Raw genomic sequence first — 72,089 nt, forward strand, 5'->3', positions numbered from 1 at the left:
AAGACATTAAAATTAACACATTAAAATTAATTAGGCCACTTAGGGCGAGTCTCCACAAGGGTATCCCACAAATAAAGTGGAAGACCTAAACAGCAATCTTTTCCTGGACATATGAACCTTTGCAAAATTCAGCAAACGGGTTAGAATACCAAATCAGGGTGCAATCGAGAGTTGCACCAAAGTAATAGGTAAACAAAGCATGGTTATGATAAAACAAGCGGCATCCATTACAACAATTCAAAGTATCCAGGCAGACTTAAGTTACATGCAAAGCCTCAAATATATTTATGAATCTCAATTATGATATCACATGTGAATTAGGAACATAAAGCGATAATAGTAACGCAAACCTGTTTGCGATTGAGTCGCAACCTTGAATTGGCCGATCGGATAGAATTGAGCGGAGGTGACCTTGCTGCCGCCGTAAGATTAGATTCGGTAAAAAGGCACACAATAGTTTCCGTTGTAGAAACTATTGTACGAAAAGAATTAACTAAATACCAAAAGGGAATCCGGAATTGCAAAAGAAATAGTGTAGCACTTGTAAAACACAATGCCTAAGCTGCTGGAAAAGAAGAAAAAAATGCAAAGGCGAAAACGGCAAAGGAAAAAGAATCTCGGAAAAAGCCCCCCCTTTTAGGTTTTCAAGGTGGCTATTTATATTGTTGTCATTAGGTCATGCCTGTTGCCAAAAAAGGTCTTCAACGCGCGCGTGGATCTAGGGCCCAACGGACCTTCAAGTCTCCGAAGCATTATCTGCGCCCAAAAAGTAGGGGAACGGTGTGACGTTCGTCACACCATGTGTGACGCCCGTCACAGGGGTAGGCGTGACGCTCGTCACAGCCTCTGTGACGCTCGTCACAGATGCCACACCCGTGTTCTTGTACTTTGGGTTGGGCTTTGCTGTTTGGTTCGTTTTCTTTCTTTTTGCACCCCTTTTCCTCCGCTTCCAAATAAACCACTTTCATATTATCACTAGGTGAGCGTGTAGCGAGTAGGCCAATTTGGGTCATTCGCGAGCTGGGTTTTTGTTCCTTTAAGTGTCATAAAGTGAGTCGGAGTGCCCTGAAATGTCTTGAAATATTAATGGCCAAATTTTGGGGTATGACAGCTGCCCCTGTTCAATATTCTTGAACCGAGAGAGTAGAATGGTATGTGTCGTTCGTGGTCTGGAGGTGAAAGATTATTGAACACTAGAATGCCCCGAAAATTTGCGCTTGTCAATTGGTCTTGATGGAGATGGGCTTAAAGATGCCATCCAGGAAGTTTGATGATGGGAGCTTCAGACTGTGTCGTACGTTAGACGATATCTGAAGACATGGGTGTCATACCGGGTCATACGCTAGATCGTATAGTGAACCCTCCATTATGCTGTTGACTTCGTCGGGGAGTCAGGGTATGCTATACTGCTGGGGATAAGGGATCAGAATGGATCGTACATTAGACCGTGTCTGAAGACCAGAGTGGGCTATCCATTAGGCAGATGACCTTGCTGAGGATGAAAAATCAGAACGGATCGTACGCTAGATTGTATCTGAGTTGAAGATCCAAATGGGTCTTATGAGAGCCTGTATTGGAGTTGCAGGATGAGCCGTCCATTAGGCTGAATCTGATGATAAAAGGGGGTAGTCGTACACTAGACTACACTTCAGAAATGTACCGTACACTAGGTAGCATCTGAGGAGACAAAGGTCTTAATTGGGTCGTACATTAGACCGTATCAGAGCAGAATGAGCCGTCCATTAGGCCGAATCTGATGATAAAAAGGGGGTAGTCGTACACTAGACTACACTTCAGAAATGTACCGTACACTAGGTAGCATCTGAGGAGACAAAGGTCTTAATTGGGTCGTACATTAGACCGTCTTGAAATAGTTGAAGGAATCATATGTTGGGCTGAATCAGAACGAACCGTATGTTAGGCTGTATCTGATAATATCTGTACATGTTGTACTTGCAATAAATGTCTGGGATGGGCTTAAAGATGCCATCGTTAGGAGGATACTGAACTGTAGTCAGAATGAATGTCCCGGGAATTGTATCTGAGATACATATCTGGATCTTGTACATAATTGATAGAGGTGTCTGAATGAATGTTCCCGTGAATTGCATCTGGAATATGTATCTGAGTCTTGTCTGTGATTGATAAAGGCGTCTGCCTGGATGAGCCTTTTACTTTGACTATATCAGGAGGATAATTAACCCGCAAAGAAAGGTTAGCTTTATGCCATGTCATGATGCATGAGATGTTTTATGCTTTCGAAAATAAATGCGAATGTTGTATGCATGCGTATGATGTGAAATGATGTAAGGAATGAGTTATGCGTATGAGAAGTTCTGCTTGGAGACTCTACTGGGGAAAATAAATCCCCATCTACTGATTGGAGATACTTGTAATGATGACCCTTTCGCGGCAGGGGGTTGTTGATTTGGTCTGATGGCGGCAATATTCAACAGAGCCTGGCGGGGGATGGAGGAGAGGATCAATCTGTCTGATGGTGCCAACCTCTGTTGGGGGATAGCTGGCTGTGCCGGGGAATACTGCCCACTTCTTCTGGGGAAGAACAGGCTTGCTGGGGGAAGAGAATTGGTAGTGGGCTCATCGGGAGCATGATTAGACCTTATCCTCGATCCCAAAGTCTTGTAGTAACTGCTATTGCTATTCCATGTACGTATTTTGATAAACATTGATCATATTCAAATGCACATATTAATTCAAATTAAATCAATGGACGTTTACGCAAACAAGACGGAAAAAGTAAAAAAACAAAAATATCTTTTTTGCAAGAAGGTTGTATTGATTTTGAAAGGAGGCCTATAAACAGGCAATTTGTGTACAAGGAGACAGAAATCCTGGTAAGAGGAAATTGTCGAAAACAAAGAGAAAGCTATGTGGAAGAAGTCCTATTGATTTCAAGTCTACTACGGCCATTATGTCTTCAAGCATCTCATCCTCTGCTGTCGGATAGAAGTGATTGGCTTGGTCAGTCCCTTGAACTTGGATGAAAGTTGACTGAAAACGGGACATAGTCATACGCTTTAATCCCTAATTTTTGCCTGGACCGCCTTTTCAGGTTTTCAGTCCACCAGGATACCCTTTTTTGCCCAAGCCGCCTTTTCAGGTTTTCGACTTGCCGGGTGCACATTTTTTTTTGTATATCCCTAATTTTTGCCCGAACCCTTTTGGTTCGCCGGGATGCCCTTACTTTTGCCTAGATACGTCGATCTAGCGGGTCTCTTTTATGCGTAGTATTTTTTAACTATGTCCGCGTTCACGGGATGTGGGAAGTCTTCACCATCCATTGCAGCAAGTATCATGGCTCCACCAGAGAATACCTTCTTAACTACAAATGGCCCTTCGTATGTGGGAGTCCATTTGCCTCTGGGATCACCTTGGGGTAGAATGATACGCTTGATCACCAAGTCGCCAGTTTGATACACCTGTCTCTTGACTCTTTTGTTAAATGCCTGGGTCATGCGCTTCTGATATATCTGTCCATGACAAACAGCCGCAAGTCTCTTCTCATCGATCAAGTTTATCTGATCGAGTCGTGTCTGAATCCATTCATCTTCATCTAAGCCCGCCTCTTTCATGATCCTTAGGGAGGGAATCTGAACTTCCACTGGTAAAACGGCTTCCATTCCATAGACTAAAGAGAAAGGAGTTGCCCCTGTCGAAGTGCGTACTGAAGTGCGATAACCGTGAAGGGCAAACGGTAACATCTCATGCCAGTCTTTGTATGTTACCGTCATCTTTTGTATGATCTTCTTGATATTCTTATTAGCAGCTTCTACGGCGCCATTCATCTTTGGCCGGTACGGAGAAGAGTTGTGATGCTTAATTTTGAACTGCGTGCAGAGTTCAGTAATCATCTTGTTGTTCAAATTAGTACCATTATCAGTGATAATTCTTTCAGGGATGCCATATCGACAAATAAGACTATTCTTGATGAACCGTGCTACCACATTCTTGGTGACAGAAGCGAATGAGGCCGCCTCTACCCACTTTGTGAAGTAATCAATAGCGACGAGAATGAAGCGATGTCCATTGGAAGCCGTAGGTTTAATCTCTCCGATCATATCGATGCCCCACATTGCAAATGGCCAAGGAGCTGTCAACACGTTCAATGGAGCAGGAGGCACATGTACTTTGTCCGCATAGATCTGACACTTGTGACAGGTTCTGGAGTGACGGTGGCAATCCGCTTCCATGGTAGACCAATAATACCCTGATCTCAGAATCTTCTTGGCCATTGTATGTCCATTAGAATGAGTCCCAAAAATACCGTCATGCATGTCTTCTATAATCCTTTCTGCTTCCTTTTTATCCACACAGCGAAGCAGAGTCGAATCATGATTACGTTTGTATAACACTCCGTTACTCAGAAAGAATTTAGCGGAGAACTTCCTCAGGAATTTTCTGTCCTTGATGGATGCCCCTTCAGGGTATTCCTGAGCTTCTAAATATCTTCTTACGTCGTGGAACCAAGGTTTCTCCTGTACCTTCTCAGTGTTAAGTCCATAACAGTAAGCTGGTTCATCTGACCGTCCGATGGTAATCATGGGAGCTTCGCTGCCCCATCTGACTCTGAACATAGATGACATGGTAGCTAATGCGTCTGCCAACTGGTTTTCCTCTCGTGGAATATGTTCAAATGTTACCTCTTCAAAGTATGGGATTAATGTCATCACCTGCTCTCGATAAGGGATGAGATTTGGATGTTTAGTATCCCATTCCCCGTTGATCTGACTGATTACTAAGGCCGAATCTCCGTACACACTCAAAAACTTGATTCGCCAATCTATAGCAGCTTTGAGTCCAAAAATACATGCTTCATACTCAGCCATATTATTGGTACAATGGAAACATAGTCTAGCCGTGAGAGGTGTATGGTAACCTCCGGGAGAAATGAGTACAACCCCAACACCATGGCCCAATGCATTAGAAGATCCATCAAAGACCATAGTCCATCGGGATCCCCATTCGGGTCCTTCATCTGGTTTAGGTTTTCCATTATCAGTAACAAGCATGACATCCTCATCTGGGAACTCAAAATTCATAGATTGGTAATCGTCCACCGCTTGATGAGCCAAATGATCAGCTAGCACGCTTCCTTTGATTGCTTTCTGGGTAGTGTACTGGATATCGTACTCTGTTAAGATCATCTGCCATCTCGCTATTCTTCCGGAGAGGGCAGGCTTCTCGAACATGTATTTGATGGGATCCATCCTAGAAATCAACAAAGTGGTCTGATTCAACATATACTGTCTTAGTCGGCGAGCAGCCCAGGCCAAAGCACAGCAAGTTCTCTCGAGCAGTGAGTATCTTGTTTCACAGTCGGTAAACTTTTTGCTCAGGTAGTATATGGCATGCTCTTTTCGACCAGACTCGTCATGTTGCCCCAATACGCACCCCATTGAATTTTCTAACACGGTCAAATACATGATTAGAGGTCTTCCTTCAACTGGTGGTATCAGAATCGGAGGTTCCTGGAGATATTTCTTGATTTTGTCAAAAGCTTCTTGACATTCCTCATTCCATATCATCTTTTGATTTTTCCTCAGTAGCTTGAAGATGGGTTTGCAAGTAGCGGTCAAGTGGGAGATAAATCGAGCAATGTAGTTCAAGCGTCCCAAGAAACCTCTGACTTCTTTCTCCGTACGGGGAACTGGCATTTCTTGAATAGCCTTCACTTTAGCCGGGTCAACCTCGATTCCTTTACCGCTGACAATAAAGCCCAAGAGTTTACCGGATCTCACTCCAAAAGTGCATTTGTTTGGATTCAATCTCAACTTGTACTTCTTCAACCTCTCGAACAGTTTGTATAAGTGATCGAGATGTTCTTCTTCAGCATGAGATCTAGCTATCATGTCGTCCACATATACTTCTATCTCATGATGAATCATATCATGGAACAAAACCACCATAGCACGCTGGTACGTTGCCCCAGCGTTCTTTAGACCAAATGGCATTACTTTATAACAGAACGTGCCCCATTGCGTCACAAACGTAGTCTTCTCCATGTCCTCAGGCGCCATCTTAATCTGGTTGTAACCCGAGAATCCATCCATGAATGAGAATACTTTATGTTGGGCGGTGTTATCTACCAGAACATCAATGTGCGGGAGCGGAAAGTCGTCTTTGGGACTTGCTTTATTCAGGTCTCGGTAATCTACGCACATTCGCACCTTACCATCCTTCTTTGGCACAGGCACCACATTAGCAACCCATTGAGGATAAGAAGTAACGGCTAGGAAACCGGCATTGAATTGTTTCATAACCTCGGCTTTGATTTTCTCAGACATTTCGGGACGCATGCGGCGAACCTTTTGCTTGACAGGACGGCAGTCTTCCTTCGTAGGCAGCCGATGCACCACTATATTAGTATCCAACCCGGGCATGTCTTCATAAGACCAAGCAAAAACCTCCACATAGTCGTGCAACATCTGGATCAACCTTACTTTCACACCACTTTCCAAATCTGCTCCTATTTTGACTTCTTTTCTGTCTACCTTAGTGCCCAGGTTTACGATTTCGAGGGACTCTTCATGCGGCTGTATAGTCCTTTCCTCTTGCAGTAACAATCTGGCAAGCTCTCCAGGGACTTCACAATCTTCCTCACTTCCATCTTCGGCTTGGCAGATCGGATTTTCAAAGTCATAATGAACAGTAGCGGAATTATTATCAATAGGATCCAGAGTGGATACGGATCTGCAATTTGTTACGTGAGTGTGTGTAAGAAAGCATAGTTTGTTCGAAAGACGGCAGGAAAAAATAAAGAGCGCAAATTTGAATGCGAAAAAGTCCATTGATTTATTGAATATGAATATGCTTATGAAATGACAAAACCCTTAACAAATTAGCTATTGTGCCCCGGGCGTAGACACAATGCTTTAAGAGGTTCAATTGAAAAAATAAAGATTTGCAATACTAAATGGACAATAACAATTACTCCTGACTAAAGGAAATCGGGATAGTGTCTTCAGCCTTCCAATTATTGAGTCCGTCGCCAATTGTTGGGTAGATCCAATTATCCAGGTCGCCATCACTGTCAGCATCTTCTACAGCATTGATTTGATCTTTGACCATCTTTTCAGAGTTGAATCCCAGACCAGCTTTGTCAGACTTGTACGGTACGTTGATCAGTTGACCCCAGCCAGTACAGCCACCATCTTCGACCACAGCTTGAGCATCTTTCAGAGAAATCATAGCAGGAGGAGCACGAATAACCTTGGGCACACAGGGAGTTGGCTTAAGGACAGGATCGGGCGGAGAAACCACTTCAAATGACTGAGTTGGAGTCTCGAAGAATTCACCATCCATCTCAACGTATCTGAAGGTATGCACACTACTGACAATGTATTCTTCTTCCCCACACACAGTGACAATCTTACCCTCTATCGGATATCTCACCTTTTGATGGAGAGACGAAGCTACAGCACCTGCCCCATGAATCCAAGGGCGTCCCAGTAAGCAGGAATAGGCAGGACGAATGTTCATTACATGGAAGGTAGTATTGAAGACTTGAGGTCCTATCTTGATAGGGAGGACTACTTCGCCATGGACAACACTCTTCGCACCATCGTAAGCATGTACCACAATATCACTAGGCTTCAATTCAATGCCTTTACAGTCAAGTTTATCGAGCACGACTTGCGGTAGCACATTCAAGGAAGAGCCATTATCAATCAACACATGAGCCAAAGTGATTCCCTTACACTCAATAGAAATATGCAGGGCCTTGTTGTGGTCTTTTCCTGCTGGTGTCAGGTCAGCATTGGAAAAACCTAGGCCGTCGTCAACAGTCAGGTTAGCAACATAGTTTTCGAACTGATCGGCGGAGGTCTCTTGAGGTACATGGGCAGTCTTCAGGAATTTCATCAAAGCATGGGCATGAGATTCAGAGGATAACAACAAGGACAACATCGAGATTTTGGAAGGAGTATGCCCCAACTGTTCTACCACATCGAAATCACTCCTGCGGATGATTTTCAGCATTTCTTCCATTTCTCGTTTGGCAACATCTTCAGTAGTAGCTTCGATCGGTGTCTCTGACTGAGAAGGGTTGACTGGTTCTTTTCCTCGGTTTTCGGGAACCGGAGGTGAGATCTCTGGAGAGAAGATCCTTCCGCTTCGAGTAACTTTACTAGTCCCAACAATGTCATTAGGATTAGCAGAATTGCCAACTTGCTTTACACCATGGATGTAAACATCACCTCCATAATTCCACGGAATAGCTTTGCTTGAGGAATACGGGATCGGGCCAGGTGCAGTAATGATCAGGGGAGCTACTCTGGGCTCAGCAATAATCTTTACAGGTATTCTGGGAGCAGTAATCTTCACTGGAATTTTGGACCTCGCAATCACAGATACCTCTTCAATAGGGTTTTCTGCCTTAGAAACCCTTTCAAAGAGGATTGTACGATCGTCCATCAGTCGTTGGATACCATTCTTCAACTTCAGACAGTCCTTGGGCCGGAGTATGCAGAGATTGCAATCTTCAGTACAACCTGGAAATAAACCAGCTTGCAATAAATTCCTCTTTATGATCGGGAGAGGAGATGTTAAGTCCGCTACAGTAGTGATGAGAGAACCGTCATCGAGAGCATTAACAGCTTTGTCATGATTAGGCATAGGAGCAGTGATGACATTAGGAGTCTCCGGAGGCTCGAACTCAATTTCTCCAGCTTCGATCATATCCTGAATCTTATTCTTCAATGGCCAGCAATCGTTTGTATCGTGCCCGGGGCTATCGGAGTGATACGCACACCTGGCATTGGGATTATAACGAGAAGAGGAAGTGTTGGGATTTGTAGGAGGATCTCTGAGGGTGATCAAATTTGCCTTTAGCATTCCCTGCAGTGCCTGTGCCAAGGTCATATTGATCCTGGTGAACTGCCTTCTTGGTCTGTCTTGTCTTTGTTGGAAGTTCTGAGATGGCGGTGCTGCGATCGTCACTGCTCCAACGGCGTGGTCACCACTTTTCTTATTAGGATTCTTCTGACCATACACCGCATTCGATTCATTCTTCCCATGGTAGGACTTTTTGCTGCTTGTAGAAGTAGCTGCCTGTAACTTCCCACTCCGAATGCCGCTCTCCACCCGTTCGCCTGTCAGTATAAGTTCAGTGAAACCTGATGAAGAACTCCCCAGTAGGTGGCTGTAGAATGGGCCAGTCAGGGTACCCATGAACAGGTCTACTAATTCTCGGTCAGTCATAGGGGGCTTGACTCTGCCAGCCAAATCTCTCCATTTCTGAGCATACTCTTTGAAGCTTTCTTTAGATCCCATGGCCATGTTCTGCAACTGTAGCCGAGTAGGTGCTAATTCAGAATTGTACTGGTACTGCTTATAGAAAGCTGTTGCTAAATCAGTCCAGGTGCGGATGTCAGAGCTCTCGAGCTGATAATACCATTCCAACTGAGTGCCAGACAGACTTTCTTGGAAGAAGTGGATCCACAGTTTCTTATCAGTGGTATGCGGCTGAATCTTTCTCACATAGGCCCTTAGATGCATCTGAGGACAAGACGCACCATCATACTTAGTGAAAGTGGGGATTTTGAATTTGCGGGGAATGGTCACATCGGAGACCAGACCCAGACTTTCGAAATCCAGACCAGGTGTCTTCTGACCCTCCATGGCTAGCATGCGTTCTTCCAGCAGTTTGTACTTATCATCTCTTGGAGAGTACTGTTCATTTTCATACTCTTCATCTTCATCCTCAGGGTTAGAGAAATCAGGATTCTCCTCCTCTGAATCAATTTCCGCCCCCTCTTCTGGACCATTCGGGATTCCAAATTTGATTCCCGTAGCCTGTCCTTTACGCCTTCTGCCCGGGTTAATGAAGCTCACAGCTTTCTTGTCCTTCTTCTTTTCGGCCAAAAGAGCCTTCAGTTCCTCCTGCCCCTTGGATAAGCTTAGCATCATCTCCTTGAACTGAGCATTCTGAGTCTGGAGATCTTTGACAGTTTGCTCGAGATCCATTTTTCTGTTTAAGAGGCAGACCGTGAGAATATGGTCCTTTAGAATACCTGTTATGCAATGTTATGTTATGTGATGCAATGCATGAAATGTTTTCAAGGACTTTTGGAATTTAACTTTGCATAAATCACCAACAAGAGAGAAATGTTTATTGCTACTTTTTTAATCAATGTTCATTACAAAAGGAATAATAGTAAAATACAATGACATCTCAAATCTCCCAGGGGCGACTTCTTTTTGGGCGAAGATATGCATTGAGTCTTCGTTCCTCATTAAGCTGACTGGTGAGCTCTAATACTTTCTTCCTTTCTGCATTGAACTGAGCTTCGAAAGTATCTCTCTCCTCTCTCAACTGGGTCCAGGATCTTTTCAATTCCTCAGCATCAGTAGGCATATCTGGGTAAGAAATGATCTGGGAAGTACCTCCTTCGACCTCCGATTCAACAATCAATGGTCCGACTGCAAGATATGGCATGACAAGTTCACGAGCTCTGGCGCGGACCCATCTGAGATAAGGCTCCATAGGAATAGAATTTTTCTTGCCTAAATTGCTTCTTTTCACCATGCCCCAAGCTCGTACGAACTTTTGACGGAGATTTTGAGGGTCATTGTCATAGTCGAACACTGTGCCTTGAATAATCATTTCATGTGGACCATCTCTTCGGGCATACCCAAACTGACGTAGGGCTAAGGCAGGATTATAAGTAATACCTCCTCTTATCCCCATGAGGGGTACATTAGGGAATTCTCCACAACGGTCGATGATGATAACATTTTCTCTGAGGTTAGAACACCACCGGATGTCTGAATGGGAGAGTGTCATTATCCTTTGAGACCATTTCAGATTTTGATCATTCTTCAAGACTGATTGAGGGAGGTGCGAAAAAAACCACCTAGACAACAATGGTACGCAGCACATGAGAGTCCCTCGCTTCTTCATAGTACGAGTGTGAAGGGAATGCAAGACATCTCCAAGCAAGGTAGGCACAGGGTTATGAGTGAGGAATATCTTAATAGCATTCATGTCTATGAATTGGTCTGGATTAGGGAATAACACCAAACCATAGATTAACAATGCTAGAACATCTTCAAAAGCATGAACATTCATAACTTTTAGGAATTCTCGGGCCTTACTTATCAGAAATTTGGCGAGTAAACCTTTAATTCCACTTCTTGTTACCCAATTGGTCTCAATGTCAGATTTCGTCATGTGTAAAGCTGCGGCAACTTCTTCAGACTTTGGCATCTTTTCTAAACCGCTGAAGGGTATTTGATCCAGGATAGGTATCCCAAGCAGCTGGGAGAATTCTTCTAACGTGGGTACCAACTGATAATCTGGGAAAGTGAAGCAATGATGCTTAGGATCGAAGAACTGGAATAGGACTCTCATCATATCTTCTTTGAAACCAGTGGTAACCAGATTGAGGAGATGACCATGTTTCTTGTTGAACTGAGCATGATCGGGGAGTTCTGACACCAAATCCTTGAGTTGAGGAGAGATTGCTACAAGATTGATCCGGATAGTCTTCCTGGAAGCCATAACCTGTTCAAAGAGCAAAGCTAAATTCCTAAGTCCTTGAAATGGTTAGTATGATGATGTTATGATGTTATGATGTTATGCAAGCACAAGCATGTCACACAACAATTATTCCTAGGTTTTAAGGCTTGCATGAGTTCCATAGGTAAGTACCCTCCCCACTGAAGTTTGGTTGGTTCAACCTGTCCTAGAATAGTAACCGGGTTCTAGAGGGATCTCAGATCATCGACCTTTCTTTAGGTCCACTTCAGTGCAACACCAAGTGGTTGACCGAAGCTTCCCTAAAGTCCAATCTCAAAGAGTGTAGTATCGAGTATCAACCAACCTCAATCGGAACCGAAGTCAGTTATCTCACTACTTTCTAATGGCTAGGATAAGTCAATTAGGGTTCTAAAGGTCTGGTTAATGCTTTGATGACACCACGCGGAAGCCAAATTTTTCCTCAAATAACATGAGGACCATCAGGACAACCAAAGTGTCACATTAACCGTAGCTATCATTTTAACCATTCCAGTATACGCCGGATAGTCGCGATGATCTATTGCTACTTACCTAAGGTACACTAGATCCGGGTGTAGGATCTTTCACTCAAAGCCCCCCTTAAAAGAAGGAATAATAAAACATAAATGATTTTTTTTTGTTTTTTTAAGATGGACCTCTCTTTGTAATCCCCAGCAGAGTCGCCAGTTCTGTCATACGGTGAACTGGACTTTATTGGATTTGTAATCGCAATGTCGCGGTTAGCAAGAGTCGCCACCGACTTTTCTTTTATCCCATAAGGAAAGGCGGAAAAGAACAGGAAAGACCTTAATTTAGATTCTTAGGTTCGGGAGGTACTTTATACAAAGGGAAGGTGTTAGGCACCCTTCGTATCCATGGTTATCCATGGGCTCTTAATTGCTCAATCATTTATGTTTTCTTTGTTTGAAAAAGTGGTTGAGAAATGTATGAAAAATGTTTTGAAAATGAGAATTTAACTTTGTAATGATTCTTGCATGAATGTATACAAAGTGGTTATCTCGTTTAATTTAGAAAATAGTTTAGAAAAATATAACTCGGCAATGATCCTAGTACGGATGTATGCTAAGTGGTGATTTTCCAAAAGAAGACGTTTGAAAGGTGCGAGGTGCGAAAAGTATATTTTTTAGGTTATGACTGAGCAATTAAGGTTATACCTGTCCGAGGTCTTTCCGGGCATTTCCCATCCTCATGAGGGTAAAACTGTCCTTACTATTGAGAAGTAAGTGGTTTTATCCTGGGGATGTTGAAGGGTCATCGTAGGGTCATCGATCGGTCATTGAAGGCAACAGTTGTAAGGATACCTTAGCATTCGAAGGGACGATCATCATTTAACCGTAGGCTACTCCGAAGGGACATCGAGGGACAAAATCGTATTTTCGAAGGCCACATCCGAGGGACCATAATTTATTTTATGATGATTTAACCGAAGGGTCTTTGCTAAGGGTATCCCCACATTCGCGGGACATGACCGTTATACCGTAGTACCGTAAGGCAGCAAAAGAAAGAGGTCCAAGATCACTTATTTAAAGGTCATCTTTAAAGTCAATTAAGTAATTAAGTCCATACTAAAATCAATGCATTAAAATTAATATATTAAGACATTAAAATTAACACATTAAAATTAATTAGGCCACTTAGGGCGAGTCTCCACAAGGGTATCCCACAAATAAAGTGGAAGACCTAAACAGCAATCTTTTCCTGGACATATGAACCTTTGCAAAATTCAGCAAACGGGTTAGAATACCAAATCAGGGTGCAATCGAGAGTTGCACCAAAGTAATAGGTAAACAAAGCATGGTTATGATAAAACAAGCGGCATCCATTACAACAATTCAAAGTATCCAGGCAGACTTAAGTTACATGCAAAGCCTCAAATATATTTATGAATCTCAATTATGATATCACATGTGAATTAGGAACATAAAGCGATAATAGTAACGCAAACCTGTTTGCGATTGAGTCGCAACCTTGAATTGGCCGATCGGATAGAATTGAGCGGAGGTGACCTTGCTGCCGCCGTAAGATTAGATTCGGTAAAAAGGCACACAATAGTTTCCGTTGTAGAAACTATTGTACGAAAAGAATTAACTAAATACCAAAAGGGAATCCGGAATTGCAAAAGAAATAGTGTAGCACTTGTAAAACACAATGCCTAAGCTGCTGGAAAAGAAGAAAAAAATGCAAAGGCGAAAACGGCAAAGGAAAAAGAATCTCGGAAAAAGCCCCCCTTTTAGGTTTTCAAGGTGGCTATTTATATTGTTGTCATTAGGTCATGCCTGTTGCCAAAAAAGGTCTTCAACGCGCGCGTGGATCTAGGGCCCAACGGACCTTCAAGTCTCCGAAGCATTATCTGCGCCCAAAAAGTAGGGGAACGGTGTGACGTTCGTCACACCATGTGTGACGCCCGTCACAGGGGTAGGCGTGACGCTCGTCACAGCCTCTGTGACGCTCGTCACAGATGCCACACCCGTGTTCTTGTACTTTGGGTTGGGCTTTGCTGTTTGGTTCGTTTTCTTTCTTTTTGCACCCCTTTTCCTCCGCTTCCAAATAAACCACTTTCATATTATCACTAGGTGAGCGTGTAGCGAGTATGCCAATTTGGGTCATTCGCGAGCTGGGTTTTTGTTCCTTTAAGTGTCATAAAGTGAGTCGGAGTGCCCTGAAATGTCTTGAAATATTAATGGGCAAATTTTGGGGTATGACAAGTACCCTCCAGTATCGCACTACTGGGGAACATTGCTGATCTGATGCTGAGGCTAAACTCCTCGGAGTAACATCTCCGCTTTCTGACCAAAACCACTTCTCAAACGGTAACCACGGCTCGAGACTAGCTTTTGCTTGCAATGATGCATGATTGATTTTTTCTGCGTAATGCTCCATAATTATGGAAATGCTACGCGATTATTTATTTTTCTATGCAATATGCTATGTTATTTTTCATGATGAATGCATAAAAAGGTATCCCCCTCAAGGGACTCTTCTGGGGAGTACGAGACACTCCGTTGAGGAACTCGTCAGTATTCCGATTCCACCCTGCTGGGGAATAGCACTGCTGCTGAGAAATAGGCAACCCTTGCTGGGGAGGAACCTCCTTTGCACCCAATCCATTCGAGGAAATGCTGGGGATAAGAACCACCAACACTCTGTGGGGATACAGTCTATTGACTTGCTGGGGATATACATCCACCTCTGCTTCGGGAACCCTCACAGATACCTGTTGACTTCACTGGGGAAATGCTCACAGCAATTCCACTGGGGAAATAGCAATCTCCAGACTCACCTGGGGAAACATCAATTTGAAACCTGCTGGGGATAACCATCCTGACCCTACTAGGGACCCGCATACTACTCCGCTGGGGACAACCCGTGCAACCCATAGGTAGAATCAACTCAGCTGGGGATGCAAAAATCCGTCCGCTACGGGAACTTGTTCACTCCACTGGTAGGATGAACACTGCTGGAGATATATTTCATTGAAACCCGCTCCACTCGGGGAACTGCTGGAGATATATTTCTTTGAAAAAGACCCGCTCCACTCGGGGACTAGCTGAGGAAATGAGAAAAGTTGGTCTATAACACCCATCGACTCGTCGAACCACGGTATCCACCTCCTAATCTCGCACCAGCTTTCCACTTTTGAGAATTACCAGACTCGTCTGGACCTTTTCTGCTCCATCATCTTGCATTTCAAATCGCTCCGCGCTCGACGAGAGACGTACTCCTGGGATTTATACATAAATTTCAATTTTCCGACTTTGAAGAGTCTTCTTGATTAATTTCAAGGGTCGTCGGACGTCTCTCGTCGCCCCTCCGTTCCTCCTCCGTCCCTGATCGAACTCTGCGGGGAATTACAAACTTGCAAGTCTCTCGACTTTGAAGAGTCTTCTTGATTATCATCAAGGCTCGTCATACGCCGCAACGTCACTTCGTCGTTCCTTCATTCATTCGTCCCTGAGCGCCCTCTCTGGGGATTTGCTTTGTCAATGCTTCCACATCACAACCTGCAAGTGAGGGAAAATATCCAACAGTTCCTGCAAAACAGATCGTTAGATAAAACCGTGCCCCAGGCGTGTCCAGATTTCAACACTTGGGTCATTCAACCTTCCAAATAAGATCTCCAGCTTTCAATCTTATAAACATGCATTGGAAGGAACCTGTATGTCTTAAAATGCAAGATTCTTTATCAAAAATATCTGGATGTTTTTGCAATCAAAGCGGTTATGAAAAACAAAAACAAAATTATTTGACTGAATTTGCATTTTATTGATTTGAAAAGTATGTGGCTCAAATGAGTAATACAAAAGGAAGCAATTCCTGAAAAGAGGTAATTGCGCAAAAGGAAAAATCTATCCTAATGGCAATGTGAAACCCGTGATCTCATCGAGTTCCAACTCGGTTACACCCCATATGTCCTCAGACTCTCCATGCTTTCTGCCTTCTGAACAAGACAATTCCAACTGATCCCTACCGGGTATTATCCATGATGCTTTAACCAAAGCGCAAACGATTATGCTGGACGCAGTTGTTCGTTTCAATCCCTCTTTTGCCTGGACCGCCCTTACGGGTTTTCAGTCCACCGGGATACCCTTTTTTGCCCAAGTCGCCTTTTCGGGTTTTCGACTTGCCGGGTGTACATCTTTTCATTTATATCCCTAACTTTTGCCCGAACCTTTTTTCTGTTTTTGGTTCGCCGGGATGCCCATTTTTGCCTGGACTATTTTATTCTTTTCGTCCAGCGGGTCTTTTTCATACGAAGTATTTTTTAACTGCGTCCGCATTCACAGGGGATGGAAAATCTTCGCCATCCATGGTCGTTAACAACAAGGCTCTACCAGAGAAGACCTTCTTGACCACGAATGGACCTTCATAATTCGGTGTTCATTTGCCCCTTCGATCGTTTTGAGGAGGAAGGATCCTTTTCAACACCATATCACCCACGTGATATACCCGAGGTCGCACCTTCTTGTCAAAAGCACGCTTCATCCTCTGCTGGTATAACTGCCCATGACAGATGGCTGCTAGCCTCTTTTCCTCTATCAGGCTCAACTCTTCATATCGGGTTCTTACCCATTCAGCCTCTTGCAATTTCACGTCCATCAGGACTCTCAAAGAGGGAATCTGAACCTCAACCCGTAACACGGCTTCATTCTATACACCAACGAGAAAGGCGTTGCCCCAGTAGATGTACGCACCAACGTTCAATACCCATGTAATGCAAACGGCAACATCTCATGCCAGTCTCTGTAGGTTACCACCCTTTTCTGCACAATTACACTGTCGGTGCATTCAAACGTTATCCGGGCAACAAAAGCTCATTCACCTTAACCTCCCCATCAGACATCAGAATCCGTTCGGATTCAGGGTCAGGCCCCTCCTCCGGGATCGGTTACTCTCAATCTTTCGATTGGAGCACCTCGAGATGTCCTCATCAGGGAACTCAAACTTCATCGACTGACCATCCTCAACGGGTTGCTGGGCTATGTAATCAGACAATATACCCCTTGATTGCTTTCTGAGAGCATCACCAATCAGTCAAGATTCTTTTGCATTCTCTCAACCCGTCCGGTCAATGCTGGATTCTCAAACCTATACTTGATCGGATCCGTCTCGGAAATCCACAAAGTGGTATGAATCAGCATATACTGTCTCAGTCGGCGAGCAGCCTATGCCAAAGTACAGCAAGTTTTCTCGAACAGTGAATGTACTGTTTCACAGTCGGTAAACTTTTTGCTAAGGTAAATTGCATGCTCTTTTCGACAAGACGCGTCATGCTGACCCACTACACCTCGTAGACCCCTTAAAGGCCGTCAAGTACAGAATTGATAATTGCTACTCCCACAGGAAATATCAGAATCAGAGGTTCCTGCAACTTTTCCTTTATTTTTCAATGCCCCTTGGCAATCATTATTTCGCCTGACCGTTTGACCTTTTTTCTTTTGAACATCTTGAGTATAGGTTCACCCGTGACTATTAGATGAGATGTGAACCATGACAGGTAGTTCAATCCTTCTAAGAAACCACGAACCTCTCTTTTCTTTTTCTCGGTTCAGGCACTTTGTTTTTTTTTTTTTTTTATTTTTTTATTATTATTATTATTATTTTTTTAGCGGGAACCTCGATTCCTCTCTGACACTGAACCCCAACATCTTACCGGATCGCACTCTGAACGTGCATTTACTTGAATTCAACCTCAGCTTGAATTATCTTGACCAGATGCCCCACTCCTGTTTGGGACTTTGCTATCATGTCATAGCATAGCATTCAATTTCATGATAAATCATATCATGAAACAAAGTCACCATGGCTCTCTGATACAGGCACTGGCGTTCTGTTTCTCTGGAGGACAGTCTTCTCTCCATGGTAGCTTGTGCGCAACGACATTGGTACCTGACCCGGCACATCCTGACATGACCAGGCGAAGCATCCACATGCTCCTTCAACAAGGCTACCATTCTGCTCTCGACTTGCCTCTGAAGCGGCCTCATTTTCACTTCCTTTCTGACCTCGGTGCTTAGAATAACAATCTCAATCCGCTCCGCATGCGGCTGAATCACCTTCTCCTCTTGTTTTAGCAATCTGGTTAATTCCAGCAGATCACAGTCTTCTTCGTCTTCTTCTTCAGCAAGATAGATCGAATTGTCGAAGTCATATGAGGGGTAACCAAATTGTTATCAACGAGATCCGGAAACTTGTTTTTGAAGTTGGGACGAGACAAATCAAAAAGAAAAAATGAAAATAAACATTGCCATTTTTATTTGTTTTTAAACTGTAAAAATAAATGAAAAACAGGGAACACCGCTTTTTGACTGAAAAACATCCATTCATTAATGATGCAGAAAATGCAAATTTAAACATGAGGTGGCCCTTACAATGAACCATTACGTGTCGGGCAACACATATGGCTTTCATGCAGATAAAGACTGAAAACAAGAAATATTACTCCTCCGGACGAGTGTCAGTGATGATCTTTTTAAGCCTTCCAGCTTCCTGGTACGCACGATTTTATCCATTGATCAATCTCCCAGTCACTGTCAGTTTCTTTACCCACTGTACAGGCGTGATCTGAATCTAGCATTCCGGCACTTACAAAGGTGAACGACGGACGACGTCCTCTGTTCTGCTCAGACGAGTCTTGACCTGGATGATAACCAATCCCAAACATATCCGCCTTTACTACAATGCCTATGATTTTTCCCCAGCCTGGGATCCCCCCATTTCTCAACATCTCCAGTGCCTGTTTGTAAGAAGACACAGACGGTTTCTTCTCTTTTCCAACACCAATGTCATTTTCCACCTTGACGGTTTCAGCTATCAGACTGGGTGTTTCAAATTTTCCACCGTCAATTTCCTTCATCTTCTGGGTCATATCCCCCATCAATACACAACCCTCCGTGGCGACAGCCATACAACGAGTATCAACACTAGGGAAAGCTCCCTCCTTCCTCCGAGGTTTTGGGACCACAGGCCTCGGCATTTTTAACCGATCCCCATTCACCAACCCAATCGTCTTCCTATCCTCAGAAATTGCATTCATCTCCACCTCACCCGGCGCGGGCATATGATTAGCATTAACATTGGGAAATTGTGCAAAATTAATGGCCTTGGAATCCACCAGGTCTTGGACAGCATGCTTGAAAGCTCTACAACCCTCAATGTTATGCCCAGACGCCCCCGAATGGAATTCGCACTTAGCATTCTCATCGTATTTGGTTGGCCTCTGATCAGGTTCTAATGGAGCTAATGTCCTCAATTGTACCATTCCGAGATCTTTCAACTTCCTCAACAGAAGAGCATACGGTATGGGTGGCCTATCAAATTGACGATCAACCCCCTTTCCTCTTACCTGGTTCCCAGCTCTCTGTGCTCCCGGGCGAGGTGACGGATGTCTCGGTGGTACAGCTGAGCCACCAACAGGAATGGTCGCAGTGGCAGCATAAGGGTGATAACGATCCTTACCGCATTCTCTTTTAGTCTGCGCACCACCTGATTCAACCTTCTTCTTGGGCTGACCACTGTCAAGGGATTTCTTCGCCACAGAGCCAGAGGGATTTGTTACTTCAGATGACGGAGCCTTTCCCTGAACTTTCTCTTTGATCATCCAGCCCTCAATCCTTTCTAATCTCTTGGCCATGGCTTTCTGCCCCGAGGCAAGCCCTTGCACCACCCTGAACAAATCCCTCACCATCTCTTTCAGTTCGAGGATGTCGGCGTTGGGAGGATCCATCAGTCGAGGAGTATTGCGCCTGGTGTAATATCTGTGAGGGCGTGTTGAGTGCAAAGATACGGTTCTGCGAGCACGAGCAATGATTCCTGCAAAACAGCAAACAGGTTAATATGCATGAATGCAACGTCTATCCATATGAGGAACACTTCTGTCTTGTGATTCTGGTTTCATCGAGACAGATAATATTTTGACATCCACATTCTGACATCCGGATGTCTCTCAACCAGATTCTCAATCCATAATATTCCCCATATGACTAGACGTGAGTTTGAGTGCAGATGAATGCAAAAATGAGAATGATGCAGATGTATGCAATGCACTGGGTTGCCATCCTCCAAGTCATCTGATCCTCTGTACTGAATCTGGCCTCTGGACTGATCATTACCATCTGAGGAGAAATGTAACCAATCTGACCCACGGGTTCCGAAATAAACGGAAGACAGATACATCATCATCATCACTGGTCTCTGAGCAGACATTCTCAACCATCTGAATCGGCCCGGGGAATCCTGAAATAAACGGATCCCCACTGATAAATATCTCGGCCCGGGGAATCCTGAAATAAACGGATCCCCGCTGATAAATCACGGACAGCACTCCAGCGTCTCGGAAATAAACGGCCATAAATCCGACTTATAAATAGGACCCACGGAACAAATAGTCACCATCTGAGTCACCATCTGAACATGCATCTGAAAGAATCACCCTCCCCTCACAGGTAAATTCTAATCAGGTCATCCTAAGGCGGATAATAGTCTCGACAATCGGGCAGAGATACTCAATGGGTTTGCCCTTTCGGGTGTGCCATTGTAGCTCTCTTAAAATCGTCTAAACCAAAGATCCGGGAATGATCGGTCACCAGAGTCAACAGCTCAGAAGCAGTAACTAAGCCACCGTGAAATGTTCCACAATGGAAAGCACTATCGACTGAACCTCGTCCGGCTTGTGGTATGTCACGTCGCAACATCATGCCCAACCGACATGTGAGGTACGCGAGACCCACACTAATCCTAGGTGTACACTCGGGCCTGGGTTTTAGCCCCACTCAGAACACCCACCCCAGAGTAACAGAACCACCTGCAGAGGAAGATGGCAACATGACAGTAATGATGCATGCAGACATTAATGCAAATATATAAACAATGGTTAGTATAATAAATGCAATAAATCACACAACAAGCAACCTAAACTAATCCTAGAACGCTAGGAAGGACTCGCTTAGGGACGATGGACCAGCATAGGTCTACATCCAGTCCTCCCCAGCAGAGTCGCCAGCTGTCGCATCCTGCGAAAAATCAACCGGCGAGCCTAAAAATAAAAACACACAGAGCCGCCACTGCGCGTTATTTATCCCAAGATAGGGAAAGGAAACGCTCAGAGAAACCTGGAAAGACATGGTCTCGCGACCAGAGAGAAAAGGTTCGGGAGTCGGTTACGCGAGGGGAAGGTATTAGCACCCCTCACGTCCGTCGTACTTGACGGGATCCACGTCCTAGAATAAAGAAAAGGTTGCTAAACATCACACACACACAGGGAACGCAGGTGGGGTTAAGAGAAAAAAGGCTCGATAAGGTATCGCACCTTATGCCTACATATCTTGTCTGGAACAAGAATCAGAGCCACTGTAGTTCGGCTTACGCACGCCAAACAACACAAAACAACACAAACAAGCAAGGGTGGCAAACATGGAGCCCGACAACCACTGGATGGAATTACGTCAGCATCCGAACCAAAACACACTCAAAAGGGCAAACGTGGAGCCCGACAGCCAATCCTGGACTTACGTCGGCATCCGAACCCAAACATACATAATCAGATAACAAGTAAACACACGCAAAAAAGAAAAAGGTTGCCCGGAGTGGTCTCGCACGACCACCTGCCTACATACCTCGTCTGGAACGAGGATCAGGGCGATGTAGTTCCCCCTGAAAGGGACTAAATTGCTAACCAGAAACCGAGGGGAAAACACGACACTAGGGAGCTGAGACTCGAGCCTAATGTTGTCATGCAAAGTCACCCTAAGTTCGGTTTTCTATCCTACTTGCATAAGCAAACTAACCTAACCAGGAAAGAAGCTAGCACACAAGCATACAATCATATATCATCAAATGAGAACAGGTATCTCAAACAAGCATGTCAATCAGATATCCACATAACACGCACTATAGCCAAACAAGGGGCTCAATCAATCAGGTTTGACTGCCTAAGCAATCGTCTGTACAGGCTGTGTTTGCTCTTAACCTTGCCATTACGAGGCTAAGGTGAAGCAGATGATAGGATGAAGTGAGGATCAGACCTCACAGCTCTTATCCCTAACCAGGGAGAGCATCTGACAAATGAGCATGGGTCCAGAATGGGGGAACCCTTCTATACTCAAAGACTCTGACACAATGTGCACTGCATAGGATCTTGGGTTAGGATCTCAATGCTTCAACCATGTAATGGGAGCAAGGAGAAGACTCAACTGAAGAGTGGGGGGTAGGCTGCATACCCCTACCTTCCACCAATTGCCTTATTTAAAGGACTTTCACCTGCTTGGGCTTAAAAATAAACATACACAATCATTGCCTCTTAAGGAGGACTTCAGACAATTTGCCCGGCCCGGTAACAACCGGGTCTCCAGACTACATGAAGTAAGAAGGTTATACCTCAAATGCAAGTTGCTTAAGCAAAGCAAAGCAATAGTTCACAAGGAACTGAGCAACTAAAGTACCTGGAAACAATCAAATTCAGTCAGCATTCAATCAGACAAATTGTACAGCAGACAATCAAACAGTTTAAACAATACAACACAAAGCAAGCTCAAGGCTTAAGCCCAAGCTCCAACACCTACAAAACAATGTTATGTTAGTGTACAAACATCCACAACATCAATTAACATCAACTTGTATCATTCTCCATGTACATTGCTTTTTTTGATCCTGAAAAATCAAGCAAATATTAGCAACTAGACCACTAGGCCAAGCCTAGGGTCCAAAAGCAAGAAAAAGTTAAAACAGCAAGGCATTCACAATCAAAACTCAAATTAAAGTCAAACAAGAGCAAACATCATTGGTCCCATGTCTATATCATCCATTATGTTCAATTCATGCACAAAACAAGGCACATTGGTTCAAATGAAGCACCAAGCATACAAACAGAATTATTGCATTCAAATCCATACCAAAACACATCCAAAAATTCTCAAATTAATTACACCTAAACAGGGGGCAATCAAGGTCTACCATGTCAAATTTGAGCTCAATTGGGCAAATGGAACCATGTTAATGAAAATCAACAAAAACAGACACAGTTACATGCTTCAATTCACAACATCAATGCATACATCCACTTCAAAAATTCATAACTCAATGAAAACTAAAAAGAAATGGATGGGACCAAAACAGGGATGTCACAACATGTGTCTACTACAAGCATATCAAATTTCATGATCATACAATACAATATGAGGATTTCCCAATCAATCTACCAACATGTATCACATGAGCTTGCAATTTCAACAACCAGAAATGAAAAATCATGATCAAATTGAAAATACAGTGAAAAATTCTACAAAAATTCATACAACATCCTAACATATCAACAATTCACCATGCAAAATTTCAGCCAATTCCAACATGCATAGGTCATCCAATTAAATTCAACAAGTTGACATCAAGAGGTGTGACACAAATTGTCACACCTAAGTTCCAGAATTTGCTGCTCTCTAACCAGGTATCAAAAATTCATGAAATTTATATATAAATAATCCTCAGTGAGTCAAGAACCACCACAAAAATTTTCAGCCATTTATTTTATGATATGAGTATTTCATGATCAAATTACAAACATGTGTCAAAAATGGACATACAATGGAAAACCCTAGGTCAATTGAAAATCCTACCAAGCACAACTTTGACCAATAGGTCAAAAAAATCCTACACTCAAAGACAAAGTCAAAGAAAAAATCCTCACATTTTTATGAATTTTCTACAATTTTTTATGATTTTTTCAATGTGTTAATGATTTTTAATAATTCATTTAGAATATACATTAATTAATTAGATGTGTTAATGGCAGTATTTGTAATTACGTGAACAGTAACGCGGTAACATGTTTTGAATTTGGAAAAGCCTGAAACGTGAATCAAACAGGAAAAAATTCCCAGGCTCGTCTTCTTCACCGCGCGGCATTACGTTCGTCACCGGCAGCTTCGACTTTGCTCATTTCTCAACCGAATCTCACAAATTAATAACCGTTGGAAAGGTCTTAACACGTAGAGTACGAATATCATCATGATTTTGTCTAACTGTCTCTAAGTCTTCTGGATCGAGCATTTTAGGTTTTCACTTCAAAGTTTCAAATCGCGATATCTCAACCTATGATTATCCATTCCTAAAACTACCAGCATCATTGCATTCTACATCAAACATACTTTCAAACGCACATAACAATTCACTAATCCATGAGATTCGAAAAGTTACCTCGATTCGAAGACAGTGATGAATTTGAAGATGTTTGCACTTCCTTTACCAAAACAGATGCAGCATATGCTCCAAGAAGTTGAATGATATGATCAGGTTCGATTTAGGTTGCTTCTAATGCACAAAAGCTTGATTCACCATTGATGGAGCAAACTTGGACAGTCGTGTTTTGGAGCTCCTTTGATCTTGCCTTGCCAAAACAGTTGGAGTATGAGAGGAATGAAGATCAACACAAAAAGAATCTTCGAAATTGATGAAGAAATGAAGAAGTTCTTTGGATTTTGGTGTGATGTGTTCTTGAGTGTTCTTGAGTGTTCTTGAGAGAAGTTGAGAGAATGTGAGAGGTTTTTAGATCTGAATTCTTGGTGATTGTGATTCTGTTATGATTAGCAAGTGATTTTGATTATATATGTGAGCCTAATCCATGCTTAATCCACTTGATTAGTCAAATGCATAGTTAGTGTAAATGGTTATTTTCAAAGTGGGGGCAAAATTGTAATTTCACCATGACAGCTAGTGCCACCTGTTTTGACAGCACATACACCTTCTAAATATCATATGTGAACTGTAGAAACTTGTTTCATGCTCATTGGTTGCTCCATTCTCAAATTCACTATGTGTATGCAAAATGACCAATTTTCACCATTTCACTTTTCAAGCCAAAATCCAATTCTCATGCCTTAGCCATGAAATGAATATTCAAACACACTCTAAATGCCATTCCTGAGGTGTTGGAAAAAGTCCCATTCAAAAATTCCAATTATTTTGACATTTGGACGATTTTGCCCCTGGTCCAATTCAGCTGTCCAATTGAAAAGTGACTTTTTGCCTTGGCCATCTTTGGGCAAATCCAATGATGCACCCTCAAAGTACATGTCAAATGGAGTTTGTGCATATAAAGAACTTGCAATTTGGACAAACCATGTGGAAGTTATGGCCTCCTGATTACGGTCTTTTCTGAAATTCAATGAGCCATATCTTGCAAACCACACATTGGATTTTCAAGTTCTTGGACTTTTTGGAAAGGTGAGAACAAGATCTACATCTGTCATGTTTGAACAATTTTTCATTTGAAGCTTCCTTGGACTTCTGTTTTTGAGGTCAAAAACTTTCCATTTTTGGAAACTTCAGTTACAAGTCGCCTGCTATTTTTGGCAGTTTTTGTCCTGACTTGATTTTCTTCATTCTTAGGCTTCGAGATGTCATTTAACACTTGTTCCAACATGAATGAAGTGTGTCTAACTCATTTCCACCTCCAAATCCATCAGATCATGTACAGTTGACCACAGTTGACTTTTCAACTGACAGATGAATCAGGCAATGCACAGATCAATTTGAACCCCAATCTCCAACTGAAATGGCTCAAGGGTGAAACCCTAGCCTCAATAATCACCATATAATCACAAAATGAAACTCATAACCATCAGAAACCTCATCTCCTGATCCAGCCCTGATTGGCCCAATACAGCTGATTAGGGTTGACTAGTGGTCAAAACCCTAATCTCAAGGAACGTTCTTCAATCTCCTGATGACATCCAACCATGATGATGATGATGTATTAATTCAAACAAGATGAAGACCAATATCCTTGGAAATCATGAAACCCTAATTCACAGTCCAATCCTCAGATGGCCCATGATCAGTCATTAAACCCTAGCTTGCACCTTTGAACTTCCTCATCTCCTGATTAAGACTTGGGAAGATGACTTGCACCATGTAACCACACGCTATGCAATATGAGATGCCTAATGTCCTAGAATGAAATGCAAATATGTTAATGCTAGTCCCAAGAGAGGAGGGCAAATTTTGAGGTGTTACAAAAATCCTCGTCGAGAACAAATTCGCGTGACTACAAACAGAAACAAAAGGTGAGTGATTGCCACCCTGAAAACCTTGTTGATTCTTTAACCATCACTTTTATCATCCAAAAACCTTTTTGAAAGGTGAACGCTTGTGTTAAGCTAACTGAATGTATGACTGGAGAACATCAAGGAGGATTGATGGGTTAGAATAAACTTTTAGCCTTATATCATTTCTTTCTGAAATCGTGAACCAAGCCATGTTAAAATCCTTAAAAGACCTAATTGAAGCAGGGTTTATTTCGAAAGCATACTGCAGTAGGATCGCGTTAAAACTGACTCCTAAAGATTTGCTTGTCATTTGTATTGGTACTGATATGACATTTTAATCAGTGGTTCATTCATTATATGTCATAATATTAGTGAACATGCTTGGGTTTCAAAACTGTAATAAGCATTAAATTACAATTATCATTTTTAAAATGAACATTTTTACCTGCGAACAAGCACTTGACATTAAGAAAGTTTACACATTGGGAAGTTTGATCAGACCAAGGGGAAAGCGCTTGAAGATTTCGTTGAGCAAAAGAGAAAGCCACTACAAGACTCAGTCAATCTTGGGCAATCATGTCGAGATTCAATAAATCTCTCCTAATATCAGCCATCTTGGGGGCAAAATTACTTCAAGGCTCGTATTGGGGCAGACCACCTCAAGAGCACAAGAAGTCAAACACTCCCGAATTTGGTTAATCAGAGGGATATAACTTCAAGACACTACGGAAAGTCAAATTGAGATCTTCTGATGACAAGAATTCTTCATAACGTGTGATTGAGGCAATTCATGCAGATACCTAATATAAGGGGGAAAAGGTAGGCTACGAAAGTACAAGTTCTCTCCCTGTTTCAAAGCAAGTGCGAAGATGTGACAATAGTTGTTGATCCTGAAGTAGGTGTCAGAGAATCACGTGTTTATGACCACTATTCTAGCCTTGAATCCTCCACCTCCCACCATATGAGCATCTGGTTAACAAATACACAAATCATCACCATGCATTGATCATGTCACTTCACTCATTTATATCATTCATCTAGCATAACATGAAGCCTCGTGGAACAAACCAGAAAAAAAAAACCAAAGTGTATTTATTGGTAAACCCAAAAACCCAAACTTGTTTGTTATCTTTTAAGCTCAGTGTTGTTTGGTACATCCTCGAAAGCTCAACCTGCTTAGGAAATGAAGGTTTTTTATTAGTGAATGGAAACCTCGCCAAGATCTTGCAATCTCGTGCCTACGTATCCTTATGGTGCAATAAGGAAATCAGAGCATTCGTAGTTCGGAAAACTACAGTTTGTTGGTGTCTTTTAATGAACAACTATTTAGATCGCGTTCTAAAGGCTAAACATTGACTTGTCTACTCTCGGCGGAGGCTTAATCACTATTTTGTTATGCGCGTCAGAAGGGATTGAATAATGTTCTTTCTGAAAAGAGCTTTGATTACACGGGGGTGACAAGTTGTATCAATATGTTGGATGTTTTGGTTTGATTGGTTTAGATCGGACGTTTGGGTGAGAAAAAGATAGATTTGATGTGTTAAGATATTTTGTTGGATGACGATTACTAAGATAATCGAGTAAGGCAACTCATATCCAAATAGACGAGGAGAAGAATGGAAGGCTCTAGATCACCTCCCTTTTCATCCTTAATTATAAAAAGGTTTGATAATAGTTTATGTGTCTTTAATGGATGACAAATACTCGAATGGTCGAGTAAGGAAACTCGTATCCAAGTATTTGGAAAAAGGAATAGAAGGATTTATACCCCTTTCTTTTTCATCTAAGTGATTTGTGAAATTAGGTTTGTGTATGGTTAATATGTTGGATAAACGACAAGTGTTCGAATGGCTGAGTAAGAGAACTCATATCCAAGCATTTAATGAGAGGAATCGAAGACTTTAGACCATTTCCCTTTTTGTTTAGTTTATTATGAAAATGGTTTGATTTAATCGGGTTTAGAAGTTCCAAGAGAAATGATAATTGTCTGACTAACCGAGTAAGAGAACTCGTATTCAAACAATTGAGAAGAGGAGTTGAAGGCTCAAAATCATCCCTCTTTCCATCTATAAATGAAATGGTGTTTAGTCGTGATTAGGTATTTTGAATTGATTTGAATAAAAGTATTCGATGTTGGATCGAGGTTTGAATTTGTGTTTTATGGATGAATTGAATTATATTTAGTGAGTCAATCATCCAATCAATTAATTAAAATCGAATAGGTCTCATTGTAAGAAAACCCAAGACTCGAATCATGAACCGTGTGACTAGAATCACAACTTTAACTTAACTTGACTTGAATCACGGGAAAATGAGTCACTTTTCTTCATGAAGTATTGTTTCACATTACTTGCTCATTTGACTTAAATAATCAAATGCTCTTGACTCAAATCTAACTAACTTTTTTCATCCATTTTTGTTTTTAAATTTCAAACACACATACAAATATTTTGTCATCATTTTTATGGGTGTTCATTGGTTCGGGAAAATCCGAACCAAATGGGAATCCAAACCAAATCATGGTGTTTGGGTCTAACAAATTTTTAATTCGAGCAAAAATCGAACCAAACCAATGAAATCCGATGCTAATTTGTTCGGCCAACAGATTTTTAAAACTCTACCACAAGCCCGTCTACTCGAACCAACTATAACCATTATCATAAAAACTATTATAAGATATTCAACTTCAAGAAGAACAAAATGAAATTTTATTTGTGACATTCTCAACCTATATGAAGAAACGGAAAAGAAATTAAAAAATATATGTTTTTGTGGAAAATTAGTTGATGTAAAGTAGATATATTTTAAAATTATTTTTGCACGTTTCTTTGTAATGTATCCAATCAATTCAATCCAAACTAGCCCGTTGTTTATCAATTTAGTTTGGTTTGAGTTTTATCAAAAAGATTTGCAAATCCAATCCAAACCAATCCATTTATTTTTGATTGATTTGGGCATCAAATTCTCTTGAAACCGAACCAAACCGGCTTGTGAACATCCTTAATCATTTTTCAAAACACAACTAATACAAATTTGCGGAAAATTGCAATCTTCATTGTAATTTTTGTGAAATCAACACTCTATCACTTTTGAAAGTTCAAAAACTCTTGCAAACAAATTCATTTCATCTTTAACTTTTAGTTTCATTCAGATCTTGATAACGAGAGATTTGTAATTGATTGAGGGAGACGTTATCTTGAAACTAATCATTTTTAAATGTTTGGTTAAGATTTCCAGGAAGCTTACAAGATCAAGGCTATTATCATTAGTGCTGACAAATTCTAGTGAAAATGAGGTTCTTCTCTCCAGCAGAGTTTGGTAGTGACTTTGTGGAAAACTACAGACAAGTGGAATTCTTCTCAAATCTTCGGACAATTCATCGCTCAAGAAGTTAGTGGGATCAAGGGGTGATTGTCATACACAAAGATTGTGAGCATGTTGTTGATTATGGAAGATTCAAAAAGCGTAAATCGAGTAAAGATTATGCAGAAGAGTTTGACATTACGCTGTATACAAGTTAAGATCCATATATGAGATTTATTTTTATCAACATTATTGTGGATTAGTGATTGTATTGACTCTTGCAATATTTTTCAAAATAAAATATAATAAACCAGGTTTCGATGGAAAACAATTGAAGAGTGGAGTGGGCAAAATAAGGACGAACGTCGAACTACTACATATGGCGGTGTACTATCTCTCTCATTTAATTTTTCGTATGATATTTCATGCTTAGGTTTTCAATTCTTAGTGAAGTTCATCCTTCAATTCAATTAGTAGCGATTTATTAGGTAAGTTTGTATTTTGTTAGAATTGATACCTAATAGAACTAGTGGTGATTAAATTATGGGAAACTAGTGTTGTTAGACTCCGATCATAATTGAAATATCCTATAGGACACATGTCGTGTAATATATAATCATTCAATTATTCATTGTTTAACAATCTATGAAATTTATGAATGGTGTATTTTTCGACGTAATTGAAATCCGATAAAAGGATAATCTTTCCATTTTTTGCTTTAAACCTTCCGCGCACAAGTTTGAAAGACCTCTGATATTCTATTTATGATAAATCAGTAGAAGTTGTTTTTAAAGAGTTTATTCGCCCCCATAGACTGTTTTTCTACTCTATATTCTCACCCAACATTCTCCTTATCATAGGACTATCATATACCTCATACAAGAGATTTATACCTTAGGCGCACAAGTACATATGTGTTGCGCGTATTTGTTTTTAAAATATAATAATAAGAATGTAAACAAGAAAAACAATTTTTTTACCAAAAGAATTTATTATTTTTAAAAGAAAGATATATTTTGATTTATATATGCATCATAAATATAATTTTTTCATATATAAAAATATTTGGATGAACGATATATTTTCTTGTATGTAATGTTATTTTTGTTTTGACATTATTTATAAAAATATTTGGATAAAAACACTCGTTAATTTAAAAATAATATTTGCCATTAATAATATTAGTGAAATGATTACATCAATAATATATAACCCATTTTCCATGTATTATCTTAAAAAGTGTTAGTATCATAAATAATTAAAAAATAATACATTTTCCCGTACTTGAATTCATACATTATTTTAAATATATTTATTTTTATTTTTTTAATTATACAACAAAATTTAATAACACGTGCGTTCACACGAATTATGGTCTACATACCTATGCATTCGCACAGCTACGGATGTTTTACGCACATTTGTTTCAAAAATCTAATAAAAATGAAATAACATAAAAACAAAATTATTTAATCAAGAAAGTTTATTATTTTTATTTATATTTTGATCATAAATATAGTTTTTCATATATACAAATATTTGGGTCAATCATATATTTTTAATATTAATTTTGTTTTGATATTTTTTTAAAAAAATACTTATGCATTCATTTAGTTTTATAAATATCAATTAATAACGTAATCTTTGTAAATATTATTTTAATTACTTAAATAAATATTAATAACATAAATAAATATATTTTGTCAATGCTTAGATTCATATATTATTTTAAATATATTTATCAATATCTTTTTTATTTGTACAAAAATTATAGTGACGTGTGCGTTCTATGCACGGATAGTGGTGAGTTATGAGCATTATTTTCAAAATATAATAAAAATTAATAGAAAAAAAAAACAAAATTATTCATATATTAATCAAGTTATTACATCAATGATATATAATTCACCTTCCATTTAATTTCTTAATAAATAAAAAGAAAACAAAATTATTCATATATTAGTTAAATTATTTTAATTTTTTATTATGTTTACGTTTTTGGAAAACGTTGCATTTTATAAATATTTCATTTTAAATATGTGGTCTTTTATTGAGTTGTGTGGTATATATATTTTTTAAGTATACACCGTGAATCAATTATTATTATTGTTTTTAAAAAATATTATATCTTAACTTAAAAAGAATTGCTTAGTTATTTTTCAACGTTCAAAACATTCAAATTAGTTGTATATGTACACTGATTTTTATTTTTTTTAAATTTAATACTGTTTTAATCTGTTATAGTAAATAATTATAAAAATATATTATAATTTTGGAAAGATAAAAATAAAATATATCGTGGATATTATAAAATTATTATTTTATTGTTGTTAATAATATAATATTGCTTTTTTAATAGTTTTTTAAATGAAAGATCATTTAGTAATTTAATAGTTTTTTAAATCAAGAATCATTTAGTAATTATTTAATTTAATATTAATTAGTAAAAAAATATTTCTATCACTCACTATTTAATCAATCTATTCCAATCTTCATATTTTTGTCTCTTTCTATAATCATTATTTGTATTAAAGTTTATTAAATTTATTTAATTAATAAAGTATTTGTTATTATACCGTTCACACAATTAGTAAAAAAATAAAAACTATAAAATAATATTGTTTTGGTAATCATAAAATATTTATGAATGGTTGATATTAACATATAATTTTAATATCATTTAATTCACACATTACTTATGATTTTAGGTCTAGTATCTTTTTCCTTATATATATTAAGAATTTTATGATGTTACATTTCATTTTATATTTAATTATTTATGATATTATATTTTATAATCTTATCATTTTATTATATTATAATATATTTTATTTCTTAATATTTTAAAATTTTCATCTTTCAATTTATATCCTGTTATATTCTTATATTCTGTTTATTGATATATAATTTCAAGTTTCTTTTTTCAAATTTATTTTAATTGAAAATTTATGATTATTTTAAACTAAAAAAAATATTTGTTTAAATATTGTATCTTAAACTAAAATTAATTTTCATTCTAAAAATTTAATTACTTGTATAAATATACTGAAGTTTTTTCTTTACAAATTAAATATTATTTTAAATATAAATTAATAATCATTTTAAATGAACATAATTTCTCTTTTGATTAAAAATAAATAGTAATAATCATCATAAGTAAAAGTTATAAATGAGAGGATAAATTTATTAAAACTATTATAAATAAAAATAATATAAAACAATTTATTTAATTTATGATAAATTTAAATTTTAATATTATTAATCATGTTTTAATCTGTCATAGTATTAATAAAAATATAAGAAATGTATTATAATTTTACAATAATAAAAATGAAATATATCACTGATTATTTTAAAATAATATATTAATCTATTATAATATTAATAAATATAAAAAATATATTATAATTTTAAAATAATAAAAATGAAATATATCATCGATTATTTTAAAATAATATTTTAATCTAACATGGTATATTTATACTCTGATAAAAAAATATATTGTTCATAAGGCATAAGAAACGCCTTAAATATACATCATTTGAAAGATGAAACTAAAAAGTTATGATTATAAACAATTTTAAAAAAAATCTAAAAAATCCATATAACCTTACAAAATATTTTAAAATCTTCAAAAATATATTCATATAACGCTACAATTTGATGGTAAAATCAGAAGTAAAATAAAAGGCAGTCCAATAAACCCTTACTGCAATTTAAACAGTCGTTTCACCGCCGTAGCTGCCGCCTCTCTCCATCTCCCAACCTTTCATTCACTGCCGTTGCTGCCGACTCTGTTGTTTTTCTTCATCTACTTCGCCTCAGTGTTCAAATCGCAGGTAACTCTCCCTTCTCCCACTTCAATATGCATCTTACAAAATTATTTAACGTGTTTTTAGGTTTTTAGGTTGTGGCAATGTCGAAAGATGATTCAAAGAGTTACAAACCTCATCACGAGTTTAAACAAGATGTCAAGGAAGCACTGGTTGATCTTAACTTGACCGAATCTAGTGAGCTTTGGCTGCTTAAATTGCCATTTTCTAATGTATGTTTGTTCGCTTAGGGTTTTTGGTTTTGTTTATTTTCAATTGACTTTCAATTACTGTTGTTTCTCTTCTAAGTGAATGAGTAAAGAATGGGAATTGATTGCTTAAATAAAATTGATTTGTGTTAAAAATGAGTTGAATTTAAAGGGATTTATGTTTGTATAACTTTATACAAAATTGAATTAAATAAATCACATTTAAACTCAAAAACTACCTATTCTAATTTCAAGTAGAATGAATTATGCCGGCAGAATCAATTTTAATTAGCAGAACCAAACACCTGCTTTTGTCTCTTCCGAAAGTTAGAACCTCTAATTGTTAGAATTAGAGAAAACAACCATTATGGTCCTAGAACGAGTGTATCAAATTTGCAAATATATCCCAAGTGTCTCTGCTATTAGTCATTTTGGTCATTGAAGTTTTTTAGATAGTCGATTTAATAATCAAATGTGTTCTTACTTAGTCAATTTAGTCCGTAAAATTACTAACGAAAGAGGCACTAGATATGTATTAACAATTTCGATATGATTAAGGTATGTAGTGGCAGTGCTTAAAATGATTGTTTGCTTATCAATTTTGAAATTAAAATAGTAATTGCACAACAACAATCAAACCTTATTCCACTAAGTGGAGTTGGCTGTATGGATCTACTTCTATCATAATATTCTATTCAGGACCATGCTTATATCTAAAAATCTTTCTTAATGATTTCTCTTAAAAGTTTTCTAGGTCTAATATTGTCATTTTTAATCTTATCATATCTAGTCTTATCACATTCAACACAACATCCTCATATCTGCTACACTTACTTTTTTCTCGTGTTGATTCTTAACCTCCTAATATTTTGTCCAGTACAACATCGCACGTCTTACGCAGTCCGATAAAATTTTTCCTTTAATTTGAGCGGTAGCTTTGTGTTACATAAAACCTTTGAAGCCCTCCTCCATTTCAGCCACCCAACTTGAATTCAATGGGTTACATCCCCTTCTCCATCGTTTTGTATTACAGATCCAAGATATTTAAAGTGCGTGACTTGTGAGATGATATGTTTCTCAAGCCAAACAGGCTCTTAACTTCTTTATGGTCAAGCCCCTCTATTTAATCTCAACTTCTCGTGTTTGATTTCTTCTGTGATTTTAAAACTGATAATGCATGTTCTATTGTGTTCTATTACTTATGAATATATGTTCGGAAGTTGCTAATCTTTCATGAAGGACTGCAGAAAATTAACATGCCTCTTACTTTATTGTGAATGATTGGGAAGTTTTTTCATTTGAATCAAATGACTCGTTACATGTTTTGACAATTTTTGCTTATATCTTGAATTTAGATGATGGATGAGCCTCTATTTGTAGTTGTGTTAATCATTCATGTTATGCTCTTACTTTCTCTGCATTTTGTGTTGAGACCAGGATTTGTTAGCTGACATTGATGGGCAGGAATTGTCGGTCAAACTTGATAAGGACGGCACCTTGGCCAGCTTTGAAGGCGCGTCTGGTAAATAAGATAATCAATTTTTTTGACATCCTAAATGCTTTGTCTCCTTTTCAATTTCTTTATCATGATCTCTAAAATGGCATATTACATGATTGTTTATGACATGAATATAGAATGAAACTGATTGTTGTGCAAGTTCCCTAATTTTATTGGTATGTTGGCAGGGAAAGCGTATGATTTTGTCAGCTTTGCTTCCATGGAGCCTGACGAAACAGTTTTTGTTTCCTCTGCTACAGAATCAAAAATCGGTATGCATTTTTAATTATTTTTTTTAAAATCTCCTTTATTACTGTCATTGGTAAAGAGAGAGTGATTCTGTTTTGAGTTTCAACTCCACAACTCCCGTCATAAATGAACTAATGAAGTCACAATCTAGAAAACAGGAATAAATCCATTGCTGCAAGTTTGCAATGAACCCAACAGACAAATGAGGTGTATTAACCCAATTCTAGTTAGTTGAAACCTAGCTTTATCAATCTAAATAACAAGGAGAACCCAATATCCTTTATTGTTTAGTAATTTTGAATCTTGTGATTTGCCGGGTAGTCCGTCAATTTTGAACTTGTTATTCTTAGTGTGTGTTGAGTTGTGAACTTATGTTTTGATTTGTTCATCAGTTTCTAACTAGTAGGACTGTTCAAAAAACACTGAACCCAAACCTAACTGAACTGAACTGCTCTGATAAAAACCGAACCATTTATATTGGTTCACGAACTGAACTGATATTTCAAATACAGTTCAATAGCCTGCTGAACTGATATTTCATACACAGTTCAATAACCTAATACAACCTAAAAAACGCAACCCAAACTGTGCGAACTGAACTGCTAAGCCCCACTTATTTTCACTAATTTAGTTTACGGTTTATAGATCTTCCATGACCCTATTCCTTAATCTGAAACAACCTTGCACAACCTTCATCAAAATCTGTGATGGGAACACTAATTGATGCAAGTACTTGTCAATTCTAATAGCCTGTTCATAGACATGCTTAACACAAATCCAGTCTTAAATCCAATCTTATTTTAAGAGATTGTTTATTATCTATGGATGATTTTTGCAATAGATTAGACGAAGATTTGGAATGATCACTTCTGCAGATTCTGTTTTGGAAGTCTGAATTTGCAGTTCAAGATTTCTTGCATTTCTTTTTTTGGAGTGTGGATGAACAATTTGATTTGCAAAGAAACACTGGTTTGGTTCAAAATTTAATTTTTCGGCGCACCAAACCAGAAAAAAACATTTCAGTTCAGTTTGGGCCAAACTGTGATCGATTCAGTTTAGTTCTACAGTTTGTAGCCATGTTTTTCAGATAATATTGGATTGTTATTTCCCTTTGTTGTATCTGGCCATTTTTTTGTCATTAAGTCTAACAAGACTCATTCTTGTTAATGTTGCCGTAGTATACCTTTTGTGTTCAACCTCTAAAAGGAATCATTTCTTTTTTCTACAGCTGGAAAGATTTCACGTCGTGTTTCTGTTGTCCATTACCATGATCCTAAAGAACTCGAAAAGATTAGTACAACTGATGCAAAAAAAGCACTTCTAAATTCTATAGCCGCGACTCCTGGAAATTTTTCACGCACATCAGCATCTAAAAGTAGCAGACTGAAGAGTTCATTATCTGAATTTTCTGAACGATCAAATACAAAAAGAAGACCCGGTGAGAACAAATCTAATCGTGAATTAGCCGGTGGTTTTAACTCTGTCGCTTCTGCAATCTCTTCTGACCATTCTCATGGAGGAAAGTCAAATGCTTCTGCAATCTCTTCAGATCATTCTCATGGAGGAAAGTCAAACGCCTCTGCAATCTCTTCTGATCATTCCCATGGAGGAAAGTCGAAGAGAAGTAAACATAAGGAGTAATGTTTCCTTCACTTGATATATACTTTCTCACAGATCGGTTTAATATATAAAATTAATAGTACTTTTTAATTTTTCCTTCACATGGAGGAGTTTTGTTACTTCCTCTGTTTCTATGCTTCTTTTTAATTTTTTTTTCATCTGGTGTAACTCAAGATCATTGATTCTCAATGTTACTATTTTTGTGTTAATACATGTGGTTAATGCAAATGGTCCATAGATATATCATGTATTCAATGATTCACTAATCACCAATTGAACTTTATGAACCATTAATTTTATTATTAATCAAAATTTTAGATGTTAGAACTACATTTATGTTTACACCTAAAAATCGTTCTTAATAAAGTTCAAATTTCTATCGAACTTGTAGTTAGTAAAATTTACGACCTGAGTTGCATGTACGCAAAAAAAAATAGTTGTATTTTTCATCGTTATACAATTCAGTGCATGTTTTTTTACGAAAAGAAAAACAATAATAATATATAAAAACTCCATTTGCTGATTCTATCTGATTGGCAGTGGCTTCATCAAAGGGTCACACTTGGGTACTTGCAAGATCCATAACCTTCAAAAAGAAAATTTGTACAAAGTATGGATCAAAACAAATTTAAATTAACCATAAAGGGAAAAAAATTAACCATAAACTAGTTTATTTAAATCATTTGTAAATATCATCTTTATCAACAAAACTAATTTTAAAGATTTTTCAAGTCCTCATTTTAAAAATTGTAACAAGTACTTTCAGAAACTAAAACAATTTTTTTTAATATCTATGTCTAAGAAGGAAGTTTAAAACTTGAAAATATATTTCTATAAAGAATTAAAAAAAACTCACTTGGATCCTTTGCAATTTGGGTGGCAAGACCGTTGAAATTACAAGTTCCACCCACATGTCTAAACTGTGCCCAATAAGAACTAAACGCATAACTAGCACGATCCACCACTGAATCGGGTTTAAAACAAGGTTTTCCGGGTTGAACCGAATCACATGTTTGGTTTCCTTGTGAGCAAGCGTATGACAACGCCTCCACCACCGCCGTCTCATTTGCTCCCTCCGCCACCACGCACCACGCCTTCCCTTTATAATCCTCTGCTGGTGGCAATGTCTTAAACTCCGACTCTAGAGTCTTGCCAGAAAGGTCGATCTCATAAATACTTGATCCATTCGGGTATAATAACCCGAAGTGACGCTCTGTCCCTAAACCTGGTTTCAAATTTTCATTAAACAAAGCAAATATAAATGTTGGTAGAACCGAACCCGGTCGAGCTGGTGTCCCTGTAGGAGGCTTTTTCGTAACTTTCTTCACAATGTTTCTATTATATGTAGCAGCATTGTGAATATTCGCACCAATTTGATCCAAGTCGCCACCATTAGGCCAACCCGTTTCAGCAATAAAGATCCGAATACTGGGAAATCCAAGCCGTTCCATTGCAAAATAAACCGCATCCACCATTTGATCAAATAAATTAGTATAAACCAAACCCGTATTCGGATCCGTAACCGTGATGTTATCCGATTCAAAAAGAGCATAATTCAAGTTAATATTAATAGGATCTGAAGTCCAAGCAAAAAACGGATAAACATCCAAGAAGAAAAAAGAGTTTGTAACATGTAAGAACTCCAACATGGGTTTAATAACACTAAATGCAATGTCATCTCTAAAAGTTCCATTTGAAGGTGGAAATGATGTTTGTAAAACATCCATTGCTGAAGTGGTTCCGACTTTGATTTTATGCAAACCAAATATAGTTAAGGAGTGTTTGATTCGGTGCATGGCTGGTACAATGTGAGGCCATGTTTGGTTTGATGTTGAGGAAATGAGTTCGTTACCGACGAGAAGATAACGAATGAGTGTTTTAGGGTAAAACGGTACGAGGTTGGATTGGATCCATTGGTTTGAGAGTGTTTGGTTTGAGGATATGTTGGTAATGAGTTGATTTGGTAGCATGATTGATACTTGGAATCCAGTGTTTTCGAGTGCTTTGAGGATTTCGGGGTTTGCATCGTAGATTTTGACGCGTTTGGCTTTGAGGTTTTTGATTAGAGACACTGAGGTTGTTGGTGTTGGAAGATTGTTACCTAGTTCTCCATAGTTTACTCCAGGTTGTCCTGAAATTTCTCCACCTGTGGTGTCATGTTAGAAAATTGAGGTTAGAGAAAAACACTAGACTCTGATAAATAAAACACAAAATTTGTGATTTTGATTTATGTGAAGGGAAAAGGGGAAGTTACTTACTTGATGTGATGAATAAGGAGAAGATAAATAGAGAAATCAAAGCCATAACCATTGCTTTCATTGATACTGTGTTTCTTGGAGCTTCTCAAGCTAAGAGATTATTATGTTTTGATACTTTAACTCTCTCTTAAATAGCCTTAACTTTTGAGATGTGTAAAAGATTGAATTGAAGGCAAAATTAGAGATTTAGATCATGATAACGTGGTTGACATTTCAGAAGATCAAGTCTTCAAGTCTTGATCATTTATTGCTATTGGAAATATCAAACATTTTATATTTGATTTCTAAGTTGTTCTCTTATTGAATGGTTGTTGGAAATAATATTATCGTAGTCACAATTTTAATTATTATTTGATTGCAACCGATGAGTTGGATGTATGTGGCTGTAGAAGTTTGTTTGACTTAAGGGGATGATGGCAAAGGGAATTGGAGTGCTTCTCTGCGTTCAATTTGGGGCAAGAAGCCTTTAAATTCTCGCATAGAATGAAATATATTTATAAATAAAAATAAAAATAAAAATGTTAAGTTAGACGTTACCACAATTCTTTTAAAAAATAGTATTTGATTTTATCCAAATTCTCACAATCATTCAATAGAATTATAAAGTTCGGCCATATCATATCAATATTTTAAAATTAAATGTGTGATTTGACGGGCTGATTAATTGAAAGTGTAAAAATATTTTACACCGTGAAATGCATAATCTTTTTTCTCCTTAAATAAACCATTGCTAGATACCAAAATATATTCAATTAATTTAAAAAATATATAAAACTGATGCTTAGATTAGATGAGATCGGCCATCAAATATATTATCATTTTCTTTATTTTATTAACTCATGATATTCTGTTCATACTTATATAAATTTTTACAACTAAATGTTATAGAAATATATATATTTATTGCAACTAGTATCTTTCAATTTTACGAGATTTTTTTTAAGTACATGATCAAGTATAAAGATCACATTTTTATACATCTAAAATTAAAAGTAATCACAATACATTTATGTTAGCATATAAACTCAAATAAACAAATAAAAAAGATCCATAATACATATGTATTACTTTTCCAACTCTAGGTTAGTTGCTTATTATCCTTTGTAAATTGCAAAACATGATAATCAACTCATCTCCCTTGATAAAGGCAAGATGCACAACAAATCGCCAGAAAAATTGAACATTAGTCTCAGCTATTTCTAAGAAATAACAACAAAAATTTAATTACATCAATTGGGTGATCAAAAGTTACACCTAGGTTTTTTAAAGTGGACAAAATGTGGACCGTCAAGTTGAACTACAAAGTAAAAAATATGGCATTAAATGGATTCGACATGAAAAGGTTTTTTATAGAACTGCAGTAAAAGAGATGAAGAAACCACACTAAGAGAAGATGCAGCCATACAGGCACCAGCAAGCCATGGTGGCAATCTGATTCCGGTAAATGGGTACAAAACACCAGCAGCAATTGGCATGCCTAAAATGTTGTAACCAAGAGCCCAAATGTAGTTCAGTCTGATACGAGACATGGTCTTTCTAGAGAGATCTATGGCTGTAATCACATCTACCAAATTGCTTTTGACCAGAACTATATCAGCTGCTTCTATAGCTACATCAGTTCCAGCACCTATAGCCATACCGACATCAGCAGCAACCAAAGCCGGAGAGTCATTTATTCCATCACCTACCATTGCCACAGTCATTCCCTTCATCTGTATCCAGTTTTAATTGAAAAATCAGAAACCAGAAAGTGTTTGTATTTTTGTCAGATTATCAAGATGTGTCAATTACATTAGTTCATCATATCAAATTGAAAAGAAAAAAAAAACTGGTTTTAGCATTGATTTTCATATAGCTGGCTCAGAAGCTTTACCTGCAATTCTTTCACCTTATCAGCTTTGCCTACTGGATCTGTCTCAGCAAAGACCTGGTCAATACCAACTTCATTTGCAATAGCAGTTGCAGTAGCATGGTTATCTCCGGTCACGATGACGCTTGTGATACCCATGGAGCGGAGAAATGATATAACACGTTTAGCCTCTGGCTTTACCGGATCAGATACAGAGAATGCTCCGGCAATCTTTCCATTAATTGAAACTAAAACACAAGTTCTAGCCAGGTTCTCGTTTTCAGAGATGTACTTTTCAGCCGCAGAAGATATTTTAACATTACAAGCATTCATGAGTCTCCTGTTTCCAACTAAAACTGTTTTATCACCAACTTTTCCACTTACCCCGGCTCCCATGTGTACCTCAAAATCAACAACATCTGGCACTTCCTCAGGGCAAGAACCAAACTTCTTGCGAAGGTTTTTTGCGTGCGCCACAACAGCTTTTGCTATGGGGTGTTCGCTACTTGCCTAAAAATGTGTACATATAATTAGCTTACTTATTATGGAGAAGTGTTAACTAAGATATATAGATTGGAAAAGATTCAGTATCATTGAAAATTGTTCTTGTTTTTCATTTCACTAAACAAAATTGGAACCTGATTCTATATAGCTCTACCAATATTACATTGGTCAATATTACATTGGTCGAGTGTGGATGAAAAAACATGGTTGGGTGGAGAGACCACATCACAGGTTGCCAACCAGGTAATCCGACAAACATTATTCATAGGAAAAGTTGGTGGTTACTTTGTAACTATGATTTGGTTAGTAAAAACTATAGTTCTCTCTCTATAGAAGGATCCAGGGAAGGGTGAAAATGTTACAGATCTATTGCAGTGTTATTTGACATCTATCTGCAAGATGCTGATTCCACTACTCGGACCACGGCAGCAACTACGACCATTGCACCAAGGCTTTTATTCTCAATCCATTAAACAAGTATGATATCAAAATCCGAGGACTACACACTATTTAGAATTTTTTTCCCAAATCTCCTTAATGAATGACAAAGTACCTTTGTTCTTTGTTTTTCTTTATATTTATTTGGTAGTACCTATTTTACAATAGAAGCACTTGAAATTAACCCAAACAATTTTTTTAGCTTTTGCGAAATAAAAACTAAATTTGATTTCTTTTTCTGTATTCTTCAATATCTTTCGCACATGTTCTAAAAATGTTAATAAGAATAAGACTACATAAAATTTGCAGCTATCCAAATAAGCACAGTATGCAACATAACAAAATACCTCTACCGAAATTGCCATGTCACATAACACCTCCATGGAAAATTCAGGAAACAGCACTGCACTGACTACTGCTGGCTTCCCAACTGTTAGTGTCCCAGTCTTATCAAATACAATAGTCTTTACCTGCATCGAAGTTGGGAACAATGAATAGGATTTTATTTTAATAAAGCACGGTGAAATTTTAGGAATGTGTTGCAGATTAGTATCATATGAACACTACTAGATTATGCACAACATGAATGTCTTAGATACAATGAAAAGTGAAACAGGGCAATCTTAGCACCCCCAAAAAATTATGGCTTTGACGATGATTTTAGTGCAAACTGCACAAATAACACCAGAAATTTTGAATGTTGTTTACCCTTCAGTATCTGGTCATCATGGTTCAAACATTTAAATCCTGATAAACGAAACTAGAGGGAAAGGTTCACATGATGTGTTAAAATTATAATATTTACAAACTTCGAATTAGTATATTCTCCTAATGTGAGAACAATTTACATAATACTGAAGATATGAAGCAACTGGAAATTGAAATATCATTACCTTGTGTGCCTTCTCCAGTGCATCTCCACCTTTGATGAGCACTCCTTGAGAAGCACCTATGCCTGAAGCCACCATGACTGCAGTTGGTGTAGCTAGACCCAAAGCACATGGGCAAGCAACGACTAACACAGAAATTGCAAACTGCAAAGCAAGCTCAAATGCATCCATTCCTTTTGGTATCCAATGTTTAGGGTAAAAACCTGCTTCCCCAGGAATGAGCCACCCCAGCCAAGTTGTGAGTGCTATAACAACCACCTAAGAATGTGGTGGGATTAATGAAACAGTAAATAGAAAATTAAGAACAAAGGAGCAAAGGTAATTGTTTATAAGATGAGTAACAATTACAAGCAGCAAGAAATAGTAATGGTAGCTAGCAATAATAGGAAACGTAAATTGATAACAGACTATCAATTCCCTATAGCCACAAGGCCTCAATTCACAAGAGTGAATCCATGATAACAGAATACTTGCCTACCCATTCTCTCTCCTCTAACTGTCTTAATATACTCAGCTGACCTCACTCCTCATGCATCCCATGCACACGTGTTTTCCTACTCCTTTCTCTCTCTTGCTTTCCCACGCCTCCTCTCATACACTCTCCATATCTTAGGCCTGATGTTAGAGTCCAGGCCCAACTGTGTCTCCTCCTCTCCATCAATACTCCCTCCTTCCAAATTAACCTTGTCCTCAAGGTTAAAATCCGGAAACTGCCCCCTGAGTACAGCATCATCCTCCCATGTTACATCCTCGGCAGGTCTGTTCTTCCACTGAATTAAACTTTGAGGAGTGGAAACGCCCCCTTGAACTGTCACCCTACTGCCCAACACCTGCATAGGATATATCTCATCATCTAGTACGACCTCCAACTCCTTAGGCAACTCCCCTTGCACTTGGTAATCCCCAATTGCCTTTTTAAGTAAAGACACATGGAAGACCGGGTGAATTTTAGACTGGTCAGGCAACTGCAATTTGTAGGCCACTGCACCTATCTTCGCTATAATTTGGAAAGGACCATAAAAACGAGCTGCAAGTTTTTGATTAATCCTTTTGACTACAGACTGCTGCCTATGAGGCCTCAATTTCAGAAACACCCATTCCCCGACTTCAAACTTCAAATCCCTCCTCTTCTTGTTAGCATAGGACTGCATTTGTTGTTGAGCTTTCAGTAAATGTAGTTTCAACTGGTTGAGTGCTTCATCTCTGTCCTTCAGTTCCAAAGCCACTGCTGCCACTTTGGTTTCATTGCTCAAAAATCTCAATAACTTGGGTGGTTGCCTCCCATATACCACCTCAAAAGGAGATTTTCCTATAGAGACATGATAGGTCGTGTTGTACCAGTATTCTGCCCACGGAATCCAGTAAGACCACGATTTAGGCTGTTCAGCTGCAAAGCACCTTAGATAGCTCTCAAGGCATCTGTTAATGACCTCTGTTTGTCCATCTGTCTCCGGATGGTAAGATGAACTCATTTTGAGTGCAGTCCCCTGCAATTTGAACAACTCTTTCCAGAAATAACTCACAAACAACGGGTCTCTGTCACTGACAATGGAATTGGGTATTCCATGTAGCCGAACCACCTCCCTCACAAAAACCTCTGCAACAGATTTTGCTGTGTAAGGGTGTTTCATTAAGATGAAATGACTATATTTGGACAGCCTATCAACCACCACAAACACTGCCTCGTATCCCTTGGACTTAGGTAGACCAGTAATGAAGTCCATGGAGATATCCTCCCAAACAGCATTCGGTATCGGCAACGGTTGCAACAGACCCCCAGGAGTGGTGGCTGCATACTTTTGTCTCTGACAGGTATCACAGGCCCTCACGTAGTCTCTAATGGTCCTTTGCATACCCCTCCAATAGACATTTTCAGATATCCTCCTGTAGGTTCTGAGGAATCCTGAATGGCCCCCCATGGGAGTGTTATGGCACTCCTTTAGTAGTAAAGGAATAGAGGGAGAATTTGGTCCTATTACCAAGCGACCATGATACATCAACACACCCTGTTGCAGAGTAAAACCAGGTCTGGATTGTGGATTCTTTTCCACCTCTTCTGTTAATTTCTTCACCTCATTATCCTTCTTCACCTCCTGCAGTAACCTACTGCTCTCCAGCCAGTTTGGTGTATGTAACATAGAAGCTAATTCCCCTTCATCAAAGCACCTTGACAACGCATCCGCTGCTTTGTTTTCCAAGCCCGGTTTGTATTTTACCTCAAACTGGTACCCTAAGAGTTTAGCCAGCCAACACTGTTGGTCAGGAGAGGACACTCTTTGCTGTAAAAAATGTTTAAGGCTCTTGTGGTCAGTGTAAACCACAAATTCCTTACCCAATAAATAGTGTCTCCAGTGCTGTATGGCTAGGACCAAAGCCATCAATTCCTTCTCATACACAGATTTTGCCAAGTTATTCTCAGATAAGGCCTTACTGAAGTAGGCAATGGGCTGTCTCCTTTGCATCAACACTGCTCCCACACCTCTCCCTGCAGCATCACATTCGACTTCAAACGGTAAGGAAAAATCAGGGAGCACCAAAACAGGAGGAGTGGTCATGATTCTTTTCAATTTCTCAAAAGCTTCTTTGGCACTCTCACTCCAAAGGAAATTGTCCTTCTTTGTGAGATCAGTTAGAGGCCTGGCAATTTTACCATAGTCTCTAACAAACTTCCTGTAATATCCCGTGAGACCCAAAAATCCTCTCACGCCTTTCACATTCTTAGGACTGGGCCAGTCTAAGATACATTTTATCTTTCCAGGATCGACGGCTACCCCTGCTCCAGAGATGATGTGCCCCAAATAATCAATTTGAGAACAACCAAACTTACATTTGGATTTGTTTGCCACAAAACAATTACTGACCAGCACTGCCAGCACTTGTTGTAAGTGTTTACCGTGTTCTTGAACATTCCTACTGTACACCAGAATATCATCAAAGAATACTAGCACAAATTTCCTCAGAAAGGGCCTGAAAATGTCATTCATTGTCGCTTGAAACGTAGCAGGCGCATTCATTAGCCCAAAAGGCATGACGAGATACTCATAATGACCATTATGAGTTCTAAAAGCAGTTTTGTGTACATCTTCTTCTTGAACCAGTATCTGATGGTAACCTGCTTTTAGATCAATTTTGGAGAAAATTGTTGAACCATACAATTCATCCAAGAGCTCATCAACAATTGGAATCGGATATTTGTCAGGTATAGTAGCCTTGTTAAGGGCTCTATAATCCACACACATCCTCCACGTGTGGTCCTTCTTCTTAACCAAAATCACCGGACTCGAAAAAGCGCTCATACTGGATCTTATGACCCCTGCCTGTAACAGTTCTGCCACCTGCCTCTCAATTTCCTCTTTCTGATGATGGGGGTACTTATAAGGTCTCACATTGACAGGACCTTGATTTGGCAAAAGAGTGATTCTGTGCACCTGCTCCCTCCTGGGAGGCAAAGTCAATTTGTCTTTAAACACCTCAGGGTACAGGTTTAAAACCTCCACCATTGTTTCTTCCTCTGTACCTTGAATTTCTTCTTTACCTTGCCACCATCCACTTTTGCCCATCTCACCTTCTCTTCCTGTCAAAAAAGCATTAAGACATCCTTTTTGAATTTGTCTTTCCTTCCGTCCCTGCAAGGTAATCACTTCTCCTTTATGCCAAAACTGCATAGATAGATCCTTCCAGTCCATTATGACCTTTCCAAGCGTACTCAGCCACGAGATTCCCAACACCACATCCAATTCACCCAGCTCCAACACCAAGGCATCAATGGTGAACGTTTTAGATCCCAGTGTCAATTTGATTGCTCTGCATATACCTTCGGACAACACCCTGTGACCGTCACCCAGCTTGATTCTTTTTACCCTAGTAGGTGTAATTGTCAGCCCCAACGCCATAGCCAATTCAGGAGAAATGAAGCTATGACTAGCACCACTATCAATGAGAACCTCAACATTTACATTAGTAAGCTTCCCTTCAATTTTCATGGTATGGTGCTCTCCCATCTTACCCAGGACCCCTATAATCTTACATTCTGCTTCAACTTCTTCTTCATCCTCTGTCTCTTCCTCCTCCAGCGCCACAATCTCACCCTCTTCATTCATCGTTTCTCCATCTCCAAGTATCAACACACGTATCGAGCGCTCAGGACATTTGTGCAACGTCGGATGGTACTTTCCGCCACACTTAAAACACAAACCCTTAGCTCGCCTCTCCTCCATCTCTTCATTTCGCACCCCTTTCCAACGTTCAGAGCCCCCACTTCGCCGCTCAGAATCAGATTTCTTTCCCGTCGAACTCAGCGATGACGAGGAATTCATGTTGGACCCTACGGACCCGGTTTTTCTTGCCGGGTTGTTCCAACCCGAACTCACCCCCTTCGTTACTTCCTTCTGGGTCGAATTAAACCCGGTTCGGAATTTAAACCCGAGCCCATTCGCTTCACTACGGCCCACTATCTTCTTACTGTAGGTACGCGAACCATCATCGTCTTCTTCTCTCAGCTCGTCCTCCACATCTTTCGCCATTCGCATCATTTGCATCCGAGTTTGAGGATTCAGAGTCCTTACCCGGCGACGGATGGGTTGCTTCAAACCACTCATGAAGTACCCTAAGTATTGTTCCTCCGGCAACCGGCCCACCTGTGATGATAGCAACTCAAACGCTTCGACAAACTCCTCGACGCTCCCCGTTTGCTTCAGAGTTGATAACTCCTCGAACGGGTTCTCCAAACGCCGACCTCCATAGCGCGCAATCAGCGCTTTCTTCAACTTCTCCCACGTGAGGTCGTCCTCTGTCTCCATAAGCAAATTAAACCAATGTATGGTAGCACCTTCCATACTCAAACGAGATAGCTTCACACGCATATCCTCAGAAGTGTTTTGTACGTCGAAATAGATCTCAGCTCGTGTGATCCACGCAACTGGATCCTCTCCTTCAAACAACGGCAGCTTCACCTTCTTTCCAGCCAAGCGAGACTCACTCTGTGATGATGCATCATCGTTCGAGTTTTCCGCGTGAGGCACAACCTTCTTCCCCATCTGTCTGCTGAGTGCAGTCAGTACAGCACTCTGTTGTTGCAGCTGCAACGCAAGTTCCTGTAACGTCGCATTAACACTTCCCATCTGGGTCTCCAACGCATCTATACGGTCACCCATCTTAGGTTTCCTTGGCATCTACAGTTGCGAGATTTCTGAGGGGTTATTGATCCGGTAGGTCGGACCAATTTGGTGGGATTAATGAAACAGTAAATAGAAAATTAAGAACAAAGGAGCAAAGGTAATTGTTTATAAGATGAGTAACAATTACAAGCAGCAAGAAATAGTAATGGTAGCTAGCAATAATAGGAAACGTAAATTGATAACAGACTATCAATTCCCTATAGCCACAAGGCCTCAATTCACAAGAGTGAATCCATGATAACAGAATACTTGCCTACCCATTCTCTCTCCTCTAACTGTCTTAATATACTCAGCTGACCTCACTCCTCATGCATCCCATGCACACGTGTTTTCCTACTCCTTTCTCTCTCTTGCTTTCCCACGCCTCCTCTCATACACTCTCCATATCTTAGGCCTGATGTTAGAGTCCAGGCCCAACTGTGTCTCCTCCTCTCCATCAGAATGCCACCACAGAGTAAGCATCACCACAGGGATAATATATTGCAACTATCATAGCAATGCTGATGTCAGTTAAGAGATAAAATGAGTATCTTTATTATCCCTTCATTTTTAGTCCAATAATATTGACATATAGACAAAAAATGGCAAGAAATAGGAAAGTTCATTGCGGAACAAATGACATGTCATATCTTGAAATGCTTTTACATGAGCCAGAATTCCTATAACCCAAAACTGAAATGATTCTATTCACGCCACATGCAAGATAAAAACAAATAAAACCCAACCCGGTTAAGAAAATTTATGTCATGAGCTAAAATTCCTCATCACCAATAAGAAAATTCCCTCCCAATACATGCTTATCACTGAAGTAGTTTGTTCTCCATAATCATACATATAGTTAGAGGGAATCAACAGTGACAATAATCAGAGGTTACCAATGGCGGTGGTGCCAACAGCAATGTTAGTTGGACTTTGCCAACAACAATGGTTTCTTAAATTTATAGGCAACAAGACAAAGATAATAATCAAGAATAAGATACGAAATATCATTTTTTAACTTTTAGCTTTGACACTTGGAACTTCAATTCATAGGGTCGTAGTTCGGATCAAATATATAAAAAATTATAAGTGAACAGATTGTTTTTCAGTTCCATGGAATTGGAACAGCAATTCTCGGTTACACTTACACAACTGTTGTGTCATGTGTGGCATACTTAACAGGATTTCACTCTAATTACTATTTATAGATAAATTTATCACCATAGTTTCTAGTAATAAGGACTGATTTGATTTAAAAACCAGTTCTTTTGCTCTCTTTCGAATGAGGCCAAACAAGATAGTTTTGGAATTGCAAGGTTCAATTCCAAATGCTTAATTTCAGATCCAACTCCACGCATCAACCAGCACAGAAAAGTATAGTTAAGAAACAAATACTCACAATTGGAACAAAAACCCGTGAAATATCGTCCGCAAGTTTTTGAACTGGTGCTTTGGCAAGCTGAGCAGCTTCTACGAGTTGAACAATTTGAGAAAGGGCAGTGTCTGATCCAACATGTGTAGCTTTAACCAACAAGCAGCCATTCTCATTGATTGTTCCACTGATAACCTGTGAAACACATTTGAAAAATTAAAAAATGTTCTCAGCACTCTATCATGCTACTCTTACATAATTTAAACCACCGGGACTTGGATTTTTTTAGAGATTGTACATATTTCCCTAGATCCCCCTTCCGATGAAAAAAGGAGAGGAAGATGTCAATCCAATGTGTCTCTCTCTGTTTACAATAACATCAGACTACATTCACTCTCTCATTTTTTGGTCACACCTTCTTACACACCTACATTAATGTGTTTGCCATTAATTTGTTGGATTTCTCCTGATCTGCTATTTCTCCTAATCTGCTAATTCGTAACATAAAAAAATACAACAAGTCAAGGCTTCTAATGCGTGTATAATACCTTGTCTCCTGGACTTTTGGCAATGGGTCTAGCCTCCCCTGTGATCATACTTTCATTTGCATAGCTTTGCCCTTTTATAACAATACCATCGATAGGAATTTTAGCCCCAGGCACAATCTTAATTATGTCATTCTTTTGGATAAGTTGAGTGTCAATTTCTGTCTCTGTGATGATGTTTGCATCAGTGTCAATTACTACTAAATAAGCTTTATCAGGAACAAGTTGTGTTAGCTTTCCCAAAGCATCTGATGTTTTCCCTTTAGCCACAATCTCCAAATATTTTCCTAATAGAATAAAGGATATTAACATGGAACTGGTCTCAAAAAAATCTTGTCCTTGAAATGTATCTGAAGTCAGCGCTTTAATTACAATATATAATGAGTAAAAATAAGCAGCATTAGTGCCCAACGCAACCAGAACATCCATGTTAGCAGATCTTCTCCTCAGTGCATGATATGATCCAACATAGAACCTAATAACAGTAATAACAATAGCCATTGTAAAACGATTATACAAACATGTATATATAGAAAACAGATACATTTTAAACCATCATCTGGCTATTAGGTGGACTAAAGTCTGTAAACAGTTATTCGTATAATAATAGTACCTTTTTCCAACTATGAACTGCACGGGCGTGCAAAGGATCCATCTTAAAAACAACCCAAGAGTAAGCATATTATGAAGCTTATAGTTCAACCAGTTGCCATATGGAGGAAGCATGGGAAGCACCATGGCAAACACAAACACAGGTACAGAAAACAAGCAGCTGAACAAAAACTGATTTCTATACATGCGAATTTCATTCACTTTATCCCGTTCTCTTTGTCCTGAAGGAGAGTACAAAGTTGCTTGATACACCTTGGAACCACGGCTAGCTTCCTCAACACAATGAATAAGAGTTCTCGGACCTGTAATATCGGGAACATAGCTAATCGTGACTATAAGTTCAGAAAAGTCCATTTCAACACGATTCACACCTGCAGCTAACTCAAGGTAAGACACTAACACATTAGCATCTTCTTCAGTATCAATCCCTTCAAGTTTTAGATGAACTTTGTTCGCATCATTCCCAGAACTAATAAGTTCTCCTCCAAAACCGGCATCTTCTATAGCTTCAATTATTTTTTCAGGATCAGCAAGGCTAGGGTCATAATGCACTTTTGCCTCCTCCAAAGCTAAACCAACTATTGCCCTTTTCACTCCATCAACCATTTGAAGTGCCTTCTCAACAGACTCAGAACAACTTGTACATGCCATTCCTTTAATCCTGATTCGGCACACAGATATGTCTTGGTCATGATCATGAACCTCATTAACCTTAAACCCACTCTCTTCTATACGTTCTTTTATTCTTTTTGCCTACATTAAAAAATAATTCATTACCTTAACATGAATCCATATTTCAATACAAAAACCTTCATGCAACATAAATACTAGATACGCCTATGTGAACAATAGTGAATAAATCATGAAATTCATATAGTAATAATATAGGTTAAAGTTTCAACATTTCAGTTTTAGTCCTCTGTTGTAACTTTTAATTTCTACAAAACTACAAAACTATGTAGTGCCCAAAATTTCACTCTTTTTATAGTCAAAACCTAAAAATAAAATCAACAATAAATTTGGACATAGAAATCAAATTTTGACTATTTTTTAATCAGATTTTTTTATATAATATTCTAATTGCAAAAAAATCATTCAAAATTTTAAGTCTACTAAACAGGGAATAAACTACTCACACGATAATCTTACCTGAACTAAAAGTAAAATGTTGAAATTTTATTAGGAATAAACGCATATATGTAATAATTAATACTAAATAATAATAATAATAATAATAATAATAATAATAACAGTAATAATAATAACAGTAACCACATAACAATAATAATACTGATGATGATTGTGTGGCTTACAGTTATGAGTTTGGGAACGAATTTGATGGCGGCACGGCCGTCGAGTGACGAAACTGCAATATTTTTAACGCCGTTAAGATTCGCAAGCGCCGATTCAATAGAATTAACACAGGAAGCGCACTTGATATCGCTAATTTGGAACGTAACCGTCCGAACGACGACGTTTTCTTCTACAGATTGCAACAGAGGAATCTTCACATCGTCAACTCCGTCATCTTCCATATTCCAATCGAAGAGAAACAATAGAAAGAGATGAAGACGAGTTGAGAATTTGGAGCGAAAGAGAAAATAGGTTTTGGAATCGAAGGTGAAGAAAAAGAGGGAGAACTTTTTGTTTTGTAGGGTTTATAGCTACGGATGTAACGAGAAGAGAGATAATGGAGAGTACGTGACTGCGTGCGTCAGTTTGGTTTTGGAATGAAGCTGGAATCGTGGTTTAAACTTTTGAATTGGTAACGACTTGTGAGTTGTGACTTTTTCCCACCAAAAGTGGTCACTTTACCGATTCTGCCCCTTTATTCCTTATGCTAGTGGAGGAGGTTGATGCTTTACGAAAACAGGGGCTTATTCGGTATTTTGATTGTTTGTTTTTCTTAGTGGATTATATTTTTTCTTACTAGCGTAGTATTAACATTTTCAAACACTGAATTTTATTTGTTGAATCGAATAATATGACGACATTTGATCGAAAAAAGAATAATATGACGAGAATTTTATGAACGCTAGCTTAGAAAATAATAAAGCATCCCATTTTATGAAAAATAATAACGTATAAAAGGTAAATATTCTTATTTTAACTCAGATTATGTTGAAATAATGTGTGCAACTCCACATTTATTATGTACACAAAAAGTTAGATTTTTTTCAAAGAGAAAAATAATAACGTATAAAAGGTAAATATTCTTATTTTAACTCATATTATGTGGAAATAATGTGTGCAACTCCACATTTATTATGTACACAAAAAGTTAGATTTTTTTCAAAGAGAAATTAATTGAGATTTCAATTTGTAGAATAAAGTTTTTGCAAGAATTTAAATTATATTTAATGGTAAGACATTTGTCATATGAAAATAGAGGGTTTAATAAAGTCTTTTTTTTAATAAAATAGTTTTCTAAGAAATTAGACTTGTTTAATGAACAGAGAAATATAATTTTGGATTGATGAAGTGAGAGTTGATCTGTAAGGTTATCACTCCAACATTTAAATTAATCGGAGGATAAAAAGAGACGAAATAGTGAGAATGGATTTGAATACCTAAGAATGATGCTCTTTATCTCTCACTTTTTATCTTATATAATGAAAGTCGTTTGAACCGAAAGCGGAGAGTGCAACGTGGATCACGGTCAGTCGTCGGATTGATTTGAACAAATGATAATGCTTCGAAGGCGAAACTAACTACCCTTTGAGAGGGTAGATGTGCACATGTTTCTTGCATGTGCTTCCATGCTCCGACTATGAGCCTTTCGTCTTAGGCCTTGTGGGTGACCGAAAATAGTTACTCTTTGAGCCCTTATCCCTTCTTTGCAAGACGAAGATTTATAGTATACATCATAGTCACATGCCAGTTGATTGACATGAGAAGATAAAGAGCCCTTATTGGACGTCACTGTTTTTAGCAACGAGCACATTAAATGTCTTTTTTGTAGTAAGTAACGTTATAGGAGAAATAACTAACACGTGTATATGTATTAGTTGGTAATGTTGTTTCCTCTTTCTTATGGTAGTTGAGTAGTTTGCATAGCCTTCGATGAAATCTCGACTGTTGGTGGAACACAGTGGATCGTACGATCCTCAGTGGTATATGCATATATAAAAGATCTATGAAGCATCATTTTTCTCCTTTTTGTCATTCGCGACTTGTAAAAGATCTTCTTTCTATCTTGCCAACTTCGTTCTTTCTCGCAAGATCTTCTGTTTCAACATCTTGGTTAAGCTCATATGTGATCTTCGTTCGACGACTTTGATACTCACGGATAACCAACCTATTTCGTTTAAGGTAAAACCGACGTCTTATTCTTACTTTCGCTTCCTTTTTAGAGTTTTTAGGAGAATGAGTTTTTTTTATCTCTTTGTCATTTGAATTCTTGTTGTTGGCGTGTTTGACCAGAGTGATGACTCTTCATATTTCCTTTTTCTGTTGTTCTTTAGAATGGATATTCCACCTACCATGTGTCACATATTTCTTTAGTATGAGTGGATCAGAAGACATTGGATGCAACCTTTACTTTCACCTCGAAGGGTTGTTTAGAACGAGTATTTATTGAGATGAGGTCTAGACTGACTGAGAGTGCTTATCCATAAGAAAAATAAGAGGGTGTGTAATAAGTATGATGGTGTGTTATCCCTCTTCATGAGTGATTGTTCTCTTTGATAGGTTCATGTCTCCCCTTCAACACATTTTAGGTTGGCATTTTAAATCACTCGGTGATCCCCCATTCACAACTACACCCAATGAGTTGGGCTTACATAAAAGTATTTTAATATTGGTGTGAATACAACGGGACGATCAAGACATCCATTTCCATATTTTTTAGGTTTAGCGTAACATCTTTGCTTCAGTGAGGGATCACGCATGACTTTATATCTCTTCCCTGGTGTGCCTGTATGTTTGACATCTATTCAGATAACGTGAAACAATTAAATGACAGATTCTTCCTGATCATTCATCTAAATGAAAAGGCTCACGCTAAAATTTGCTCCATAGATCCTGGGCTACCTACCAATGCTCTGATAAATTTTTTATGTTTTGGCGCCATAATCAATTCCTATAAGATTCTGGATCTTATGCTTACAAGATGTATAATTTAACACAAGAGGGCAATCTACTTAAAGATGCATCTGATGTCCTTTTGAGAGCCTATAAGTTAAGCGGTGTGTTACCCCTTCTAATATACCGTTAAAGAAATAATTAAGGTGACTCATAAGAGACCCACCGGCTTATGGAAGCTGACTCAAAGGAGGCTAGGAAAGATATTTTTGATAAGTGGTTTATAGAATGTCCTCTTATTTAGATATTGCTTTGTGACCCCTCTTATAACCCACTTGTTGTTTTAATACATATAAAATCAAATGTGATAGAAAAATGCATCAAATGAAGAGGATCATCTGGGTAATCCCCGGCCCGTTCATCGTTACCAATGTGATGGTTCGAGGTGCGCCTACTTTTTGGCACATCGTTGATAATATTTTTAATTATTTTTATAAAATATAAACAATTAAGATATTAATAGCATAAAGTTAGATAGTTTCAGTTTTTTTAAAAAAAAGTCTTTAAATAAAAAAACTTAATTTAAATAATTTTTTTATAAAATATTATTCAAGGTATTTCATTATTTTGTTATAATTTTTTTTAGATTTCAAAATTTTGAAAAGTTATTTTGATGATTTTTAAGATATATTTTATTAAAATATTATACGATTTTAATTATGTTTTAATATTATTTAATATTTAAATTAAATTTTTAATTTATAAAAAATAGTTTAAAATAATTTCAACTATTATTTTTTTTGAAAAAAAAGACTATATTATAAAATATTTTTACATTATCAACCAATCACAAACGTATATCCAATCAAATCATATATTTAATTTTAAAATAACGGTACGACATTATAGAATATTATAATTTGTTTAAATAATTGAATAAAATTAATCTATAGAGACATTGTATTACGTTTAATCTTTATTTCTTCCCACATCTAATGAATATATTAACTAACTATTTTGAATTAACTTTTTTATATAAAATTTATTAAAAAATTACACATAATTTAATTATAACACTTTTGTTAAGAGTATTTTATAACCGGTGGCCTGCAATAACAACAAACAATAAACCCGACCCGGTCGAACCTCATTTCGATGCAATTTATAACTGCAGCTAAATCAAAGACTCCACTGAATGACTTTGTAAAAAGAAAACCTTCTCAGCTACACGATGAAGCCATTTTCAATTTTCCTCATCTTCACCGTCTTCATCATTGCATCAGCATTAGGTATTATTCTACATGATTCATTGTTTCCATTCTTCACATATCACATCACACAATTTCCTCTTTATATGCTTATTCATTTCGATCTATATTTTTTCAGATCTAGTTAATTTTGCCCTTCAATTCATCAATTTCTACGATTTTTCCATTGAATTTTTAGTTTTGGTTTCTGATGTTGTGTATTTTTTTCGTTTGCGTGTGTCAGTTGCTGCGAAGAATGTTGCTGATGTAACGGAGTTGCAGATTGGCGTTAAGGTGTGTTGTGATTACCTTTAATTTATTCATTTTTTAAAAATTGTTACCGATTTCGATGTTTCAGTCATGATTTTAAATTGCGGGTGTTGCGATTGCGGTCGATGCACATCGTGGCTGTTGCAATGTGGATTTTAATTGAGAGGGGTTGGACATACAAATGTTAAGATTTTTCATTACAAAGGAAGTAAATTGAGTTTTGGGATTATGAAATTTTGAGATTTTGTGAAAAAACTTCAAAAAAAAAATACAGGTGAAAATTTCTGATGTGGTTTCTAATTTGCCCGGACGCATGATCTTAAATCACACCGCAATTGCGGTCCAATGCGGTTGCGAAGTGCAATTTAAAACCATGGTATCGGTGTCGTGTTTCCGGTGTCTGTACTCCATAGATTATAGTTTCCTTGGGGTCAGAACGAGTATTTGCAAACTTGTAAATTTTATGAAAGACAACTCCTTAGACATTTGTGATATGTGTCTTTGTAACCTGATTTGTGTATAGTATGGTAAAAAGCCTTGCTAGTAGTAAAACAGCTACTAAATGTTAGGTAATTTGTTGTAGAGATTAGAAATGATCTTTCCCTTCCTATGATGCAATTACTTTTCATCAATGATAATACGTAAGCAAGGCTATTTTGATTGCTTATTATTGCTCACTATTTATACTCTTTGTCATTGCAGTATAAACCAGCATCATGTGAAGTTCAGGCACACAAAGGTGATAAAGTGAAAGTACACTACCGGGTGAGTAATTTCGTATGAACTTATGATATCTTCCATGAAAATAGCGTAAGTAGTAACCTGAAGGGATTGTTTGGGAGAGGGGAAGGATCAAAGAACCAAAAGAAAATGAAGGGAATGGAAAGGAAGATGGGAGATTAAGTAGTAGGTAACTAATAAGTTTGCTTTACTCTAATAAGACCATCCAGACTGGAGAAACATCAAATGTTCATGAAATTTAATAAGGGAGGACGTTGGTCTTTGGAGTAAAAAGGTAAGGCACCTGATAGGAATGAATCGGACCCCACAAGTGATGATGGGGATGTGTTAGTTAACAAAGATAATTTTACTGAGGAGCAGTAGCTCTGGAACTTCTTTGTTATTTTCATATTCATTAATAAAATAATTTCCTCCATTCTATTCTACCTTTCCTCTGTTCTATCAGCACCTGTATAAACATACTCACAATCACAACCGGAAATCATCTAGAGCCATTTTGTGCGGTATTAATTGTGTAGCCTACATTCTGTTGACATCAATCCATTATTTAGAGTGTTCAGAAAAAAACCTTTGAGGAATTTTGCTATTAATTTTACAACCATTTCATTTGTTCTTGTGATGACTGATGAGGAGTAATGTATTCACTTAATTTTTGTCTATCATGTTCCTATAAATTGAATGTTCACTTGTCTTTGCAGGGAAAACTCACCGATGGAACTGTATTCGATTCTAGCTTTGAAAGAAATAATCCAATTGATTTTGAGCTTGGTGGTGGTCAAGTGATCAAAGGTATACAAACAGCCCCAAATAACTCTAGTTTCTTTTTTTGTTTTTTATTTATTTATATTTATTTTTAATTTCCGGTTTCATTATCAGTAACGGTGATAATGAAGCAGCAGCTGTGCTGGCTTTATAGTTGATGCATATTATTATCATGAGATCTTATCTAACGTGAAATAGTCCAAAAATTACTTTGATAATTAAAGGCGATAAAAATTCCATAAAAATTACATTGAAGTACCCGTCCCATACGAACACATAAAAAGTAAGTAAATTGAAATGACAAACTAATCCAATGGGAAGTGATACTTGATGATTTGAACTATTCCTATAGAAAAACACACCCTCGTTTCTTCAGTTTTTATGTTCTTATCATCATTTAAATTTTCTGGCCACCAGATTCCCGTGCTATAGTTTATAATCATAACACGCATGCGTGTATTTACATAATCATGCAAGCATGTAAGATTTAGTTTTATTACAAAGTTCTGGTTTATGATGGGAGATCTTCAATATAGATGATTACATGATTGCTCTTCTTCTTTGCAGGATGGGACCAAGGATTATTGGGAATGTGTCTTGGTGAGAAGCGAAAACTGAAAATCCCAGCAAAACTTGGCTACGGAGAACAGGGTTCCCCACCAACTATTCCAGGTAATTTTTCACATTGATAATGATAGTATTGCTCGAGAGCTAAAACCTCTTTCATATTTCAAGATAGTGAAATTATTATCTACAGGTGGCGCAACACTTATATTTGACACTGAGCTTGTGGGAGTGAATGACAAAAGCTTAAGCGAAGAAAAACCAACCTCCTCTGAATTTTAGACAAATCAACTAGACAAATCAACTAGCTTACTCTTGTTTCTTAATAATGCTTTCAACACCAAGTTTTCGTTGTGTAACCTTTAAGTGAAGCTAGTTTAGAAAGATTTTTCTCTTGTACCCTATAACTTAAATACATCTATTTGGTATTTTTTAGCTTTCCTAAGAATTTTCATTCGCTTGCCTGTCTATTGATTTCTTGCAATTGAGTTGGTTTAAGTTTCATGGTAATCCTTATAATATGTTCAACAATGGGAACACAGTAGATACAAAGTATTAACTTTTGGGGTCCATATCTTACAATTTTAGTATTAATTTTTTGGCTTAAGTATTCGTTTTACTATACATTATATTTTATTAAAAATTCGTTTTGATCTATGATCTTTTTCTTTGTTTGTTTTGGTTTATTATGGAGTGTTTTTTAATTGTTGAATATTAGTCATTCTTTCATTTGAGGCTGTATATCAAAATTCAAGTAACTAGTGTCTAAGTTTTTAGAAAATATTATTTATGAGAAATGAGAATTGAACACATATTTTTGCGAGTGTTGATTTTAAGGATACAATTCATGTATGTGCAATTAGTTTTTGCGTTGGCCAGTTCATATATAGCAAAATTTATTTAAAAAAAAAAGCACCGGTACATTGTTTATTATAGTAGGAACATTATATGTAAAGCTTTACAATGAAGATACATGACTCATAAGGATTTTGGATTTATAGCATTTAAAAAGCTGAATAAAAATTAAAAAATAAAGGATTAAAATGAATAAATAAATAAAAGGTCGCTAACCGGTGGTCCGGGATATTTGTTAATTTTTAGAAAAAATATATACTTTAATCTCTTAAAAATACTCAATTTATTTTTTTAATTTCTTAACCAATATCCGAATACGCTTTGTGATGAATGTGCACCACTCTAACTTCCATAATTTGTCCCAACTCCTAGCTTTGTGATGAATGTGCACCACTCTAACTTCCATAATTTGTCCCAATTCCTTGTGAATTTGCGAAACAACGCCAATCTTATTTCATACGCCAATCTTATTTCATTCATATAACTCTCTTGCAAAAGCACATTGTGAATTTCCTTTGAATCTATTTAAATTTCCACCTTTTGAAACCCTTTGCTCCGAAATATAAGCCCTAACATTCTGCCACCCTTGCGTTGCACATCCCTATGGACTTTGAGAACCCCGCCAACAACTGAGTCATGTTGTTTCTAATTATTTGTAACATCTTAAAATTCCAATTTATAATTAAGAAATAAAATCAACATTTTATAATGTTACTCAAACGTAACATGCATACTTTTGAATTGCTTTCAAAACTCGCAGGGAAACTCAATAAAACTTCATTTACCTCTTCAAATAAAGTAATTAATGAAATTAACAAAATTCAAACATTAACGCAAAACAAATTAAACGAACCGTTCTCCGATGTTACAAATCAGAGCAATAGTTTCAACTAAACAACGATAAAATGATTAAAGAAAACAAAGAAAGCTCTAAAGTCCTCTTCTAACTCACAACGGCGCTTACTCCTCATGAGTATCTGTACAACAATGTACAAAGCAACACAAAACAAACAAGAAAGGGGTGATAATACACTTAAATTTATTAACGGTGTAAATGAATACAAGGGTAGCTTAAATCACATAATCAACCGTACACATTCAATTTACACAACAACACAACAATAAACTCACATGACCTTTAAGTTTGTAATGTGACTCACAACTCGACTCCGTGCATGTGATACCAATTTAAACATCAAATGTTTGTTATTGATCCTGTCCACTAAACAATGGTTTCTTATTCAAATTGGGTCTCCACTTCTGAACCCCGGGTCCCCACTTCTGAACCCCGGGTCCCCACTTCTGAACCCCGGACGATCATTGGTCCCCACTTTTGAACCTGTGATTCGCCTCTTTCAACACACTGACACAAAATGATGCATTTGACACAAAGTAATGCAACAACTGCGCTAGGGGTCATAACTGTTTAACTTTGTATATATGTTGATGCATGTGAATGTATGTTGATGCATGTGAGAGACGATTTATATGATAAATAAGCCGGTGAGATCAGAATAATTGTAAATTCCCCCAAATTAAATATTAAGTTTATACTTTCCAAGTTTTAGCACTCATCAAGACTTTAGTATCGAATAATGTAGGTTTCGCCTACGCGAAGTGCATGTTCTATATTAGTAAGGTGCGATGGGATAATTGTAATATCCAATTGCTAAAACAATGGGTCAAACTTAACTAAACAAATTATAATAAGATTATATATGTTTAGAAGTAAGAATTGGAAATGATCCATGTGATGGATTGGAATAAGGAGTTATTCACCCAACTAAAATATTCGAGAGTTGTATTAGATACAATTGGAAGGAGTTCCTACCTATATAACCCAATTTTATGTAATTCGCCTACGCGGACTTAAAACAAAGCGAAATGTGGATCTCGACCCACTAGAAAATCTTTCAACAGAATTTTCTGAATCAAATGATGAGGGTCATTTGTTTTGAGTAAAATAGTGGGAGCATATTTAATTAAAAGCCTAATTAAATATGTTATTTTAGTGATACTTATATTTTCATATTTTTCATGTAGATTACCATGAAAATGAACACCTCTAACAACATTTTACGCTTAATCCTTGATAAGGAAAAATTGTCTGGGACAATTTTTTTGGATTGACACCGAAATCTGAGGATTGTCCTCAAACATGATAGAAAGTTGTATGTCTTAGAGAAACCTGTTCCTGAAGAGGAACCTCATAGTTCTGCACCTAAGGCAGAAAGAGATGTTTATAAGAAGCACGTCGATGATGCTGATGAAACTGCTTGCCTCATGCTAGCTACCATGAACTCAGAGTTGCAAAAGTAACATGAGAACGTGGCAGCGTTCGATATGATCGAACATCTGAAGATGCTCTATAAAGAGCAGGCAAGGCATGAAAGGTTTGAAGTTTCAAAAGCCCTTTTTCAAGGCAAGTTAGTTGATGCGGGCCTTGTAGGTTCCCGTGTGCTCAAGATGATTGGGTATGTGAAAAACCTTGAAAGGTTGGGTTTTTCCCTTGGAAAGGAGTTATCAAGTCTTAAACATAGGTATGAATATTAAGAGTAATATTTATACTGGATTGACCCGCTATGAGAATACTATATAAAATGTTATACAAAGTGTCATAAGTTATTCTCATGGGGATAGTGGTGTATACCACCCTTCGACCTGAAACCACTATGGACCCTAGATGTAGAGTCGAGTGCCTTATTGCTGATTAAACATTGTCCGTAACTAGATGACCATAAAGACAGTTGATGGATACTCCACGAAACATGTTGAGGGACATGAGTGACCTAGATGGAATTTGCCCATCATGCGTAACAGGATAAATGTCTAAGGGCCCAATATTGAACTGGACAAGGATGACACGATATATGCATTGTGTTCAATATATATATATATAAGGGCAAAAGGGTAATTATATACATAAGTATTATCACAAAAGGATTTGTCAGATCATATGACATTTTTGTGTCTTGGGTAGCAGTAATGTGTTGCTAGATACTGCTCATTATTTATTATGTTAAATACGTGATTTAATATAATTACCAATGTCGCGAGAACCTACAGGGTCACACACAAAATGGCGGATTGATGAGAGATAGAGTAAATAAGGAACACCGTAAGGTATGGTACACTTAAGTGAATTGTAGAATATCGTAAGGTACGATGCACTTAAGTAGAATATGAAATATGGTAAGGTACCACGCGCTTAAGTGATTGTGGTATATCATAAGATATGGACCACATACACTTAAGTGAACTTTTTAGCTTGTAGCCCACACAAATGGTTATATAAATAAAATCCTTGTGCAGAAGCATTAGATTAGATGAAAAATTCTTTTCTCTCTCTCACTCTCTCACTCAAAGCCTTCATTCGTAGCAGTTATCATTGAGACTGAAGGAATTTGTTCGTGTGGACTAAGTTGAGGCATTGTCACCATTCAACGTTCGTGATCACTCTTTCGATCTACATTTAGGGTTTCAATCACCACAAGAGGTAACGATTATATCACTGATCATGCCCGTTCGTAAGGATCACTAAAGGAGAATTTTTTAATTTCCGTTACGTTTTGGATCGCTATTCTCCTTCAGGTATGTGGAGAAGTGTTGCCATCAAGATCTGTTGTTGGAAAGATCTTGAGGTCGTTGACTCCAAAGTTCGACCACGTGGTAGTACCCATAAAAGAGCTGAAGGATTTGTCAAAACTGACAAAGGAAGAGCTTCAAGGGACACTTGAATCTCATGAACAAAGAATGGCTGAAAGAGTTGCAGGAAAGTCGAAGAGTGATATGGCTTTGCATGCTCAATTAGTAAAAGAAAGAAAAGGTAAAGGAAGTTGGAATAGAGCCTACAATAATTAGACTGGTCAAAATCAACAAGAAGGAAACTGGTTGAATAAGAGAAAATCCTGAAACCAAGGCAATCAAATAGGTGGTGTTGCAAGTAGAGAAAAAGGTGGTGGTCAAAAGCCAGACAAGAGTCACATTCAGTGTTACAATTGTCAGAAGTATGGTCACTATTCTAGTGATTGTCCAGAAAAGTAGAAGAATCGAGAAACTTATGCAAAGCTGACGAAACATGAAGAAGAAGAGACGTTACTGATGGTTACAACAAAAGATTAAGAGAGATTCAAGGCCCAATGGTACTTGGACTCAGGATGCTCATCACACATGTCTAGAAGGAAAGATTGGTTTGTCAACATAAAGCCCTCAATGAAGAACATGGTGAAATTTGCAAATGACAACACTCTAGCAGCTGAAGGTGTTGGTGATGTTCTGATTATGAGGAAAGATGGCAAGAGGACAGTAATTTCAAATGTGTTGTACATACCAGGCATAAAGAGAAATTTGCTCAGCATAGGGAAGATAGTCGAAAAGAACTACAAGGTGTCTGTAACACCCTTCTACCCCAAACGACATATCTAAATTGATTATCAGAGTACAACATGTAGAAGAGTTTACATTTCTTAAAACATAACACTTATCGCATCACAACATAAAACATATTATTTATTTGATTTAAAAATTCGCAGCGGACAACAACATAATTATTATAATAATGTGTCAACATGATCTCAACAAAACATCCCAACAATTATTCATCATAAACAACATAAATAAAGATAATTTGGCTATCGAATCCCATAATCCCCGGTGTCACATGACCAGAGCATTTGACTTGACTCTGTAGAATAACTCTACACTTATTCTTCGAACCTCAACAATAGCTACTCCACTTTATCTGCACATTGCTCATCATAGATGAACATAAACACATGCAGAAGGGGTGAGAACTACATTATTAAATAATAATATAACGACAGAAATATAAATATAAATATATTTCACATATGCCAACACAATTCATCATAATCATCATAATCCATAAACTCATGAACATCAACAACACAACACAGCAAATGCAATGCACACACCCATGCATGACTCAACACGACTCGGTATACCCATTTTGTGACCACTACAGGATCACCACTCCCAGATTCATCACCATAGAATCCGAGTTCCCCGCAAGGAACCAAGCCTCTCAACAAGCCCGGAGTCAACAACATCATTGGAACTCAGTCCGTTCATCACTAGGCATCGGCCTTTCATGAATGCATGCACACCAAGCATTCATCATAATCAACATAGCAACAACAGCATCATATAGTCATATTATCATCATCATTAACACATTCTATCATAAGAGCATATCACATCATGCCACATAATCAAACATAGTATTATCGCACTCTACTAATATCTATACCACTCAAGCAACGGGAATTGATCCCTCGTATACTATGCATCAGCTAAGTTACCTCGCTCAGCCTAAACAACCGAAACTGCACCACAACAGCTAGAAAAGACCACAAGTCTGCCCATACGCGTATTGCCCATGCTCATACGCGTATTGCCCACGCTTGGCCAAATCCATACGCGTATTGGCCATTCCCATACGCGTATGCTACGCGTATCACTTCCCCATACGCGTACCACCAGAGACCATTTCACGTTCAAAATTCCATCTCTTTCACTCATACGCGTATGACATACCCCATACGCGTACCACATCCAGGGATACGCGTATCACACGCGTATGGCGCGTACCAGCGCCAAAACTCCCTTTCCTAAGCCCTCCCATACGCGTATTGCCTAGTGCCATACGCGTATGACCAGAATCCAGTTTTCCAGATCTGCTATGGGTTTTCTCTGCTACGAACCTGTCCAATTCAACCGTTCACAGTCCCAATTTCACACAAAATCACTCATATCACCTAACACGAATCATACCCTATTTTATCTCACAATTTCTAACACTATTGCATCTAATTCTTACGAATTTCCTTCGGTTAAAATCCCAATTTCGTTCATACAATATTCCATCATTTTCAGCATATTATTGTTTAATAAGGTTCAGACCCCTTACCTCTTTGGATTGAAGGAAGCTCTGAGCAATCTTTGGCCTTTTCCTCTTCCTTCTCTTTCTCTTCAGCGCTTCTCCCTTTTCTGACTCTGAGGCAAAATACGTGAAAATGAAAACCTTCAGTTATATCCTTTGGCCTCTTTTACCCAATTCCACTTTTACCCTTCCACTCTTCATATTCCAATTATATTATTTATTTAATTATTATTAAAATAAATAATATCTATAATAATAATAATAATAATAATAATAATAATCCAATAATTCAACTTTATTTAATTAAATTAATAAAATACTATTAACTCAATTAAATAATTCTCTTATTTTAATCGGGGTGTTACAACTCTCCCCCACTTTAGAAGTTTTCGTCCTCGAAAACATACCTCAAGCAAATAGAGCCGGATACGACTCCTTCATCTGATCTTCACGCTCCCAAGTCAAGCTCTCACCAGCTGGACCTCCCCAAACAACTCGCACTAGAGCAATCTTCTTACCTCTCAGGGTCTTCTCTTCTCGGTCATCTATCCGAATTGGCAACACCTCAACGGTCAAATTATCCCTCACCTGGATATCATCCAACTGAACAACATGCGAAGGATCCGCAATATACTTTCTTAACTGAGATACATGAAACACATCATGCAGATTAGAAAGCGACGGCGGTAAAGCTATCCGATACGCCACTTCCCCAACCCTCTTCAAAATCTGATACGGACCCACAAACCTCGGAGTAAGCTTTTTAGACTTTAAAGCTCTACCCACACCTGTCGTCGGAGTAACTCTCAAGAACACATGATCTCCCTCTTGGAACTCAAGTGCCTTTCTCCTCTTATCATGATAACTCTTCTGACGACTCTGAGAAATCTTCATTTTCTCCTGAATCATCTTAACCCTTTCAGTCGTCTGCTGTACAATCTCAGGTCCGAGTACAACCCTCTCACCTGATTCATACCAACACAATGGAGTTCTACACCTCCTACCATACAATGCTTCATATGGAGCCATACCGATACTAGCATGAAAACTATTATTATAAGTAAACTCCACCAACGGCAAATAACTATCCCAAGAGCCACTCTGCTCCAACACACAAGCTCTCAACAAATCCTCCAAGGATTGGATAGTTCTTTCAGTCTGACCATCAGTCTGAGGATGATAAGCTGAACTCAACCTCAACTTAGTCCCCAACGCTTTCTGCAAACTTTCCCAAAATCTAGAAGTAAATCTGGGATCTCTATCAGACACAATACTGGATGGAATACCATGCAGCCTCACTATCTCCTCAATATACAACTCTGCCAACTTCTCTAAAGAGTGATTAATCTTCATCGGCAAGAAATGCGCCGACTTAGTCAATCGATCCACAATCACCCAAATAGAATCATTACCTTTCACCGTCCTCGGCAATCCCGTCACAAAATCCATGGAAATGCTATCCCACTTCCATTCAGGAATCTTCAAAGGTTGCATCATACCTGCCGGTTTCTGATGTTCGATCTTTGACTTCTGACAGGTCAAACAGGCATACACAAACTTAGCAACATCTCTTTTCATACCAGCCCACCAAAACAACTTCTTCAAATCTTGATACCTTTTAGTTGCACCTGGATGGATACTCAATCCACTCCTATGGCCCTCTTCAAGAATACTCTTTTTCAATTCAGACACCTCAGGAACACAAACTCTACCTTTAAATCGCAGGATGCCATTCTCATCAATCTCAAAATTACCACCATTACCCTGGTTAACCATAGTAATATGATCAACTAGAGCGACATCAACTTGCTGACCATTCCGAATATCTTCCAGAATTCCACTAGTCAACTTCAGCATACCCAACTTTACACTATCAGCGGAAACTTCACAACCCAAACTCATATCACGGAACTGTTCAATTAACTCAAGTTCCCGAACCATCATCATAGACATATGTAGAGACTTTCTACTCAGTGCATCTGCAACTACATTAGCCTTACCGGGATGATAACTCAATTCAAAGTCAAAATCCTTCAGTAATTCTAACCACCTTCTCTGCCTCATATTTAACTCTTTCTGATCAAACAGATACTTCAGACTCTTGTGATCACTGAACACTTCGAATCTGGAACCATACAGATAATGCCTCCACATTTTCAGCACAAATACAACAGCTGCAAGTTCTAGATCATGCGTAGGATAATTCCTCTCATGAACCCTCAACTGTCTAGAAGCATAAGCTACAACTTTACCATTCTGCATCAAAACACCACCAAGACCCATCAAAGAAGCATCACAATAAACAACGAAGGACTCACCAGGATTAGGCAAGATCAACACTGGAGCACTGGTCAACCGCTTCTTCAACTCAACAAAACTCGCTTCACAAGCTGCATCCCACACATACACTTGACCCTTCTTAGTCAACTGCGTCAACGGCAATGCCAACTTAGAGAAGCCCTCTATAAATCTGCGATAATAACCAGCCAACCCCAGAAAACTGCGTATCTCAGTAGCAGACTTCGGAGTCTCCCACTGTAATACGGCATCAACTTTAGCAGGATCAACGGAAATTCCACCACTCGAAATCACATGGCCAAGGAAACTCACTTCCTTCAACCAGAACTCACATTTAGATAACTTTGCATATAACTTCTTTTCTCTTAACACCTGCAAGACAAGTCTCAGATGTCCTGCATGCTCTTCTTCAGTCTTAGAATATATCAATATATCATCTATGAACACCACAACAAAAGTATCAAGGTACGGATGAAATATGCGATTCATATATTCCATAAACACACCTGGAGCATTAGATACACCGAACGGCATCACAGTGTATTCATAATGACCATACCTCGTACGGAAAGCAGTCTTCGCAATATCATCTGACTTCACTCTGATCTGATGATAACCCGACCGCAAATCAACCTTACTGAAAACATGAGCTCCAACCAACTGGTCCATCAAATCATCAATCCTCGGCAATGGATACCGATTCTTGATAGTCACCTTATTCAACTGCCGATAATCGACACACAACCTCATCGTACCTTCTTTCTTCTTCACTAACAATACTGGTGCACCCCAAGGAGACACACTTGGACGCACGAACTTCTTCTCAAGCAATTCCTCAAGTTGCTTCTTCAATTCAACTAATTCAGTTGCCGACATTCTATACGGAGACATCGACACCGGACTAGTACCTGGTACTAAGTCAATGGTAAATTCGACTTCACGTTCTGGAGGTAAATCACTTACATCCTCCGGAAACACATCCTGAAATTCACAGACAACAGGCAAATCTACACTCACCACTTTCTTATCCGCTTGCAGAGACGCAAATAAAGCGAATATCTGAGCTTCATCTTTCACCAAATCCCCTATCTGCCTAGCAGATAGAAATCTTGCCTCATCATTCTCACCAACTTCAGAAAACCGCACCGTCTTCCTATAGCAGTCGATGAACACGCCATAGAATCCTAGCCAATTCATTCCCAGGATAATATCAATTTGGTGCAAGGGTAAGCACACCAAATCCACCACGAACTCTCTCTCAAAGATCGTCAATTGACAATCTCGACAGACAACAGAAGTCTTCACAGAACCATTAGCAGGAGTATCTATCACCATACTTCCGCCTAGGGACGACATACTCACACCAATCCTGGTCGCACACTCATACGAAATGAACGAATGAGTAGCACCAGTGTCAACAATAGCAAGCAATTCAACATTATTAATCAAGCAAGTACCTTTAATCAGATTATCTTCTTTAGGAGCTTCAGCCCCGCTCAGAGCAAACACCCTACCAGTAGTATGAGCTGCAGTAGCCGCCTTCTTCGGTTTCGAGCACTGCGAACTGATATGGCCTTTCTCGCCACAATTAAAACAAGTCGGACCAGCATCCTTACATTCAGTAACTCTATGACCAGTCTGACCGCATCGGAAACATCTCAGCACTTTCTTGGTACAGCTATCAGCACGGTGGCCTGGCTCGCCACACTTGAAACATTTACCAGCTATGGAAGATCCTCCCCCACTTGGCTTCTTCTCATCTACCACTTTCTGTTTACCTTTACCATTCGGAGATGTATAAGGACTACCACGATCCTTATTCTTCTTCTCACTCAGACTCTTGTAGTGAGCAGTCCTAGCCTTGCTATCTTCATCAAATATCCGGCACTTATTAACCAGTGTAGGAAACCTACGAATCTCCTGGTAACCAATGCCTTGTTTGATCTCTGGACGCAACCCATTCTCAAACTTGACACACTTTGTCATACCCCAAAATTTGCCCATTGGTGTTACAAAGCATTTTCCAAGACCCTCTGACTTGTTCCGCAAGGCACTGATGCCAAACGGACAAAAGCCCAGCTCACTACAGGCCCAATCCACAGGCGGTCCAAAGTAGCTTGCTCGCTAGGCGAGCAGCTCCTTCGCCTAGCGAGTATCTCAGCATGCCACTCGCCCAGCGAAGCGTCAGGTCCAGAAAAAGCCCAAACCTAATTTGCTCGCTAGGCGAGTAATTCCTTCGCCTAGCGAAGCTTGCGAAAATTGGAAATTTTGGACCTCATTTCAAGCCCATTAGGTCACCATTGCCACTACTATAAATACATGCTCTTCTGCCACGAAAAAAAGAACCCAGAGGCGGACGAAAAACGGAGAACCAACACGGAAAAGCAGAGAAAGACGGACGGAAACCCTAGCACGGGAACTTTGACGGCCACGTATCCGCACCGGAGTTACCACTGCCCAACGCAACCCGACACCAGCAAGGATCCGTCAATTCAGCATCATCACTAGGTTGCTAACAGGTTTGTGTGTCATTACCGTTTTATGTCTTCATTCCATAAGCTCTAAATGCATAACACCGCATGATATATTGAATTTTTGGATACGAGTTCATACTTTGCATGCAAGCTTAAATGTGTCTGAACATCATGAATATTGGACCCTGTTATTGCTGTAATTGAATGTGATAAGATATGTAATATACTGGAGTCATGCTGTTCTGAAATTCCAAACCCGTGGTCGCTCGCTAGCTCATCGCTAGGCGAGTCTGCAGCGAGCCTTCGCTGAGCCTTCGCTAGGCGAGGCAGCAGCGAACGGGACAGTGGCTGCTTTGTCCCTTTGCTGTTCCATTTTATGTGTATTTCATTATTGTTGCATCATTTGGCCTGAACTCTAACCGTTATTTTATAGCATTTTATGGTATTAATTAAATCATATTTTATCCTTATGCTCTAACCCGTGCGTTGAATGATGTAAAAGCTTCCATATCCCCAATGAAGTGGCCGGCTAGGTACCCTTACGTGCGAGAGACTTTCGTGGAGATGGAGTCCAAATTACTTCACTTTAATGTGAAGATTCATATTGATTACCAATTAATTTTAATGTGTCGATTTTTAATGTATTGATTGATTTTAATGTGTTGGTTGTAATTGGTTTTAATGTGGAAATTCACCATAATTACCTAATGGACTTAAAACATGGACTTTAAATAAATGACATCGGACCTCTCTTTATTACCCCACGATTACAATATTACGGTCATGTCCCGCGAATATGGGGATATCCTTAGCAAAGACCCTTCGGTAAAATCATCATAGTCCCTCGGATGTTGCCTTCGAAAATACCATTTTGTCCCTCGATGACCCTTCGGTGTAGCCTACGGTTAAATGATGGTAGTCCCTTCGAATGCTAAGGTATCCTCACAACTGTTGCCTTCAATGACCTATCGATGACCCTACGATGACCCTTATACATCCCAAGGATAAACTACTTGCTTCTCAATAGTAAGGACAGTTTTACCCTCATAAGGATGGGAAATGCCCAGAAAGACCTCGGACAGGTATAACCTTAATTGCTCATTCATAACAAAAAATGCTTTTCACACCCCACACCTTTCAAACGTCTTCTTTTGGAAAATCACCACTTAGCATACATCCGTACTAGGATCATTGCCAAGTTATATTTTTCTAAACTACTTTCAAAAAACTAAATGAGATAACCACTTTGTATACATTCATGCAAGAATCATTACAAAGTTAAATTCTCCTTTTCAAACATTTTTCATACATTTCTCAACCACCTTTTTCAAACAAAGAAAACATAAATGATTGAGCAATTAAGAGCCCATGGATAACCATGGATACAAAGGGTGCTAATACCTTCCCTTTGTATAAAGTACCTCCCGAACCTAAGAATTTAAAATTAAGGTCTTTCCTGTTCTTTTCCACCTTTCCTTAAGGGATAAAAGAAAAGTCGGTGGCGACTCTTGCTAACCGCGACATTGCGATTACAAATCCAATAAGGTCCAGTTCACCGTATGACAGAACTGGCGACTCTGCTGGGGACTCACTAAAGAGAGGTCCACCTTAAAAAAATCAAAAATCATTTATGTTTTAATTTGTTCTTTCGTTTTAAGGGATTGTCTGAGTGAAAGATCCTACACCCGGATCTAGTGTACCTTAGGTAAGTAGCAATAGATCATCGCGACTATCCGGCGTATACTGGAATGGTCAAAATGATGGCTACGGTTAATGTGACACTTTGGTTGTCCTGATGTTCCTCATGTTACTTGAGGAAAAATTTGGCTTCCGCGTGGTGTCATCAGAGCATTAACCAGACCTTTAGAACCCTAATTGACTCATCCTAGCCATTAGAAAGTAGTGAGATAACTGGCTTCGGTTCCGACTGAGGTTGGTTGATACTCGATACTACACTCTTTGAGATTGGACTTTGGGGAAGCTCCGGTCAACCACTTGGTGTTGCACTGAAGTGGACTTAAAGAAAGGTCGATGATTTGAGATCCTTCTAGAACCCGGTTACTATTCTAGGACAGGTTGAACCAACCAAACTTCAGTGGGGAGGGTACTTACCTATGGAACTCATGCAAGCCTTAAAACCTAGGAATGATTGTTGTGTGACATGTCTGTGTTTGCATAACAGCATAACATCATAACAGCATAACATCATAACATCATAACATCATAGCATCATGGCATTATCATACTAACCATTTCAAGGACTTAGGAATTTAGCTTTGCTCTTTGAACAGGTTATGGCTTCCAGGAAGACTATCCGGATCAATCTTGTAGCAATCTCTCCTCAACTCAAGGATTTGGTGTCAGAACTTCCCGATCAGGCTCAGTTCATCAAGAAACATGGTTATCTCCTCAATTTGGTTACCACTGGTTTCAAAGAAGATATGATGAGAGTTCTATTCCAGTTCTTCGATCCTAAACATCATTGCTTCACCTTCCCAGATTATCAGCTGGTACCCACATTAGAAGAATTCTCCCAGCTACTTGGGATACCTATCCTGGATC

General features: G+C 38.4%; 4 protein-coding genes across 5 annotated transcripts; 2 read left to right on the forward strand and 2 right to left on the reverse strand.

The window, feature by feature from the left end:
* Positions 1-33,017: 33,017 nt before the first annotated feature.
* Positions 33,018-36,976, forward strand: LOC127076541 (uncharacterized). 2 transcript variants are annotated; one of them, XM_051018224.1, is made up of 5 exons: positions 33,018-33,218; positions 33,287-33,424; positions 34,838-34,922; positions 35,087-35,170; positions 36,376-36,976. In XM_051018224.1, the coding sequence occupies exons 2-5, from the start codon at positions 33,296-33,298 to the stop codon at positions 36,786-36,788; spliced, it is 711 nt and encodes a 236-aa protein (XP_050874181.1). In that variant the 5' UTR covers positions 33,018-33,218; positions 33,287-33,295; the 3' UTR covers positions 36,789-36,976. The 2 variants fall into 2 exon arrangements, with proteins under 2 accessions (XP_050874181.1, XP_050874182.1); XM_051018225.1 differs by having other exon boundaries at positions 33,055-33,218; positions 33,279-33,424.
* A 182-nt stretch (positions 36,977-37,158) lies between these two features.
* On the reverse strand, positions 37,159-39,321 carry LOC127076540 (probable glucan endo-1,3-beta-glucosidase A6). Its single transcript, XM_051018222.1, has 3 exons — positions 39,026-39,321; positions 37,624-38,913; positions 37,159-37,353 (listed from the first exon to the last, which is right to left on the reverse strand). The coding sequence occupies exons 1-3, from the start codon at positions 39,084-39,086 to the stop codon at positions 37,316-37,318; spliced, it is 1,389 nt and encodes a 462-aa protein (XP_050874179.1). The 5' UTR covers positions 39,087-39,321; the 3' UTR covers positions 37,159-37,315.
* A 749-nt stretch (positions 39,322-40,070) lies between these two features.
* LOC127076542 (copper-transporting ATPase HMA4) lies at positions 40,071-52,137 on the reverse strand. Its single transcript, XM_051018226.1, has 8 exons — positions 51,705-52,137; positions 50,393-51,144; positions 49,783-50,254; positions 49,262-49,429; positions 42,710-42,964; positions 42,164-42,286; positions 40,899-41,384; positions 40,071-40,737 (listed from the first exon to the last, which is right to left on the reverse strand). The coding sequence occupies exons 1-8, from the start codon at positions 51,924-51,926 to the stop codon at positions 40,345-40,347; spliced, it is 2,871 nt and encodes a 956-aa protein (XP_050874183.1). The 5' UTR covers positions 51,927-52,137; the 3' UTR covers positions 40,071-40,344.
* Positions 52,138-55,528: 3,391 nt separating this feature from the next.
* Positions 55,529-58,452, forward strand: LOC127076543 (FK506-binding protein 2). The gene is made up of 6 exons (XM_051018227.1): positions 55,529-55,703; positions 55,906-55,955; positions 56,634-56,696; positions 57,371-57,461; positions 58,002-58,106; positions 58,192-58,452. The coding sequence occupies exons 1-6, from the start codon at positions 55,646-55,648 to the stop codon at positions 58,278-58,280; spliced, it is 456 nt and encodes a 151-aa protein (XP_050874184.1). The 5' UTR covers positions 55,529-55,645; the 3' UTR covers positions 58,281-58,452.
* Positions 58,453-72,089: the final 13,637 nt, after the last annotated feature.

This window comes from Lathyrus oleraceus, chromosome 4 (assembly GCF_024323335.1).
Source record: "Lathyrus oleraceus cultivar Zhongwan6 chromosome 4, CAAS_Psat_ZW6_1.0, whole genome shotgun sequence".
Taxonomy (NCBI): Eukaryota; Viridiplantae; Streptophyta; class Magnoliopsida; order Fabales; family Fabaceae; genus Lathyrus; species Lathyrus oleraceus.

Bases quoted from the DNA above. Each gene is read 5' to 3' on its own strand.
- LOC127076543 (XM_051018227.1), top strand. From the start codon at position 55,646: ATGAAGCCATTTTCAATTTTCCTCATCTTCACCGTCTTCATCATTGCA. The intron at 55,956-56,633 runs GTGTGTTGTGAT...TTGTCATTGCAG, and splicing joins AGTTGCAGATTGGCGTTAAG to TATAAACCAGCATCATGTGA. The intron at 56,697-57,370 runs GTGAGTAATTTC...TTGTCTTTGCAG, and splicing joins AAGTGAAAGTACACTACCGG to GGAAAACTCACCGATGGAAC.
- LOC127076541 (XM_051018224.1), top strand. From the start codon at position 33,296: ATGTCGAAAGATGATTCAAAGAGTTACAAACCTCATCACGAGTTTAAA. The intron at 33,425-34,837 runs GTATGTTTGTTC...TGTTGAGACCAG, and splicing joins TTAAATTGCCATTTTCTAAT to GATTTGTTAGCTGACATTGA. The intron at 34,923-35,086 runs GTAAATAAGATA...GTATGTTGGCAG, and splicing joins CAGCTTTGAAGGCGCGTCTG to GGAAAGCGTATGATTTTGTC.
- LOC127076542 (XM_051018226.1), bottom strand. From the start codon at position 51,926: ATGGAAGATGACGGAGTTGACGATGTGAAGATTCCTCTGTTGCAATCT. The intron at 50,255-50,392 runs GTACTATTATTA...TACTGTTATTAG, and splicing joins CAGTTCATAGTTGGAAAAAG to GTTCTATGTTGGATCATATC. The intron at 42,965-49,261 runs GTGAGTATTTGT...CCACATTCTTAG, and splicing joins CACGGGTTTTTGTTCCAATT to GTGGTTGTTATAGCACTCAC.
- LOC127076540 (XM_051018222.1), bottom strand. From the start codon at position 39,086: ATGAAAGCAATGGTTATGGCTTTGATTTCTCTATTTATCTTCTCCTTA. The intron at 38,914-39,025 runs GTAAGTAACTTC...ATGACACCACAG, and splicing joins CTCCTTATTCATCACATCAA to GTGGAGAAATTTCAGGACAA. The intron at 37,354-37,623 runs GTGAGTTTTTTT...TTCTTTTTGAAG, and splicing joins CCAAATTGCAAAGGATCCAA to GTTATGGATCTTGCAAGTAC.